The sequence below is a fragment of the Scyliorhinus torazame genome, unplaced genomic scaffold (genome assembly GCF_047496885.1).
Source record: "Scyliorhinus torazame isolate Kashiwa2021f unplaced genomic scaffold, sScyTor2.1 scaffold_190, whole genome shotgun sequence".
NCBI lineage: Eukaryota > Metazoa > Chordata > Chondrichthyes > Carcharhiniformes > Scyliorhinidae > Scyliorhinus > Scyliorhinus torazame.
The window spans coordinates 2034-73254 of record NW_027307917.1 but is presented as its reverse complement, the minus strand read 5'-3'; the positions used below and the strand labels follow the sequence as shown (position 1 = coordinate 73254).

At 48.4% G+C, this 71221-nt stretch overlaps 1 long non-coding RNA gene and 1 other non-coding gene across 2 annotated transcripts; one reads left to right on the top strand and one right to left on the bottom strand.

Moving 5' to 3' along the window:
* The first annotated feature begins 29362 nt into the window (after window positions 1–29362).
* Window positions 29363–47563, top strand: LOC140405756 (uncharacterized). Its single transcript, XR_011938739.1, has 3 exons — window positions 29363–29433; window positions 39310–39359; window positions 47452–47563. It is a non-coding gene; the product is annotated as an uncharacterized lncRNA (long non-coding RNA).
* A 1795-nt stretch (window positions 47564–49358) lies between these two features.
* Window positions 49359–49448, bottom strand: trnap-ugg (transfer RNA proline (anticodon UGG)). Its single transcript is given in 2 exon segments — window positions 49359–49394; window positions 49413–49448. It is a non-coding gene; the product is annotated as a tRNA-Pro (tRNA).
* Between the last annotated feature and the right edge of the window lie 21773 nt (window positions 49449–71221).

Sequence of the window (71221 nt, the reverse complement as noted above, 5' to 3'; positions counted from 1 at the left end):
TGGCGACTAGGGGCTTTTCACAGTAACTTCATTGCAGTGTTAATGTAAGCCTACTTGTGACAATAAAGATTATTATACATGGTAGTCCCACAGGCTCTTACCCTGGGTACATGGTAGTCAGCACTCCAAAAGGGTTAATTGTAGTGTCCACAGCAGTATGGTGTAATGTAGTATTAACTGGGACAAGAGCTTACAGTATAAACAGTGACGGGGTCAACTGCAGTGATCACTGGGAAAGGAGCTAATGTGTTCTCAATAGCGATATGGATGAGAACGGTTATATATTACAAGGTAATATTAACAATGACATTCTCAAATGCAGTAATATTTCTGACACAGTGTAGAGCAGGATTTACAGCTACTGATGCTGCTAGGAAATAAATTCATCCAGGGCTTTGTATCGGATTATTAAAATTGGTTATTGTTAAGGTGGTCTAGTCGCGAAGGAAGGCTCGATCAGCTGGATGGCCCACTTCTGTTCCTATGTACCTCTCCTGGGAGTATTTGATGGGGACAGATGTAGAGGGATCTTTACTGTGCATCTAACCCCGTGCTGTACCTGTCCTGGGAGTATTTGATGGGGACAGGTGTAGAGGGAGATTTACTCTGTATCTAACACCGTGCTGTACCTGTCCTGGGAGTTTTTGATGTGGACAGTGTAGAGGGAGCTTTACTCTGTATCTCACCCTGTGCTTTGCCTGTCTTGGGAGTGTTTGATGGGGACAGTCCAGAGGGAGCTTTACTCTGTATCACCCCGTGCTATACCCATCCTAGGAGTGTTTGATGGGGACAGTCCAGAGGGAGCTTTAATCTTTATCTAACCCTATGCTGTACCTGTCCTGGGAATGTTTAATGGGGACAGTGTAGAGGGAGCTTTATTCATTATCTAACCTCGTGCTGTACCTGTCCTGTAGTGTTTGATGGGGAAAGTGTAGAGGGAGCTTTACTCTGTATCCAACCCCATGCTGTACCTGTCCTGAGAGTGTTTGCTGGGGACAGTGTAGAGGGAGCTTTACTCTGTATCTAACCCTGTGCTGTACCTCTCCTGGGAGTTTTTGATGTGGACAGTGTAGAAGGAGCTTGACTCTGTATCTCACCCTGTGCTGTACCTGTCTTGGGAGTGTTTGATGGGGACAGTCTAGAAGGAGCTTTACTCTGCATCATCCCGTGCTGTACCCATCCTAGGAGTGTTTGATGGGGACAGTATTGAGGGTGCTTTACTCTGTACCTAACCTCGTGCTGTGCCTGTCCCTGTGAGTGTTTGATGGGGACAGTGCAGAGGGAGCTTTACTCTTTATGTAAACTCATGCTGTACCTGTCCTGGTGTGTTTAATGGGGACAGTGTAGGGGGAGCTTTACTCTGTATCTAACCCCGTGTTGTACCTGTCCTGGGAGTGTCCGATGGGGATGGTGTAGAGGGAGCTTTACTTTGTCTCTAACCCCATGCTGTACCTGTCCTGGGAGTGTTTGATGGTGACTGTGTATAGGGAGCTTTACTCTGATTCTAACCCCGTGCTGTACCTGACCTGGAAGTGTTTCATGGGGACAGTGCAGAGGGAGCTTTACTCTGTATCTAACCCGTGCTGTGCCTGTCCTGGGAATGTTTAATGGGGACAGTGTAGAGGGAGCTTTACTCTGTATCTGACCCGTGCTGTACCTGTCCTGGGAATGTTTAATGGGGACAGTGTAGAGGGAGCTTTACTCTGTATCTGACCCCGTGCTGTACCTGCTCTGGAAGTGTTTGATGGGGACAGCGTGGCGGGAGCTTTACTCTGGATCTAACCCTGTGCTGTACCTGTCCTGGGAGTGTTTGATGGGGACAGTGTTGAGGGAGCATTACTCTTTATCTAACCCCGTGCTGTACCTGTCCTGGGAGTGTTTGATGGGGACAGTGTAGAGGGAGATTTACTCTGTATCTAACCCGTGCTGTACCTGTCCTGGGAGTGTTTGATGGGGACATTGTAGAGGGAGCTTTACTCTGTATCTAACCCCGTGCTGTACCTGTCCTGGGAGTGTTTGATGGGGACAGTGTAGAGGGAGCTTTACTCTGTATCTAACCCCGTGCTGTACCTGTCCTGGGAGTGTTTGATGGAGACAGTGTTGAGGGAGCATTACTCTTTATCTAACCCCGTGCTGTACCTGTCCTGGGAGTGTTTGATGGGTCTTTATGAGAAATCCCTGGCCACAAAAAGAAAGCTCATTTTAAAGTTTCACTTCATATTTTGCATGTTGTTCACAGACAGATTTCTTCAATGAGCTGCTCTATAAATTTGGATTCAATTTGATTTTTTCTCACTGTGAGATGTAAAGCTTATTCCTCAATGAAAACAGGGTCATCGGCAACAACATCTTTTTATTAGACAAGGAGGTTAAATGGGATTTTTCACTGAAATCCACTGATGTCAGTTCATGAGATTCGAATTTATAATGAAACAATTTGGATTCAATGAAAACGGTCAGTTTGATAACCCCAACTGCTTTCTGTTAACTCGCCCCTCACTCTCCTCTCTCACCTTGTTTTTAATTTGGGGAATTCTGCAGGCAGCTTGTGCACAGGAAAAGCCCAAAAATGGTGGCACTTTCAAAATTAAGTTCAGAGTCTCTGAAGATGGATTTCTTTCTCTCTTTCTACTTGAACATGTACAAACTGACAGCAGACATATTGATTGCATAGTAAGATTCCACAATCAGAAATGTGATCATAGTGGAAAATTCTCCCACGTCCCCTGTGGAAAGGATGAATTAACTCCCTCATTCCCACGTTTAAGTTTAAGACTTTTAACTCATGGCCTTCAAACATTTTGCAGTCCGTGAGCTACTTTTTAATAAGTGTGGTCACTGTTGCTGTGTTTTTTGAAAATATTTTCATTCCCATGAGGACGGACATAACAACATACAAACAATCAGTCAGTCACAACACAAACAAAATACTATTCTCCTCATTTGACATTTATTCCTTTATTTCCATTAAACCTTTCCCCTCTTCCCTCCCCTTCCCCACTGGCAACAAACAGATATGTAAATAGAGACAAGAACAGCTTCCATCTCGTCCAGAAACCCCATCTGAGCCACAAAGGGCTAACTTTAGTTTCTCAAGTTTAAGGAATTCCGCAATATCCCTCAACCATGTTGATATTTTTGGCGGATCTTCTGACTTCCCTTCCAATAAAATTAGCCTCCGGGCGATCAATGTGGCAAAGGCCACCACATCGGCCCCGTCCCCATCTATTAGTCCCGGTACTTCCGACACCCCAGAAATTGCCTCATGTGGTCCCAGTAATATTTCCACCGCCACAACTTTTGTTTGTGTTTTAAATAGCGAGAGCCAGAAGCCCACGAATTGTGGACGTGACCAGAAGATGTGGACATGGTTAACAGGTCCTCCTTGACATTCTCACATTTATCTTCTTCCTCTGTGAAGAATCTGCTCATTCTGTCCTGTGTCATATGGCCCCTGTGTACATCCTTGAATTGTATCAAGCACATCCGAGCACATGAAGATGTCGCATTGACCCTGGTATAATCTCACTCCATCGTCCCCATTCCAACGCCACATCCAACTCTTCCTTCCACTTTTGTTTCATCTCTTCAATCGCTGCTTTCTTTCTGTCCATCAGCCACCTGTAAATGTTAGTAATTCTCCCATTACCAACTCAGCTGGGAGGAGCAATTTATCCAGCACCTTGTTCTCTGGTAGGCAAACGAACGAGGACAACTCCTTTTTCACCAAGTTTCATCATTGAAGATAATTAAACTTCACCTCCCTCTGCATTTTAAGTTTCTCCCTCAATTCTTCAAATCTACTTTCCAACAACAAGTCTGTAACCTGTTTCAGCCCAGCTTTATGCCACTGTTTAAATATTGTATCCAGTCTTGCCGCCGGGGTGAATCGGGGGTTTCCATAAACAGGGGCTCGCACCGTCAAGTTTACCAAACCAAAATGGCGTCTCCGCTTGCTCCAGATGTTGAAGGAAGATGCCAGCACCAGGCTTTGTGTAAACCTCCCCGGGGGAAATGGGAGCGGAGCCGCAGCGGATGTCTGCAAACTAGCCCCTTTACACGATGCTTCCACCACCTGTACCCATTCCGCTTCTTCCTCTCCCCACCATTGCCCAATCTTCTCCAAATTCACCGCCCAATAACAATACAAAAGATTGGGAAGCACCAACCCTCCCACCCACCCATTCTTTTTAAATGTGAGCTGGTATTTTTGAAGAGAAATCCAATTAATCTCCTTCCATTTACTGATGGAGAAGTGATCTGCCGCATTTTCTATCTGTTTAGAGCAGGGTGTCTGTGTGAGGGTAAGTGTATTACTGTGTGTGTGGACTTTTCTCTATCTGTCTATCTGCCAGTCGCCCTGGTCCAAGATTCTATTTCTCTCTCCACAGATGCTGCCTGACCTGCTCAGTATTTTCCGCATTGGTACAAGAGCGAGGAGGTAAGGCTGAAGTTATACAAGACACTAGTTAGACCTCAGCTGGAATATTGTGGACAGTTCTGGGTGCCACATGATAGGAAGAGTGTGAACACACTGGAGCGAGTGCAGAGGAGGTTCACAAGAATGGTTCAGGAATGAGAAACTTCAGTGATGAGGTTAGATTGGAGAGGTTGTGTCTGTTCTCCACGGAGAAAAATGGCCAAGAGGAGATTTGATAGAGGTGTTCAAATTCTTGGGGGTGCCGGACAGAGTAGACAGGGAGAAACGGATCCCACTATTAAGAAGCTCAAGAACGAGATGGCACAGAATTAAAGGGAATTGGAAAAGAAGCAATTGTGGGGCGAAATTCTCCGGCAACGGCGCGATGTCTGCCGACTGGCGCCCAAAACGACGCAAATCAGACTGGCATCGCGCCGCCCCAAAGGTGCGGAATGCTCCGCATCTTTGGGGGCCGAGCCCCAACATTGAGGGGCTAGGTCGGCGCCAGAGGAATTTCCGCCCCGCCAGCTGGCAGAAAATGCCTTTGGTGCCCCGCCAGCTGGCGCGGAAATGACATCTCCGGGCGGCGCATGCGCGGTAGCGTCAGCGGCCGCTGACAGTTTCCCACGCATGTGCAGTGGAGGGAGTCTCTTCCGCCTCCGCCATGGTGGAGACCGTGGCGGAGGCGGAAGGGAAAGAGTGCCCCCACGGCACAGGCCCGCCCGCGGATCGGTGGGCCCCGATCGCGGGCCAGGCCACCGTGGGGGCACCCCCCGGGGCCAGATTGCCCCGCGCCCCCCCCCCTAGGACCCCGGAGCCCGCCCGTGCCGCCTTGTCCCGCCGGTAAGGTAGGTGGTTCAATTTACGCTGGCAGGATAGGCATTTTAGCGGCGGGACTTCGGCCCATCCGGGCTGGAGAATCGAGCAGGGGGGCCCGCCAACCGGCGCGGCGCGATTCCCGCCCTGTCGAATCTCCGGTGCCGGAGACTTCGGCAACCAGCAGGGGCCGGATCCACGCCAGCCCCCGGCCATTCTCCGACCCCCCGCCCCTGATGTGAGAAAATGGAAACAGTATAGTGTAGAGAGAGCCCTGCTCGCTATCTGACCTCGTGCTGTACCTGTCCTGGGTGTGTTTGAGAGGGACAGTGTAGAGGGAGCTTTACTCTGTATCTAACCCCGTGCTGTACCTGTCCTTGGAGTGTTTGATGGGGACAGTGTAGAGAGAGTGTTACTCTGTATCTCACCCATCTTCTCTGTCTCTGCAACTCTCTATCTCTCTCTGGGAATCTGTCTAAACAAATCCACGATCAGCAGTCAGCCATTTTAAGTTACTTAACGGTGGCCATTTTATGTGAGCACAACACTGAGACAATTCGGACAGTTGTCCAAGTTAGTGTCAAACAATAACTGAAGGAAAGAGTCGTATTTAAACAGTGATATGTTGGGCAATGTGGATGTACAAATGGAGCGTGTACACCAGTCGCTGAAAGTGGAGAGGGGGGGTGCAGCAAGCAGTTAAGAAGACCAATGATATGTTGGCCTTCATTGCAAGAGGGATTTGAGTTCAGAAGTGGAGAAGTCTTACTGCAGTTATACTGGGCCTTGGTGAGACCACACCTGGAGTACTGTGTACAGTTTTTGGTCTCCCTACCATGGAAGGATATAGTTGCCAGAGAGGGAGTGCAGCGGAGGGTCAATCGGCTGATAGGGAGGTTGCCGGACTGTCCTAGGAGGAGAGATTGCTTCAATAGGGCCTGAACGAGCCCTGTTTCTCCAACCTAACCCTGGAGATCAAATCCCACATTCCTGGTGATTTCGCCCCTCTCAAAGATGGAAAGATATTGAATAAGTTTAAAGCAGAAATTGACTGATTTCTAAATCCCATTGACATAAAGGGATATGGGGATAGTGTTGGGGAAAAGACATTGAAGTAAAGATATTTTGCAGCTGGATTCACAGAATACAGACAACAAAGTATCTTGAATTTTGGAAGAGCCACAAATATTGTCAAACATTTGGGAAATGATTGGAAACAGTTTGGACTGAGATCTCCTCAGTGACCTGTGTGCAGACCCCACCCCCGACTTACTGTGAGGAATGTCCCCCTCGGTGTGTTTCCTGTGTCTGCTAAGGAAGACACTTGTCCTGTCTATGGTTATGTTAATTCAGCAGTCACCAACAGATTCTGTCCTGTCGTTATTTCTGTCTTTGTTTGACATTTGTTTCTCTCTGAATTTCTGGCATGTTTGGAATGACTATTCGACTGTCACCCGAGGAAGGCTTTCCATAGAATGAGTAAAAACCAGCAAGAAATCACAGAATGTGAGTTAAACATAACTTCATTTCTGCCTCCATTTTGAGAGAAGATTGCTGGCCACAAAAACAAAGCTCATTGCAAAGTTTCACTTCATATTTTACATGTTGTTCACAGACAGATTTCTCCAATGAGCTGCTCTATAAATATGGATTCAATTTGATTTTTTCTCACTGTGAGATGTAAAGTTTATTCCTGAATCAATACAGGGTCATCGGCAACAACATCATTTTATTAGACAAGGGGGTTCAATGGGACTTTTCACTGGGATCCTCTGATGTCAATTCCTGAGATTAGAATTTATAATGAAACAATTTGGATTAAATGAAAACAGTCAGTTTGATAACCCCAATGTCCTGACTGCCTCACGTCCTGGCACCCTCACACCATCACACACTCATGTCTCCGAACCCTCACATCCTGACCCATTCACGTCCCCGAAACCTCAGATCCTGACCCGCTGTGTACCTCTTTCTTTGTGTGTCCCTCACTCTGTCTGTGTGCCCACCTCTCTCTGTCCCCCTCTGTATCCCTCTCTCCCTCTGTGTCACTGTCTCTCTCTGTGTCCTTCTATCTCACTCTATCCCTCTCTTTCACTGCGTACCTTTTTCTATCTGTGTCACTCTCTCTGTGACCCTCTCCCTCTGTGTCCCCCTCTCTCTGTCTCTCTCGCTGTGTCCCTCGCTCTCTCTGTCCCCCTCACTCTCGCTGTGTCCCTCGCGCTTGCAGTGTCCCTCGCGCTTGCAGTGTCCCTCACTCTCTGTGTCCCTCACTCTCTGTGTCCCTCGCTCTCTCTGTGTCCCTCGCTCTCTCTGTGTCCCTCGCGCTTGCAGTGTCCCTCGCGCTTGCAGTGTCCCTCGCGCTTGCAGTGTCCCTCGCGCTTGCAGTGTCCCTCGCGCTTGCAGTGTCCCTCACTCTCTGTGTCCCTCACTCTCTGTGTCCCTCGCTCTCTCTGTGTCCCTCGCTCTCTCTGTGTCCCTCGCTCTCTCTGTGTCCCTCGCTCTCTCTCTGTGTCCCTCGCTCTCTCTCTGTGTCCCTCGCTCTCTCTCTGTGTCCCTCGCTCTCTCTCTGTGTCCCTCGCTCTCTCTCTGTGTCCCTCGCTCTCTCTCTGTGTCCCTCGCTCTCTCTCTGTGTCCCTCGCTCTCTCTCTGTGTCCCTCGCTCTCTCTCTGTGTCCCTCGCTCTCTCTCTGTGTCCCTCGCTCTCTCTCTGTGTCCCTCGCTCTCTCTCTGTGTCCCTCGCTCTCTCTCTGTGTCCCTCGCTCTCTCTCTGTGTCCCTCGCTCTCTCTCTGTGTCCCTCGCTCTCTCTCTGTGTCCCTCGCTCTCTCTCTCTGTCCCTCGCTCTCTCTCTCTGTCCCTCGCTCTCTCTCTGTGTCCCTCGCTCTCTCTCTCTGTCCCTCGCTCTCTCTCTCTGTCCCTCGCTCTCTCTCTGTGTCCCTCGCTCTCTCTCTGTGTCCCTCGCTCTCTCGCTGTGTCCCTCGCTCTCTCGCTGTGTCCCTCGCTCTCTCGCTGTGTCCCTCGCTCTCTCGCTGTGTCCCTCGCTCTCTCGCTGTGTCCCTCGCTCTCTCGCTGTGTCCCTCGCTCTCTCGCTGTGTCCCTCGCTCTCTCGCTGTGTCCCTCGCTCTCTCGCTGTGTCCCTCGCTCTCTCGCTGTGTCCCTCGCTCTCTCGCTGTGTCCCTCGCTCTCTCGCTGTGTCCCTCGCTCTCTCGCTGTGTCCCTCGCTCTCTCGCTGTGTCCCTCGCTCTCTCGCTGTGTCCCTCGCTCTCTCGCTGTGTCCCTCGCTCTCTCGCTGTGTCCCTCGCTCTCTCGCTGTGTCCCTCGCTCTCTCGCTGTGTCCCTCGCTCTCTCGCTGTGTCCCTCGCTCTCTCCGTTAACCTCGTTCACACTCCGTTAGTGTGAATGAGTGAGTCAGTCTGTGTGTGAGTGTGAGTGAGTGAATTCAAACTGAATTCAAATGACCTCCTGCTAATTTAATTTCACCCTCCATACTTATGTCTCGGCCTAAAACACAGGCTTCCTTCCAGAATTATACCCGCTTCAAGTTCAGGGACTTTAATTCCGGGCAATCGAGATTACTTTACAATCAATGGATTCATTATAAAAGTGACCCCACTGTCGTTAATTTTGTGAATTCTGCCGGCAACCTGTGCACAGGGAGAGCCCAACAAATGATGACCACTTTCAAAATTGAGTTCAGAGTTTCTGATCTGAGATTTCTCTCTCTCTCTACCAGATTGCAGAGTGAGTATGTGTTAGCGTGTGGGAGTGAGTGTGTCAGAGTGACAGTGTGTAAGAGACTGTGAGAGTCAGTGAGTGTGAGAGTCAGTGAGTGTGAGAGTCAGTGAGTGTGAGAGTCAGTGAGTGTGAGAGTCAGTGAGTGTGAGAGTCAGTGAGTGTGAGAGTCAGTGAGTGTGAGAGTCAGTGAGTGTGAGAGTCAGTGAGTGTGAGAGCCAGTGAGTGTGAGAGCCAGTGAGTGTGAGAGCCAGTGAGTGTGAGAGCCAGTGAGTGTGAGAGCCAGTGAGTGTGAGAGCCAGTGAGTGTGAGAGCCAGTGAGTGTGAGAGCCAGTGAGTGTGAGAGCCAGTGAGTGTGAGAGCCAGTGAGTGTGAGAGCCAGTGAGTGTGAGAGCCAGTGAGTGTGAGAGCCAGTGAGTGTGAGAGCCAGTGAGTGTGAGAGCCAGTGAGTGTGAGAGCCAGTGAGTGTGTGAGCCAGTGAGTGTGTGAGCCAGTGAGTGTGTGAGCCAGTGAGTGTGTGAGCCAGTGAGTGTGTGAGCCAGTGAGTGTGTGAGCCAGTGAGTGTGTGAGCCAGTGAGTGTGTGAGCCAGTGAGTGTGTGAGCCAGTGAGTGTGTGAGCCAGTGAGTGTGTGAGCCAGTGAGTGTGTGAGCCAGTGAGCGTGAGAGAGTGAGCGTGAGAGAGTGAGCGTGAGAGAGTGAGCGTGAGAGAGTGAGCGTGAGAGAGTGAGCGTGAGAGAGTGAGCGTGAGAGAGTGAGCGTGAGAGAGTGAGCGTGAGAGAGTGAGCGTGAGAGAGCGAGCGTGAGAGAGCGAGCGTGAGAGTCAGCGAGAGTGAGTGTCAGCGAGTGTGAGTGTGAGAGTCAGCGAGTGTGAGTGTGAGAGTCAGCGAGTGTGAGAGTCAGCGAGTGTGAGAGTCAGCGAGTGTGAGTGTGTGATTGTGTAAGGTTGTTAGTAAGTGTGTAAGAGTGTGCATAAGAGTGCGTGTAAGTGAGTGTGTAAGAATGAGTTAAATCTAACCCCTCGATTAGATTGCACATTGTATCGCACTGCAGTGTATCTGTAAACGGTGAGTGTGTGTGCAAGAGTGTGTCTAAGAGTGAGTGAGTCAGCGTGTGAGTATGTCAATGAGAGTGACTGTGTAAGTGAGTTTGAGTGTGTGAGCGAGTTAGTGTGTAAGAATGAGTGAGTAGGTGAGTGAGTGTGCAAGTGTGTATAATGGTGGGTGTGAGTGAGGGTGAGTAAGTTCTAGATATAAACTATCCTGAACCCCTCGATTAGGTTCCAGACTGTAATTCACTCCCGGGTATCTGTTATTCTATATATAAACTATCCTGAACCCCTCGATCAGATTCTCACTCCTGGGTATCTGTTATTCTATATATAAACCATCCTGAACCCCTCGATTAGATTCCAGTCTGTAACTCACTCCCGGGTATCTGTTATTCTATATATAAACTATCCTGAACCCCTCAATTAGATTCCAGTCTGTAACTCACTCCTGGGTATCTGTTATTTTATATATAAACTATCCTGAACCCCTCGATTAGGTTCCAGACTGTAACTCACTCCCGGGTATCTGTTATTCTATATATAAACTATCCTGAACCCCTCGATCAGATTCTCACTCCTGGGTATCTGTTATTCTATATATAAACCATCCTGAACCCCTCGATTAGATACCAGTCTGTAACTCACTCCCGGGTATCTGTTATTCTATATATAAACCACCCTGTACCCCTCGATTAGATTCCAGTCTGTAACTCACTCCCGGGTATCTGTTATTCTATATATAAACCACCCCGAACCCCTCGATTAGATTCCAGTCTGTAACTCACTCCTGGGTATCTGTTATTCTATATATATTGAACGCCTCGATTAGATTCCAGTCTGTAACTCACTCCCGGGTATCTGTTACTCTATATATAAACCACCCCGGACCCCTCGATTAGATTCCAGTCTGTAACTCACTCCCGGGTATCTGTTATTCTATATATAAATCACCCCGAACCCCTCGATTAGATTCCAGTCTGTAACTCACTCCTGGGTATCTGTTATTCTGTATATAAACCATCCTGAACCCCTCGATTAGATTCCAGTCTATAACTCACTCCCGGGTATCTGTTATTCTGTATATAAACTATCCTGAACGCCTCGATGAGATTCCAGTCTGTAACTCACTCCCGGGTATCTGTTACTCTATATATAAACCACCCCGAACCCCTCGATTAGATTCCAATCTGTAACTCACTCCCGGGTATCTGTTATTCTATATATAAATCACCCCGAACCCCTCGATTAGATTCCAGTCTGTAACTCACTCCTGGGTATCTGTTATTCTGTATATAAACCATCCTGAACCCCTCGATTAGATTCCAGTCTATAACTCACTCCCGGGTATCTGTTATTCTGTATATAAACTATCCTGAACCCCTCGATTAGATTCCAGTCTGTAACTCACTCCTGGGTATCTGTTATTCTATATATAAACCATCCTGTACCCCTCGATTAAATTCTAGTCTGTAACTCACTCCTGGGTATCTGTTATTCTACATATAAACTATCCTGAACTCCTCGATTCGATTCCAGTCTGTAACTCACTCCTGGGTATCTGTTATTCCATATATAAGCCATTCTGAACCCCTCGATTAGATTCCAGTCTGTAACTCACTCCCGGGTATCTGTTATTCTATATATAAACTATCCTGAACCCCGCGATTAGATTCCAGTCTGTCACTCACTCCTGGGTATCTGTTATTCTATATATAAACCACCCTGAACCCCTCGATTAGATTCCAGTCTGTAACTCACTCCCGGGTATCTGTTATTCTATATATAAACTATCCTGAACCCCTCGATTAGATTCCAGTCTGTAACTCACTCCCGGGTATCTGTTATTCTATATATAAACTATCCTGAACCCCTCAATTAGATTCCAGTCTGTAACCCACTCCCGGGTATCTGTTATTCTATATATAAACTACCCTGAACCCCTCGAGTAGATTCCAGTCTGGAACTCACTCCCGGGTATCTGTTATTCTATATATAAACTATCCTGAACCCCTCGATTAGATTCCAGTCTGTAACACACTCCCGGGTATCTGTTATTCTAGATATAAACCATCCTGAACCCCTCGATTAGATTCCAGTCTGTAACTCACTCCCGGGTATCTGTTATTCTATATAAACCATCCTGAACCTCTCAATTAGATTCCAGTCTGTAACTCACTCCTGGGTATCTGTTATTCTATGTATAAACCACCCCGAACCCCTCGATTAGATTCCAGTCTGTCACTCACTCCAGGGTATCTGTTATTCTATATATAAACTATCCTGAACCCCTCGATTAGATTCCACTCTGTAGCTCACTCCCGGGTATCTGTTATTCTATATATAAATCACCCCGAACCCCTCGATTAGATTCCAGTCTGTAACTCACTCCCGGGTATCTGTTATTCAGTATATAATCTATCCCAAAGCCCTCCATTAGATTCCAGTCTGTAACTCACTCGTGGGTGTCTGTTATTCTGTATATAATCTATCCCAAAGCCCTCCATTAGATTGCAGTCTGTAATTCATTCCCAGATACCATTTATTCTGTGTGTTAACCAACGATATGCCGGACTGAGATGAGGAGGAATTTCGTCACTCAGATGGTGGTGAATCCTGGGAATTCTCTATCCCAGAGGGATGTGGAGACTCTGTCATTGAGCCGGTGTTAGACTGAGATTGATGGATCAGCAAGAGGCACGGGGATAGGGCAGGAACATGGTGTTGAAATGGAAGAATCTCCATGATCATATTGACTGGTGGAGCGAGCTCGAAGGGCTGAATGGCCCAGTCCTGCTCCTATTCCTTGTGGTCTGTTATTGCCAATTATTTCTCTGTTTATCTATTTACGATTATCCAGAAAAGTGGGATGGGGGTGAATTCTGCATCGTTTGTGATTTGGATATTGGAGTAATCATCATTTGGGGTCAATTCTGTTATGTTGATAATTTGCTATCTTTTTTCAAAATAAAACCCTTCCTTTGGAAACATTGCCTCATTCCCTCTACTTGCTGTAAATATCCTGGCAGCTTCTGTTGTGGAAATTGGGGAGGAACATTTATTCCGTTTGTAACCCCATGCTGAACCTGACCTGGTAGTGTTTGCTGGGGACAGTGTCGAGGGAGCTTTACTCTGTATCTAACCCTGTGCTGTACCTGTCCTGGGAGTGTTTGCTGGGGACAGTGTAGAGGGAGCTTTACTCTGTATCGAAACCTGTGCTGTACCTGTCCTGGGAGTGTTTGATGGGGACAGTGTAGAGGGAGCTTTAGTCTGTATCTAAACCTGTGCTGTACCTGTCCTGGGAGTGTTTGATGGGGACAGTGTAGAGGGAGCTTTACTCTGTATCTGACCCCGTGCTGTACCTGTCCTGGGAATGTTTGATGGGGACAGTGTAGAGGGAGATTTACTCTGATTCTAACCCCGTGCTGTACCTGTCCTGGGAGTGTTTGGTGGGGACAGTGTAGAGAGGGCTTGACTCTGTATCTAACCCCGTGCTGTACCTGTCCTGGGCGTGTTTGATGGTGACAGTGTAGCGGGAGCATTACTCTGTATCTAACCCCGTGCTGTACCTGTCCTGGGAGTGTTTGATGGGGACAGTGTAGAGAGAGCTTTACTCTGTATCTAACCCCGTGCTGTATCTGTTTTGGGAGTGTTTGATGGGGACAGTGTAGAGAGAGCTTTGCTCTGTATATAACCCCGTGCTGTACCTGTCCTAGATGTGTTTGATGGGGACAGTGTAGAGGGGGCTTTAATCTGTATCTATCCCTGTGCTGCACCTGTCCTGGGAGTGTTTGATGGGGACAGTGTAGAGGGAACTTTACTCTGTATCTAACCCCGTGCTGTACCTGTCCTGGGAGTGTTTGATGGGGAAGTATAGAGGGAGCTTTACTCTGTATCTAACCCCGTGCTGTATCTGTCCTGGGAGTGTTTGATGGGGACAGTGTAGAGGGAGCTTTACTCTGTATCTAAACCTGTGCTGTACCTGTCCTGAGAGTGTTTGATGTGGACAGTGGAGAGGGAGCTTTACTCTGTATCTAACCCCGTGTTGTACCTGTCCTGGGAGTGTTTGATGGGGACAGTGTAGAGGGAGCTTTACTCTGTATCTAACCCCGTGCTGTACCTGTCCTGGGAGTGTTTGATGGGGACAGTGTAGAGGGAGCTTTACTCTGTATCTAAACCTGTGCTGTACCTGTCCTGAGAGTGTTTGATGGGGACAGTGTAGAGGGAGCTTTACTCTGTATCTAAACCTGTGCTGTACCTGTCCTGGGAGTGTTTGATGGGGACAGTGTAGAGGGAGCTTTTCTCTGTATCTAACCCCGTGCTGTCCTGGGAGTATTTGATGGGGACAGTGTCTAGGGAACTTTACTCTGTATCTAACCCTGTGCTGTACCTGTCTTGGGAGTATTTGATGGGGACAGTGTAGAGGGGGCTTTACTCTGTATCTAACCCTGTGCTGTATCTGTCCTGGGAGTGTTTGATGGGGACAGTGTAGAGGGAGCTTTACTCTGTATCTAATCCCGTGCTGTACCTGTCCTGGGAGTGTTTGGTGGGGACAGTGTAGAGGGAGCTTGACTCTGTATCTAACCACATGCTGTACCTGTCCTGGGAGTGTTTGATGGGGACAGTGTAGAGGGGGATTTACTCTGTATCTAACCCCGTGCTGTACCTGTCCTGGGAGGGTTTGATGGGTCAGTGTAGAGGGAGATTTACTCTGTATCTAACCACATGCTGTACCTGTCCTGGGAGTGTTTGATGGGTCAGTGTAGAGGGAGCTTTACTCTGTATCTAACTCCTTATTCATGGGTCACTAAACGCTAGTGTGCGGGTACATTAAGCAATCAGGAAGGCCAATGGTACGTTAACCCCAATACTAATAACCCCGAGCGATGAAAGTTAAGATGACTTGCTGTAATTGTACAGAGCCTTGGTCACAACACACCTGGACCATTATGTGGAGTTTTGTTCTCCATATCTAAGGAAGGATATACTTGCTGCAGAAGGAGTGTAACGGAGATTCACCAGACGAATCCCTGGGATGGTGAAGTTGTCTGATGATGAGAGATTGAGGAAAATGTACCTGTGTTCCCGAGAGTGCCGAAAAATGAGAGGTGATCTTGAAACATACACAGTTCATACGAGGCATCACAAGATAGATGTAGGTCAGCTGGTCTCATGGCTGGTGAGATTAGACCCAGGGGGAGGGGGCACAGTCTCAAACCATAAGACCATAAGACATTGAAGCAGAATTAGGCCACTCGGCCCATCGAGTCTGCTCCGCCATTCAATCATGGCTGATATTTTTCTAATTCCCATTCTCCTGCCTTCTCTCCATAACCCCTGATCCCCTTATTGATCAAGAACCGATCTATCTCTGTCTTAGAGATACTCAGTGATTTGGCCTCCACAGCCTTCTGCGGCAAAGAGCTCCACATATTCACCGCCCTCTGGCTGAAGAAATTCCTCCTCATCTCTGTTTTAAAGGATCGTCCCTTTAGTCTGAGATGGTGTCCTCTGCTTCTAATTGTTCCTACAAGTGGAAACATCCTCTCCACGTCCACTCTATCCAGGCCTCGCAGTATCCTGTAAGTTTCAATAAGACCCCCTCATCCTTCTAAACTCCAACGAATACAGACCCAGTGTCCTCAACCATTCCTCATACGACAAGTTCTTCATTCCAGGGAACATTCTTGTGAACCTCCTCTGGACCCTTTCCAAGGCAGCACATCCTTCCTTAGATACTGGGCCTAAAACTGCTCACAATACTCCAAATGGGGTCTGACCAGAGCCTTGTACAGCCTCAGAAGTACATCCCTGGTCTTGTATTCTCGCCCTCTTGACATGAATGCTCAGAATCAGGGGTAGACCATTGCAGACTGAGATGAGGAGGAATTTCTTCATTCAGAGGGTGGAGAATCTTGGAATTCTCTGATCCAGAGGGTTGTGGAAGCTCAATCATTGAGCATGTTCCAGACACAAATCGACTGTGTATAATACAATAGGAATGTGTGTGTGAGTGTGCGTGCGTCTGTGCGTGCCAGGATCTGTTTGAATCGTGGAGCAGACTCGATGGGCCAAATCGCCTACACATGCTCATATTTTCCTTTGAGACTTAAATGCGTATACACACACAAGTTCACAGATACACACACACACATGCGCGTGCACACACTGACTGATACATACACGGCAACAGATACATACACACACACACATGCGTGCACAGACACATGCGTGTACACACACATTGGCGCACACCCATACATATATATTAGCCATTTAAGACCATTTGATAGAATGCTACACATCCCAGTTTGCCAATGACACCAAACATTAGACAGCGTTGTAAGCAACATAGCTGGAAACATCAAATTGCAGGGAGATATTATCGTTTTGGCGGTAGACTGACTGGTGGACGTGTTTCAGTGTTGGGAAATGTTTCGATGATGTGCTTTAGAATTAAAAAGGATAGAACCGTGATCTTTATAAACGATGAGAAGACAGAAACGGTGGAAGTTTAAACTGTACAGATATTTCACAGCTAGATTCACACAATACAGACAGCAATGTACGGTAGATTTTGGAAGTGCCACAAATGTTGTCAAGTGCAGTGCGAGGCGTACCTCAATGTTTCAGTCTTACTGAGAAACGGTCAGCCCACAGGACAACATTTCTGTATAATAGGATTGAAGCACAAGTTCAAATAGTTTTGTTTCAAAGTTTAAAATAACCAGTCATTTTTCTGTGCAGCTTTCGGAATCTGTCAGTGGAATTTAGGTTATACAGGCAAGTGTTAACAAGAGTATTGGGAACTGATTAGAAGTTTGATGGAGATATTCCTGCATTATGGAAATGTGTGATAGCTATTTAGGGTTGGGGAATGGATTGATCAAAGGATGTAGCTTTTTGTTATCTAGATCAGACTGACAGCCTTGAAGATTCACAACTTCCATGTGCTGAGAGAAAGGATTGATTAACCAAGGCCTATTATTCAAATACTTCAGACAAGTGACAAAACAACAATAACAGAGAATATACAAACAGAGACAAGCAGACACCTGGAATCGGAGCTTAAACTTCATGTTTAAATGTGAAGGGCTGAAATAAACAAGAGTCCACCCTGGGATTCGGTGCAATTTGAGTTCTGCTTTTCCAAAAAATAAAAATAACTGTCTGGAATGAAAAATTCTTTGGACAGAACAGAGGGATTTTGACTCTGTATTTAAGCCCAGACAGCATTTGGGTTGTGAGTGTTTGATGGACAGTGCAGATAAAGCTTTACTCTGAAACACTGGAATTTAGTTTAAGGGTGATTTAATCACGTGCTTCAGAATAATAATTGATATTGTACATCTCGTGTGTGTCTCAGTGTCAGCTGTGAAACATGTACAGCACAATCTCATCCTGTCTCTGTGTGTCTCTCTGAAATTCGCTGGTCCTTTCCTAAATTACCACTGACTAGATTTCAAAAGGGCTCCATTGCCTGTGAAGCAGTTTGTGATACCCAAAGGTTATGAAAAGTGCTTTAGAAAAGTCTGTCCCAAGCTGTTGTGAGGATGTTCAGAGTCAGTGTGTGACTGGGGTCACACACAGGCCAGATACACCTCTCCAAGTTAAAGGTGGAGAATGGATCTCGCTCCATTTGAAAGATGTATTGACCCAGCCTGTCTGAGTTTGTGTCTGTGTGTGAGTTTGTGTTTGTCTGTACACGTGTGTCTGGGGTGGGGTGGGAGTTTGTGTGTGTGACTTTTTACGCGGCACGGTAGCACAGTGGGTAGCACTGTGGCTTTACAGCTCCAGGGTCCCGGGTTCGATTCCCGGCATGTTCTCCCTGTGTCTGCGTGGGTTTTCCTCCGGGAGCTCCGGTTTCCTCCCACAAGTCTGAAAGACGTGCTGTTAGGTAATTTGGACATTCTGAATGCTCCCTCTGTGTACCCAAACAGGTGCCGTAATGTGGCGACTAGGGGCTTTTCACAGTAACTTCATTGCAGTGTTAATGTAAGCCTACTTGTGACAATAAAGATTATTATACATGGTAGTCCCTCAGGCTCTTACCCTGGGTACATGGTAGTCAGCACTCCAAAAGGGTTAATTGTAGTGTCCACAGCAGTATGGTGTAATGTAGTATTAACTGGGACAAGAGCTTACAGTATAAACAGTGACGGGGTCAACTGCAGTGATCACTGGGAAAGGAGCTAATGTGTTCTCAATAGAGATATGGATGAGAACGGTTATATATTACAAGGTAATATACACAATGACATTCTCAAATGCAGTAATATTTCTGACACAGTGTAGAGCAGCATTTACAGCGACTGATGCTGCTGGGAAATAAATTCATCCAGGGCTTTGTATCAGATTATTAAAATTAGTTATTGTTAAGGTGGTCTAGTCGCGAAGGCAGGCTCGATCAGCTGGATGGCCCACTCCTGTTCCTATGTACCTCTCCTGGGAGTATTTGATGGGGACAGATGTAGAGGGAGCTTTACTCTGTATCTAACCCCGTGCTGTACCTGTCCTGGGAGTTTTTGATGTGGACAGTGTAGAGGGAGCTTTACTCTGTATCACCCCGTGCTATACCCATCCTAGGAGTGTTTGATGGGGACAGTCCAGAGGGAGCTTTACTCTTTATCTAACCCTATGCTGTACCTGTCCTGGGAATGTTTAATGGGGACAGTGTAGAGGGAGCTTCATTCATTATCTAACCTCGTGCTGTACCTGTCCTGTAGTGTTTGATGAGGACAGTGTAGAGGGAGCTTTACTCTGTATCTAACCCTGTGCTGTACCTCTCCTGGGAGTTTTTGATGTGGACAGTGTAGAAGGAGCTTGACTCTGTATCTCACCCTGTGCTGGACCTGTCTTGGGAGTGTTTGATGGGGACAGTCTAGAAGGAGCTTTACTCTGTATCACCCCGTGCTGTACCCATCCTAGGAGTGTTTGATGGGGACAGTGTAGAGGGAGCTTTACTCTTTATCTGACCCTATGTTGTACCTGACCTGGGACTGTTTGATGGGGACAGTGTCGAGGGAGCTTTAATCTGTATCTAAAACCGTGCTGTACCAGTCCTTGGGAGTGTTTGATGGGGACAGTGTAGAGGGTGCTTTACTCTGTATCTAACCTCGTGCTGTGCCTGTCCCTGTGAGTGTTTGATGGGGACAGTGCAGAGGGAGCTTTACTCTTTATGTAACCTCATGCTGTACCTGTCCTGGTGTGTTTAATGGGGACAGTGGAGAGAGAGCTTTACTCTGTATCTAACCCCGTGTTGTACCTGTCCTGGGAGTGTTTGATGGGGACAGTGTAGCAGGAGCATTACTCTGTATCTAACCCCATGCTGTACCTGTCCTGGGAGTGTTTGATGGGGACAGTGTAGGGGGAGCTTTACTTTGTATCTAACCCCATGCTGTACCTGTCCTGGGAGTGTTTGATGGTGACAGTGTCGAGGGAGAATTACTCTGATTCTAACCCCGTGCTGTACCTGACCTGGGAGTGTTTGATGGTGACTGTGTATAGGGAGCTTTACTCTGATTCTAACCTCGTGCTGTACCTGTCCTGGGAGTGTTTGATGGTGACTGTGTATAGGGAGCATAACTCTTTATCTGACCCCATGCTGTACCTGTCCTGGGAGTGTTTGATGATTCCTTCAGAGAAGATTCCTGGCCACAAAAACAAAGCTCATTTTAAAAGTTTCACTTCATATTTTACATGTTGTTCACAGACAGATTTCTTCAATGAGCTGCTCTATAAATTTGGATTCAGTTTGATTTTTTCTCACTGTGAGATGTAAAGCTTATTCCTCAATCAATACAGGGTCATCGGCAACAACATCTTTTTATTAGACAAGGAGGTTCAATGGGATTTTTCGCTGAAATCCACTGATGTCAGTTCATGAGATTAGAATTTATAATGAAACAATTTGGATTCAATGAAAACGGTCAGTTTGATAACCCCAACTGCTTTCTGTTCACTCGCCCCTCACTCTCCACTCTCACCTTGTTTTTAATTTAGGGAATTCTGCAGGCAGCTTGTGCACAGAAAGAGCCCAAAAATGGTGGCACTTTCCAAATTAAGTTCAGAGTCTCTGAAGTTGGATTTCTTTCTCTCTTTCTACTTGAACATGTACAAACTGACAGCAGGCATATTGATTGCACAGTAAGATTCCACAATCAGAAATGTGATCATAGTGGAAAATTCCCCCACGTCCCCTGTGGAAAGGATGAATTAACTCCCTCATTCCCACGTTTAACTTTAAGACTTTTAACTCATGACCTTCAAACATTTTGCAGTCCGTGAGCTATTTTTTAATAAGTGTGGTCACTGTTGCTGTGTTTTTTGAAAATATTTTGATTCCGATGAGGACGGACATAACAACATACAAACAATCAGTCAGTCACAACACAAACAAAATACTATTCTCCTCATTTGACATTTATTCCTTGATTTCCATTAAACCTTTCCCCTCTTCCCTCCCCTTCCCCACTGGCAACAAACAGATATGTAAATAGAGACAAGAACAGCTGCCATCTCGTCCAGAAACCCCCATCTGAGCCACAAAGGGCTAACTTTAGTTTCTCAAGTTTAAGGAATTCCGCAATATCCCTCAACCATGTTGATATTTTTGGCGGATCTTCTGACTTCCCTTCCAATAAAATTAGCCTCCGGGCGATCAATGTGGCAAAGCCCACCACATCAGCCCCGTCCCCATCCATTAGTCCCGGTACTTCCGACACCCCAGAAATTGCCTCATGTGGTCCCAGTAATATTTCCACCTCCACAACTTTTGTTTGTGTTTTAAGTAGCGAGAGCTAGAAGCCCACGAATTGTGGACGTGACCAGAAGATGTGGACATGGTTAACTGGTCCTCCTTTACACTCTCACATTTATCTTCTTCCTCTGTGAAGAATCTGCTCATTCGGTCCTGTGTCATATGGCCCCTGTGTACATCCTTGAATTGTATCAAGCCCATCAGAGCACATGAAGATGTCGCATTGACCCTGTGTATAATCTCACTCCATCGTCCCCAATTCAACGCCACATCCAACTCTTCCTTCCACTTTTGTTTCATCTCTTCAATCGCTGCTTTCTTTCTGTCCATCAGCCACCTGTAAATGTTAGTAATTCTCCCATCACCAACTTAGCTGGGAGGAGCAATTTATCCAGCACCTTGTTCTCTGGTAGGCAAACGAACGTGGACAACTCCTTTTTCACCAAGTTTCATCATTGAAGATAATTAAACTTCACCTCCCTCTGCATTTTATGTTTCTCCCTCAATTCTTCAAATCTACTTTCCAACAACAAGTCTGTAACCTGTTTCAGCCCAGCTTTATGCCACTGTTTAAATATTGTATCCAGTCTTGCCGCCGGGGTGAATCGGGGGTTTCCATAAATAGGGGCTCGCACCGTCAAGTTTACCAAACCAAAATGGCGTCTCCGCTTGCTCCAGATGTTGAAGGAAGATGCCAGCACCGGGCTTTGTGTAAACCTCCCCTGGGGAAATGGGAGTGGAGCCGCAGCGGAAGTCTGCAAACTAGCCCCTTTACACGATGCTTCCACCACCTGTACCCATTCCGCTTCTTCCTCTCCCCACCATTGCCCAATCTTCTCCAAATTCACCGCCCAATAACAATACAAAAGATTGGGAAGCACCAACCCTCCCACCCACCCATTCTTTTTAAATATGGGCTGGTACTTTTGAAGAGCAATCCAATTAATCTCCTTCCATTTACTGATGGAGAAGTGATCTGCCGCATTTTCTATCTGATTTAGAGCAGGGTGTCTGTGTGAGGGTAAGTGTGTTACTGTGTGTGTGGACTTTTCTCTATCTGTCTATCTGCCAGTCGCCCTGGTCCAAGGTTCTATTTCTCTCTCCACAGATGCTGCCTGACCTGCTCAGTATTTTCCGCATTGGTACAAGAGCGAGGAGGTAAGGCTGAAGTTATACAAGACACTAGTTAGACCTCAGCTGGAATATTGTGGACAGTTCTGGGTGCCACATGATAGGAAGAGTGTGAACACACTGGAGCGAATGCAGAGGAGGTTCACAAGAATGGTTCAGGAATGAGAAACTTCAGTGATGAGGTTAGATTGGAGAGGTTGGGTCTGTTCTCCACACAGAGAAATGGCCAAGAGGAGATTTGATAGAGGTGTTCAAATTCTTGGGGGTGCTGGACAGAGTAGGCAGGGAGAAACGGATCCCACTATTAAGAAGCTCAAGAACGAGATGGCACAGAATTAAAGGGAATTGGAAAAGAAGCAATTGTGGGGCGAAATTCTCCGGCAACGGCGCGATGTCTGCCGACTGGCGCCCAAAACGGCGCAAATCAGACGGGCATCGCGCCGCCCCAAAGGTGCGGAATGCTCCGCATCTTTGGGGGCCGAGCCCCAACATTGAGGGGCTAGGTCGGCGCCAGAGGAATTTCCGCCCCGCCAGCTGGCAGAAAATGCCTTTGGTGCCCCGCCAGCTGGCGCGGAAATGACATCTCCGGGCGGCACATGCGCGGGAGCGTCAGTGGCCGCTGACAGTTTCCCACGCTTGTGCAGTGGAGGGAGTCTCTTCCGCCTCCGCCATGGTGGAGGCCGTGGCGGAGGCAGAAGGGAAAGAGTGCCCCCACGGCACAGGCCCGCCCGCGGATCGGTGGGCCCCGATCGCGGGCCAGGCCACCGTGGGGGCACCCCCCGGGGCCAGATCGCCCCGCGCCCCCCCCTAGGACCCCGGAGCCCGCCCGTGCCGCCTTGTCCCGCCGGTAAGGTAGGTGGTTCAATTTACGCCGGCGGGACAGGCATTTTAGCGGCGGGACTTCGGCCCATCCGGGCTGGAGAATCGAGCAGGGGGGCCCGCCAACCGGCGCGGCGCGATTCCCGCCCTGCCGAATCTCCGGTGCCGGAGACTTCGGCAACCAGCAGGGGCGGGATTCACGCCAGCCCCCGGCGATTCTCCGACCCCCTGCCCCTGATGTGAGAAAATGGAAACAGTATAGTGTAGAGAGAGCCCTGCTCGCTATCTGACCCCGTGCTGTACCTGTCCTGGGAGTGTTTGATGGGGACAGTGTAGAGAGAGCCCTGCTCGCTATCTGACCCCGTGTTGTACCTGTCCTGGGAGTGTTTGATGGGGACAGTGTAGAGGGAGCTTTACTTTGTCAGACAAGAATTGAAGTGCATAAGTTGGGAACATAGGCTGGCAGGGAAGGACACAAGTGAAATGTGGAACTTGTTCAAGGAACAGTTGCTACGTGTCCTTGATATGTATGTCCCTGTCAGGCAGGGAAGAGATGGTCGAGTGAGGGAACCATGGTTGACAAGAGAGGTTGAAAGTCTTGTTAAGAGGAAAAAGGTGACTTATGTAAGGCTGAGGAAACAAGGTTCAGACAGGGCATTGGAGGGATACAAGATAGCCAGGAGGGAACTGAAGAAAGGGATTAGGAGAGCTAAGAGAGGGCATGAACAATCTTTGGCGGGTAGGATCAAGGAAAACCCCAAGGCCTTTTACACATATGTGAGAAATATGAGAATGACTAGAGCGAGGGTAGGTCCGATCAAGGACAGTAGCGGGAGATTGTGTATTGAGTCTGAAGAGATAGGAGAGGTCTTGAACGAGTACTTTTCTTCTGTATTTACAAATGAGAGGGGCGATATTGTTGGAGAGGACAGTGTGAAACAGATTGGTAAGCTCGAGGAAATACTTGTTAGGAAGGAAGATGTGTTGGGCATTTTGAAAAACTTGAGGATAGACAAGTCCCCCGGGCCTGACGGGATATATCCAAGGATTCTATGGGAAGCAAGAGATGAAATTGCAGAGCCGTTGGCAATGATCTTTTCGTCCTCACTGTCAACAGGGGTGGTACCAGGGGATTGGAGAGTGGCGAATGTCGTGCCCCTGTTCAAAAAAGGGACTAGGGATAACCCTGGGAATAACAGGCTAGTTAGTCTTACTTCGGTGGTAGGCAAAGTAATGGAAAGGGTACTGAAGGATAGGATTTCTAAGCATCTGGAAAGACACTGCTTGATTAGGGATAGTCAGCACGGATTTGTGAGGGGTAGGTCTTGCCTTACAAATCTTATTGAATTCTTTGAGGAGGTGACCAAGCATGTGGATGAAGGTAAAGCAGTGGATGTAGTGTACATGGATTTTAGTAAGGCATTTGATAAAGTTCCCCATGGTAGGCTTATGCAGAAAGTAAGGAGGCATGGGATAGTGGGAAATTTGGCCAGTTGGATAACGAACTGGCTAACCGATAGAAGTCAGAGAGTGGTGGTGGATGGCAAATATTCAGCCTGGATCCCAGTTACCAGTGGCGTACCGCAGGGATCAGTTCTGGGTCCTCTGCTGTTTGTGATTTTCATTAATGACTTGGATGAGGGAGTTGAAGGGTGGGTCAGTAAATTTGCAGACGATACGAAGATTGGTGGAGTTGTGGATAGTAAGGAGGGCTGTTGTCGGCTGCAAAGAGACATAGATAGGATGCAGAGCTGGGCTGAGAAGTGGCAGATGGAGTTTAACCCTGAAAAGTGTGAGGTTGTCCATTTTGGAAGGACAAATATGAATGCGGAATACAGGGTTAACGGTAGAGTTCTTGGCAATGTGGAGGAGCAGAGAGATCTTGGGGTCTATGTTCATACATCTTTGAAAGTTGCCACTCAAGTGGATAGAGCTGTGAAGAAGGCCTATGGTGTGCTCGCGTTCATTAACAGAGGGATTGAATTTAAGAGCCGTGAGGTGATGATGCAGCTGTACAAAACTTTGGTAAGGCCACATTTGGAGTACTGTGTACAGTTCTGGTCGCCTCATTTTAGGAAGGATGTGGAAGCTTTGGAAAAGGTGCAAAGAAGATTTACCATCCAGGATGTTGCCTGGAATGGAGAGTAGGTCTTACGAGGAAAGGTTGAGGGTGCTAGGCCTTTTCTCATTAGAACGGAGAAGGATGAGGGGCGACTTGATAGAGGTTTATAAGATGATCAGGGGAATAGATAGAGTAGACAGTCAGAGACTTTTTCCCCGGGTGGAACAAACCATTACAAGGGGACATAAATTTAAGGTGAAAGGTGGAAGGTATAGGAGGGATATCAGAGGTAGGTTCTTTACCCAGAGAGTAGTGGGGGCATGGAATGCACTGCCTGTGGGAGTAGTTGAGTCGGAAACATTAGGGACCTTCAAGCAGCTATTGGATAGGTACATGGATTACGGTTAAATGATATAGTGTAGATTTATTTGTTCTCAAGGGCAGCACGGTAGCATTGTGGATAGCACAATTGCTTCACAGCTCCAGGGTCCCAGGTTCGATTCCGGCTTGGGTCACTGTCTGTGCGGAGTCTGCACGTCCTCCCCGTGTCTGCGTGGGTTTCCTCCGGGTGCTCCGGTTTCCTCCCACAATCCAAAGATGTGCGGGTTAGGTGAATTGGCCAATGATAAATTGCCCTTAATGTCCAAATTGCCCTTGGTGTTGGGTGGAGGTGTTGAATTTGGGTGGGGTGCTCTTTCCGGGGGCCGGTGCAGACTCGGGGGGGGGGGGGGGGCCGAATGGCCTCCTTCTGCACTGTAAATTCAATGATAATCTATGATTAATCTAGGACAAAGGTTCGGCACAACATCGTGGGCCAAAGGGCCTGTTCTATGCTGTATTTTCTATGTTCTATGTTCTATGTTCTAACCCCCGTGCTGTACCTATCCTGGGAGTGTTTGATGGGGACAGTGTAGAGGGAGCTTTACTCTGTATCTACCCCCATGGTGTACCTGTCCTCGGAGTGTTTGATGGGGTCAGTGTAGAGGGAGCTTTACTCTGTACCTAACCCCCGTGCTGTACCTGTCCTGGGAGTGTTTGATGGGGACAGTGTAGAGGGAGCTTTATTCTGTATCTAACCCCGTGCTGCACCTGTCCTGGGTGTGTTTGATGGGAACAGTGTAGAGAGAGCCCTGCTCGATATGTAACACCGTTTTGTACCTGTGCTGGGAGTGTTTGATGAGGACAGTGCAGAGGAGCTTTACTCCGTATGTAACCCCGTGCTGTACCTGTGCTGGGAGTGTTTGATGGGGACAGTGCAGAGGAGCTTTACTCCGTATGTAACCCCGTGATGTACCTGTCCTGGGAGTGTTTGCCAGGGACAGTGTAGAGGAATCTGTATCTAACCCCATGATGTACCTTTGCTGGTAGTGTTTGACAGGGTTTCAAAATCTCAAATAAATGTCATCTATTAGTTTCTCCATCTGTCTGTTTCTGCTTCTCTCACTGTCTGTGTGGGAATATTGTCAACAGAAAATCCACGATCAGCAGTCAGCCATTTTAAGTTACTTAATGGTGGCCATTTTAGGTGAGCACAGCACAGTCATTTCTGACATTTGTACACGTTGGTATAACAAAATCCTGATGGAAAGTGTCTGATTTAAACAGTGATTTGTTGGTGAATGTGGATGTAGAAAGGGAGCTGGCTGTCCTTGTACACCAGTCACTGAAAGTGGAGAGGGGAGTGCAGCAAGCAGTTAAGAAGGCCAATGATATGTTGGCCTTCATTGAAAGAGGGATTTGAGTTCAGACGTGGAGATGTCTTCCTGCAGTTACACAAGGCCTTGGTGAGACCACACCTGGAGTATTGTGTCCAGTTTCGTCTCACTAACTAAGAAAGGATATAGTTGCCAGAGAGGGAGTGCAGCGGAGGGTCAATTGGCTGATAGGGAGTTTCCCGGACTGTCCTACAAGGAGAGATTGGTTTGACTGTGGCACAGTGGTTAGCACTGCTGCCTCACAGTGCCAGTGACCGGGGTTAAATTCCGGCCTTGTGTGACTGATTATGTGGAGTTTGCAGTTTCTCCCCGTGTGTGCGTGGGTTTCTTCCGGGTGCTCCGGTTTCCTTCCACAGTCCAAAGATGTGCAGGCGAGGTGGAATGGTCCTGCTAAATTACCCCTTAGTGTCCAAGAAAGATTGTTTAGATTAGGTTAAGGAGTTATCGGGATAGGACGGGTGACTGAGCTTACATAGAGTGCTGTGTCAGAGGGTTGGTGTAGATTCGATGGGCAGAATGGCCTCCTTCTGCATTGTAGGGATTCTGTGATTGTGCCTGTATTCACCAGAGCCGAGAAGGATGAGAGGGGATGTTGGCCGTGCGAAATTGCCCCTGAGTGGCCCAAAGGTTAGGTGGTGTTACTGGTGTTATTTGGATTTGGTGGAGGCGTGGGCTTGGGTAGGGTGCTCTCTCTGAGGGCCAGTGCAGACTCGATGGGCCAAATGGCCTACTCCTGCAATGTATATTCTATGGTTCTGCGAGCTCTGATTGAAATGTATCACATTCCAACAGCGCTGTTCAGACGATTCACAGGGATGGTGATTTCCACGTTGTACTGCCTCTGCCATGTCTTGGGAGTGATCATGGAAACAGTGTAGAGGAAACCTTACTCTGTATCTAACCCCGTGCTGTACCTGTCCTGGGAGTGTTTGATGGGGACAGTGTAGAGGGAGCTTTACTCTGTACCTAACCCCGTGCTGTCCTGGGAGTGATGATGGGGAGAGTGTGGAGGGAGCTTTACGCTGTATCGAACCCCGTGCTGTACCTGTCCTGGGAGTGTTTGATGGGGCAGTGTGGAGGGAGCTTTACTCTGTATCTAACCCCTTGCTGTACCTGTCCTGAGAGTGTTTGATGGGTACAGTGTAGAGGAAACCTTACTCTGTATCTAACCCCGTGCTGTACCTGTCCAGGCAGTGTTTGATGGGGACAGTGTAGAGGGAGCTTTACTCTGTACCTAACCCCGTGCTGTCCTGGGAGTGTTTGATGGGGAGAGTGTGGAGGGAGCTTTACGCTGTATCGAACCCTGTGCTGTACCCATCCTGGGAGTGTTTGATGGGGACAGTGTGGAGGGAGCTTTACTCTGTATCTAACCCCGTGCTGTACCTGTCCTGGGAGTGTTTGATGGGGACAGTGTAGAGCGAGCTTTACTCTGTATCTAACCCCGTGCTGTACCTGTCCAGGCAGTGTTTGATGGGTACAGTGCAGAGGGAGCTTTAGTGCGAATATATCATCGTACTGTATCTGCCCTGGGAGTGTTTGATGTGGACAGCGTAGAGGCAGCTTTACTCTGTTTAGATCAGTGCCCTGTACCTGTCCTGGGAGTGTTTGATGGGGAGAATGTAGAGGGAGCCTTACTCTGTGTCTAACCACGTGCTGTACCTGTCCTGGGAGGGTTTGATGGGGAGAATGTAGAGGGAGCCTTACTCTGTATATTCCATGGTACTGTAGCTGCCCTGGGAGGGTTTGTTGGGGACAGTTTAGAGGGATGTGTAATCTGTATCTAACCCCATGATGTACTTTGGCTAACAGTGTTTGATGGAGATTCTGAATCTTGAATTAATGTATTCTGTTAATCTCCCCATCTTCTCTGTCTCTGCAACTCTCTATCTCTCTCTCTGGGAATCTGTCTAAACAAATCCACGATCAGCAGTCAGCCATTTTAAGTTACTTAACGGTGGCCATTTTATGTTAGCACAACACTGAGACAATTCGGACAGTTGTTCAAGTTAGTGTCAAACAATAACTGAAGGAAAGAGTCGTATTTCAACAGTGATATGTTGGGCAATGTGGATGTACAAATGGAGCTTGTACACCAGTCGCTGAAAGTGGAGAGGGGGGTGCAGCAAGCAGTTAAGAAGACCAATGATATGTTGGCCTTCATTGCAAGAGGGATTTGAGTTCAGAAGTGGAGATGTCTTTCTGCAGTTACACAAGGCCTTGGTGAGACCACACCTGGAGTATTGCGTACAGTTTCGGTCTCCCTAACTAAGAAAGGATATAGTTGCCAGAGAGGGAGTGCAGCGGAGGGTCAGTTGGCTGATAGGGAGGTTGCCGGACTGTCCTAGGAGGAGAGATTGCTTCAATAGGGCCTGAACGAGCCCTGTTTCTCCAACCTAACCCTGGAGATCAAATCCCACATTCCTGGTGATTTCTCCCCTCTCAAAGATGGGAAGATATTGACTAAGTTTAAAGCAGAAATTGACTGATTTCTAAATCCCATTGACATAAAGGGATATGGGGATAGTGTTGGGGAAAAGACATTGAAGTAAAGATATTTTACAGCTGGATTCACAGAATACAGACAACAAAGTATCTTGAATTTTGGAAGAGCCACAAATATTGTCAAACATTTGGGAAATGATTGGAAACAGTTTGGACTGAGATCTCCTCAGTGACCTGTGTGCAGACCCCACCCCCGACTTACTGTGAGGAATGTCCCCCTCGGTGTGTTTCCTGTGTCTGCTAAGGAAGACACTTGTCCTGTCTATGGTTATGTTAATTCAGCAGTCAACAACAGATTCTGTCCTGTCGTTATTTCTATCTTTGTTTGACATTTGTTTCCCTCTGAATTTCTGGCATGTTTGGAATGACTATTCGACTGTCACCCGAGGAAGGCTTTCCATAGAATGAGTAAAAACCAGCAAGAAATCACAGAATGTGAGTTAAACACAACTTCATTTCTGCCTCCATTTTGAGAGAAGATTGCTGGCCACAAAAACAAAGCTCATTGCAAAGTTTCACTTCATATTTTACATGTTGTTCACAGACAGATTTCTTCAATGAGCTGCTCTATAAATATGGATTCAATTTGATTTTTTCTCACTGTGAGATGTAAAGTTTATTCCTGAATCAATACAGGGTCATCGGCAACAACATCATTTTATTAGACAAGGGGGTTCAATGGGATTTTTCACTGAAATCCTCTGATGTCAATTCCTGAGGTTAGAATTTATAATGAAACAATTTTGATTCAATGAAAACGGTCAGTTTAATAACCCCAATGTCCTGACTGCCTCACGTCCTGGCACCCTCACACCATCACACCCTCATGTCTCCTAACCCTCACATCCTGACCCACTCACGCCCCCGAAACTCAGATCCTGACCCGCTGTGTACCTCTTTCTGTGTGTGTGTCCCTCACTCTGTCTGTGTGCCCACCGCTCTCTGTCCCTCTCTGTATCCCTCTCTCCCTCTGTGTCCCTCTCGCTCGCTGTCTGTGTCCTTCTATCTCACTCTATCCCTCTCTTTCACCGCGTACCTTTCTATCAGTGTCACTCTCTCTGTGTCCCTCTCCCTCTATGTGTCCCCCTCACTGTGTCTATCTCGCTGTGTTCCTCTCTCTTTCTCTGTGTCCCTCTCTCTCTCTCGCTGTGTCCCTCTCTCTCTCTCGCTGTGTCCCTCTCTCTCTCGCTGTGTCCCTCACTCTCTCGCTGTGTCCCTCACTCTCTCGCTGTGTCCCTCACTCTCTCGCTGTGTCCCTCACTCTCTCGCTGTGTCCCTCACTCTCTCGCTGTGTCCCTCACTCTCTCGCTGTGTCCCTCACTCTCTCGCTGTGTCCCTCTCTCTCTCGCTGTGTCCCTCTCTCTCGCTGCGTACGCGTCCATCTCGCTGTGTCCCCCTCTCTCTCGCTGTGTCCCCCTCTCTCTCGCTGTGTGCCCCTCTCTCTCGCTGTGTCCCCCTCTCTCTCGCTGTGTCCCCCTCTCTCTCGCTGTGTCCCCCTCTCTCTCGCTGTGTCCCCCTCTCTCTCGCTGTGTCCCCCTCTCTCTCGCTGTGTCCCCCTCTCTCTCGCTGTGTCCCCCTCTCTCTCGCTGTGTCCCCCTCTCTCTCGCTGTGTCCCCCTCTCTCTCGCTGTGTCCCCCTCTCTCTCGCTGTGTCCCCCTCTCTCTCGCTGTGTCCCCCTCTCTCTCGCTGTGTCCCCCTCTCTCTCGCTGTGTCCCCCTCTCTCTCGCTGTGTCCCCCTCTCTCTCGCTGTGTCCCCCTCTCTCTCGCTGTGTCCCCCTCTCTCTCGCTGTGTCCCCCTCTCTCTCGCTGTGTCCCCCTCTCTCTCGCTGTGTCCCCCTCTCTCTCGCTGTGTCCCCCTCTCTCTCGCTGTGTCCCCCTCTCTCTCGCTGTGTCCCCCTCTCTCTCGCTGTGTCCCCCTCTCTCTCGCTGTGTCCCCCTCTCTCTCGCTGTGTCCCCCTCTCTCTCGCTGTGTCCCCCTCTCTCTCGCTGTGTCCCCCTCTCTCTCGCTGTGTCCCCCTCTCTCTCGCTGTGTCCCCCTCTCTCTCGCTGTGTCCCCCTCTCTCTCGCTGTGTCCCCCTCTCTCTCGCTGTGTCCCCCTCTCTCTCGCTGTGTCCCTCGCTCTCTCGATGTGTCCCTCGCTCTCTCGATGTGTCCCTCGCTCTCTCGATGTGTCCCTCGCTCTCTCGATGTGTCCCTCGCTCTCTCGGTGTCCCTCGCTCTCTCGGTGTCCCTCGCTCTCTCGGTGTCCCTCTCGCTCTCTCTCTGTGTCCCTCTCGCTCTCTCTCTGTGTCCCTCTCGCTCTCTCTCTGTGTCCCTCTCGCTCTCTCTCTGTGTCCCTCTCGCTCTCTCTCTGTGTCCCTCTCGCTCTCTCTCTGTGTCCCTCTCGCTCTCTCTCTGTGTCCCTCTCGCTCTCTCTCTGTGTCCCTCTCGCTCTCTCTCTGTGTCCCTCTCGCTCTCTCTCTGTGTCCCTCTCGCTCTCTCTCTGTGTCCCTCTCGCTCTCTCTCTGTGTCCCTCTCGCTCTCTCTCTGTGTCCCTCTCGCTCTCTCTCTGTGTCCCTCTCGCTCTCTCTCTGTGTCCCTCTCGCTCTCTCTCTGTGTCCCTCTCGCTCTCTCTCTCTGTGTCCCTCTCGCTCTCTCTCTGTGTCCCTCTCGCTCTCTCTCTGTGTCCCTCTCGCTCTCTCTCTGTGTCCCTCTCGCTCTCTCTCTGTGTCCCTCTCGCTCTCTCTCTGTGTCCCTCTCGCTCTCTCTCTGTGTCCCTCTCGCTCTCTCTCTGTGTCCCTCTCGCTCTCTCTCTGTGTCCCTCTCGCTCTCTCTCCGTGTCCCTCTCGCTCTCTCTCTGTGTCCCTCTCGCTCTCTCTCTGTGTCCCTCTCGCTCTCTCTCTGTGTCCCTCTCGCTCTCTCTCTGTGTCCCTCTCGCTCTCTCTCTGTGTCCCTCTCGCTCTCTCTCTGTGTCCCTCTCGCTCTCTCTCTGTGTCCCTCTCGCTCTCTCTCTGTGTCCCTCTCGCTCTCTCTCTGTGTCCCTCTCGCTCTCTCTCTGTGTCCCTCTCGCTCTCTCTCTGTGTCCCTCTCGCTCTCTCTCTGTGTCCCTCTCGCTCTCTCTCTGTGTCCCTCTCGCTCTCTCTCTGTGTCCCTCTCGCTCTCTCTCTGTGTCCCTCTCGCTCTCTCTCTGTGTCCCTCTCGCTCTCTCTCTGTGTCCCTCTCGCTCTCTCTCTGTGTCCCTCTCGCTCTCTCTCTGTGTCCCTCTCGCTCTCTCTCTGTGTCCCTCTCGCTCTCTCTCTGTGTCCCTCTCGCTCTCTCTCTGTGTCCCTCTCGCTCTCTCTCTGTGTCCCTCTCGCTCTCTCTCTGTGTCCCTCTCGCTCTCTCTCTGTGTCCCTCTCGCTCTCTCTCTGTGTCCCTCTCGCTCTCTCTCTGTGTCCCTCTCGCTCTCTCTCTGTGTCCCTCTCGCTCTCTCTCTGTGTCCCTCTCGCTCTCTCTCTGTGTCCCTCTCGCTCTCTCTCTGTGTCCCTCTCGCTCTCTCTCTGTGTCCCTCTCGCTCTCTCTCTGTGTCCCTCTCGCTCTCTCTCTGTGTCCCTCTCGCTCTCTCTCTGTGTCCCTCTCGCTCTCTCTCTGTGTCCCTCTCGCTCTCTCTCTGTGTCCCTCTCGCTCTCTCTCTGTGTCCCTCTCGCTCTCTCTCTGTGTCCCTCTCGCTCTCTCTCTGTGTCCCTCTCGCTCTCTCTCTGTGTCCCTCTCGCTCTCTCTCTGTGTCCCTCTCGCTCTCTCTCTGTGTCCCTTGCTCTCTCTCTGTGTCCCTCGCTCTCTCTCTGTGTCCCTCGCTCTCTCTCTGTGTCCCTCGCTCTCTCTCTGTGTCCCTCGCTCTCTCTCTGTGTCCCTCGCTCTCTCTCTGTGTCCCTCGCTCTCTCTCTGTGTCCCTCGCTCTCTCTCTCTCTGTGTCCCTCGCTCTCTCTCTCTCTGTGTCCCTCGCTCTCTCTCTCTCTGTGTCCCTCGCTCTCTCTCTCTCTGTGTCCCTCGCTCTCTCTCTCTCTGTGTCCCTCGCTCTCTCTCTCTCTGTGTCCCTCGCTCTCTCTCTCTCTGTGTCCCTCGCTCTCTCTCTCTCTGTGTCCCTCGCTCTCTCTCTCTCTGTGTCCCTCGCTCTCTCTCTCTCTGTGTCCCTCGCTCTCTCTCTCTCTGTGTCCCTCGCTCTCTCTCTCTCTGTGTCCCCCGCTCTCTCTCTCTCTGTGTCCCCCGCTCTCTCTCTCTCTGTGTCCCCCGCTCTCTCTCTCTCTGTGTCCCCCGCTCTCTCTCTCTCTGTGTCCCCCGCTCTCTCTCTCTCTGTGTCCCCCGCTCTCTCTCTCTCTGTGTCCCCCGCTCTCTCTCTCTCTGTGTCCCCCGCTCTCTCTCTCTCTGTGTCCCCCGCTCTCTCTCTCTCTGTGTCCCCCGCTCTCTCTCTCTCTGTGTCCCCCGCTCTCTCTCTCTCTGTGTCCCCCGCTCTCTCTCTCTCTGTGTCCCCCGCTCTCTCTCTCTCTGTGTCCCCCGCTCTCTCTCTCTCTGTGTCCCCCGCTCTCTCTCTCTCTGTGTCCCCCGCTCTCTCTCTCTCTCTGTGTCCCCCGCTCTCTCTCTCTCTGTGTCCCCCGCTCTCTCTCTCTCTGTGTCCCCCGCTCTCTCTCTGTGTCCCCCGCTCTCTCTCTGTGTCCCCCGCTCTCTCTCTGTGTCCCCCGCTCTCTCTCTGTGTCCCCCGCTCTCTCTCTGTGTCCCCCGCTCTCTCTCTGTGTCCCCCGCTCTCTCTCTGTGTCCCCCGCTCTCTCTCTGTGTCCCCCGCTCTCTCTCTGTGTCCCCCGCTCTCTCTCTGTGTCCCCCGCTCTCTCTCTGTGTCCCCCGCTCTCTCTCTGTGTCCCCCGCTCTCTCTCTGTGTCCCCCGCTCTCTCTCTGTGTCCCCCGCTCTCTCTCTGTGTCCCCCGCTCTCTCTCTGTGTCCCCCGCTCTCTCTCTGTGTCCCCCGCTCTCTCTCTGTGTCCCCCGCTCTCTCTCTGTGTCCCCCGCTCTCTGTCCGTCCCTCGCTCCCTGTGCGTCCCCCAGTGTCTGAGTGAGTGTGTATAACAGTGAATGAGTGTGTCATTGAGTGAGTGTGTGTAAGATTGAGAATTGGTGAGAACTACTGTGTGTGAGTGTGAGAGAGTGTGTACGAGTGAGTGTGTGTAAGTGTGTGTGAATAGTGTGTTTGTATCAGAGTGACTGAGTGTGTAAGAGTGAGTTTGTGAGTGAATGGGAATGAGCGTGTGAGCGTGTCGGTGAGTGTGAGTGATTGGTGTGTGAGTGAGTGATTAGTATGTGAGTGTGAGAGATTGGAAGTGTGGGTGAGTGTAAGAGTGAGCAAGTTAATGTGTGAAAGTCAGTGAGTATGTGTGTGTAAAAGTGTGTGCGTATGTAAGAATGAGTGAGTAATTGTGAGTGTCAGTGAGGGTGTGAGTGAGTGTGTAAGAGTGAGTGTGAGTATGTAAGATCATTTGTGTGTGAGTCAGTGAGTGTGTAAGAATGAGTGTTTGTGTAAGTGTGAGTGTAAGAGGAGTGTGTAAGCGTGAGTGAGTGACTGAGTAATTGTGTGTGAGTGTGAATGACTGCCCGTGTCTGAGATAGAGCGATTGAGTGTGTAAGAGTGAGTGAGTGTGTGTGAATGTGTAAGAGTGAGTGAGTGTGTGTGAATGTGTAAGAGTGAGTGAGCGTGTGAGTGTGAATGGGGATGTGAGTGTCTGAGTACGAGTGAGTGAGAGAGTGTGGAAGAGTGAGTGAGTGTGAGTGAGTAATTGTGTGTAAGTTAGTGTGAATGAGTGAGTCAGTCTGTGTGTGAGTGTGAGTGAGTGAATTCAAACTGAATTCAAATGACCTGTGAATTTAATTTCACCCTCATACTTATGTCTCGGCCTAAAACACAGGCTTCCTTCCAGAATTATACCCGCTTCAAGTTAAGGGACTTTAATTCCGGGCAATCGAGATTACTTTACAGTCAATGGGTCCATTTTAAAAGTGACCCCACTATCGTTAATTTTGTGAATTCTGCCGGCAACCTGTGCACAGGGAGAGCCCAACAAATGATGACCACTTTCAAAATTGAGTTCAGAGTTTCTGATCTGAGATTTCTCTCTCTCTCTACCAGATTGCAGAGTGAGTATGTGTTAGCGTGTGGGAATGAGTGTGTCAGAGTGACAGTGTGTCAGAGTGACAGTGTGTCAGAGTGACAGTGTGTCAGAGTGACAGTGTGTCAGAGTGACAGTGTGTCAGAGTGACAGTCAGTGAGTGTGAGAGTCAGTGAGTGTGAGAGTCAGTGAGTGTGAGAGTCAGTGAGTGTGAGAGTCAGTGAGTGTGAGAGTCAGTGAGTGTGAGAGTCAGTGAGTGTGAGAGTCAGTGAGTGTGAGAGTCAGTGAGTGTGAGTCTGACTGTGTGTGAATCAGTATGTCATAATGAGTCTGTGTGTAAGAGTGAGTTAGTGAGTGAGTGAGCGTGTGTTAGTGAGTGATTATGTAAGGTTGTTAGTGAGTGTGCAAGAGTATGTGCATAAGAGTGCGTGTAAGTGAGTGTGTAAGAATGAGTTAAATCTAACCCCTCGATTAGATTGCACATTGTATCGCACTGCAGTGTATCTGTAAACGGTGAGTGTGTGCAAGGGTGAGTGTGTCTAAGAGTGAGCGAGTCAGCGTGTGAGTATGTCAATGAGAGTGACTGTGTAAGTGAGTTTGAGTGTGTGAGCGAGTTAGTGTGTAAGAATGAGTGAGTAGGTGAGTGAGTGTGCAAGTGTGTATAATGGTGGGTGTGAGTGAGGGTGAGTAAGTGTGTAAGAGTGATTGTTTAAGAGTGGGCGAGGGTGTGAGGGAGTGAGAGTGCGAGTGTAGGAGTGTGTGTGAGTGAATGTGTAAGAGTAAGTGTGCAAGTGAGTGAGCGTGTAAGAGGGCGAGTGTGTGTGTGTGATTGAATGAATGTGTAAGAGCGAGTGCCGGCGTGTGAGTGAGTGTGCGAGTGAGTGTTTAAGTGTGAGAGAGTGAGTGTGTGTAAGACTGAGTGAGTGATGTGAGTGTGAGAGTGAGTGTGTAATAATGAGTGAGTGTGTAGGAATAAGTGAGTTTCCGTGTATAAATGAGTGTGTATGAGTGAGTAACTGTGTAATAGTGAGCGAGTGTGAGTCGGGGTGTGTAAGAGTCAGTTAGCTAGTAAGTGAGTGAGAGTGTGTTAGTGAGTGATTTAGTGTGTGGTTGAGTATGTGAGTGGGTAAGAGAGTGAGTGTGTAAGAGTGAGTCGATGTGCATGAATGAGTGTGTGCGAGTGAGTGTGTGATTGAGTGCGCATGAGGTGGTGAGTGTTCGAGTTAGTGCATGAGTGTGAGTGAATGCGAGTTAGTGAGTGTGCGTAAGGATGTGTGTGACAGAGACAGTGTGTAATTCAGTCAGTGTAAGAGTGAGATTTAGTGAGTACGAGTGTGCTAGTGAGTATGCGTGTCCAAAAGTGAGTGTAGGTGAGTGTAAGAGTGAGAGTGAGTGTGTGAAAATGTGTGCATAAGAGGGAGTATAAGAGTGACTGAGTGTGGAAGTGTGACTGTGTGTAAGAGTGAGTGTGAATGATAGTTAGTATGTGTTAGTGAGAGAGTGTGAGTGTGTGAGTAAGAGTGAGTTTGAATCAGTGAGTGAGCCTGAGTGAGTGTGTAAGAGTGAGCGAGTTAGTGTGTGAGTGGGTATGTGAGTGTGAGTAACTGAATGTATAAGTGAGTGAGTGAATATCTGAGAGTGTGTGTGTTAGCGTGTGAGAGTGAGTGTGTCAGAGTGAGTGAATGAGTTTGTGAGTGACAGTGTGTGTGAGTGAGTGTGAAGGTGAGTAAGAGTATGTAAGAGTGAGTGTGTGTGAGTGAATGTGTAAGAATGAGCGAGTATGTGAGTGGGTGAGTGTTTAAGTGTGAGTGAGTGTGGAAGAGTGTGTGAGTGAGTGCGGAAGACTGAGCGAGTGTGTAGGAATGAGTGAGTTTCCATGTACAGGTGAGTGTGTAAGAGTGAATGAGGGTGTGTAAGAGTGAGTGTGTGTGAGTGATTGTGTAAGAGTGAGTGAGTGCGTAAGAGTATATTTGTAAGAGTGTGAGTGAGTGTGTAGGAGTGAGTTAACTCTAACCCCTCGATTAGATTCCACTCTGTAACTCACTCCCAGGTATCTGTTATTCTATATATAAACCATCCTGAACCCCTCGATTAGATTCCAGTCTGTAACTCACTCCCGGGTATCTGTTACTCTATATATAAACTATCCTGAACCCCTCGATTAGATTCCAGTCTGTAACTCACTCCCGGGTATCTGTTATTCTATATATAAACTATCCAGAACCCCTCGATTAGGTTCCAGCCTGTAACTCACCCCTGGGTATCTGTTATTCTACATATAAACTATCCTGAACCCCTCGATTAGATTCCAGTCTGTAACTTACTCCTGGGTATCTGTTATTCTATATATAAATCACCCCGAACCCCGCGATTAGATTCCAGTCTGTAACTCACTCCCGGGTATCTGTTGTTCTATATATAAACTATTGTGAAACCCTCGATTAGATTCCAGTCTGTAACTCACTCCTGGGTATCGGTTATTCTGTATATCATCTATCCCGAAGCCCCCCATTAGATTGCAGTCTGTAACTCACTCCCGGGTATCGGTTATTCTGTATATAATCTATCCCGAAGCCCCCCATTAGATTGCAGTCTGTAATTCATTCCCAGATACCATTTATTCTGTGTATTAACCAGCGATATGCCAGACTGAGATGAGGAGGAATTTTGTCACTCAGATGGTGGTGAATCCTGGGAATTCTCTATCCCAGAGGGATGTGGAGTCTCTGTCATTGAGCCGGTTCTAGACTGAGTTTGATGGATCAGCAAGAGGCACGGGGATAGGGCAGGAACATGGTGTTGAAATGGAAGAATCTCCATGATCATATTGACTGGTAGAGCGAGCTCGAAGGGCTGAATGGCCCAGTCCTGCTCCTATTCCTTGTGGTCTGTTATTGCCAATTATTTCTCTGTTTATCTATTTAAGATTATCCGGAAAAGTGGGATGGGAATGAATTCTGCATCGTTTGTGATTTGGATATTGGAGTAATCATCATTTGGGGTCAATTCTGTTATGTTGATAATTTGCTATCTTTTTTCAAAATACAACCCTTCCTTTGGAAACATTGCCTCATTCCCTCTACTTGCTGTAAATATCCTGGCAGCTTCTGTTGTGGAAATTGGAGAGGAACATTTATTCCATTTGTAACCCCATGCTGAACCTGACCTGGTAGTGTTTGATGGGGACAGTGTAGAGGGAGCTTTACTCTGTATCTAACCCCGTGCTGTACCTGTCCTGGGAGTGTTTGATGGGGACAGTGTAGAGGGAGCTTTACTCTGTATCTAACCCCGTGCTGTACCTGTCCTGGGAGTGTTTGATGGGGACAGTGTAGAGGGAGCTTTACTCTGTATCTAACCCCGTGCTGTACCTGTCCTGGGAGTGTTTGATGGGGACAGTGTAGAGGGAGCTTTACTCTGTATCTAACCCCGTGCTGTATCTGTTTTGGGAGTGTTTGATGGGGACCAACTTAGCTGGGAGCAGCAATTTATCCAGCACCCTGTTCTCTGGTAGGCAAACGAACGAGGACAACTCCTTTTTCACCAAGTTCCATCATTGAAGATAATTAAACTTCACCTCCCTCTGCATTTTATGTTTCTCCCTCAATTCTTCAAATCTACTTTCCAACAACAAGTCTTTAACCTGTCTCAGCCCAGCTTTATGCCACTGTTTAAATAGTGTATCCAGTCTTGCCGCCGGGGTGAATCGGGGGTTTCCATAAATAGGGGCTCGCACCGTCAAGTTTACCAAACCAAAATGGCGTCTCCGCTTGCTCCAGATGTTGAAGGAAGATGCCAGCACCGGGCTTTGTGTAAACCTCCCCGGGGGAAATGGGAGTGGAGCCGCAGCGGAAGTCTGCAAACTAGCCCCTTTACACGATGCTTCCACCACCTGTACCCATTCCGCTTCTTCCTCTCCCCACCATTGCCCAATCTTCTCCAAATTCACCGCCCAATAACAATACAAAAGATTGGGAAGCACCAACCCTCCCACCCACCCATTCTTTTTAAATGTGAGCTGGTATTTTTGAAGAGAAATCCAATTAATCTCCTTCCATTTACTGATGGAGAAGTGATCTGCCGCATTTTCTATCTGTTTAGAGCAGGGTGTCTGTGTGAGGGTAAGTGTGTTACTGTGTGTGTGGACTTTTCTCTCTCTGTCTATCTGCCAGTCGCCCTGGTCCAAGATTCTATTTCTCTCTCCACAGATGCTGCCTGCCCTGCTCAGTATTTTCCGCATTGGTACAAGAGCGAGGAGGTAAGGCTGAAGTTATACAAGACACTAGTTAGACCTCAGCTGGAATATTGTGGACAGTTCTGGGTGCCACATGATAGGAAGGGTGTGAACACACTGGAGCGAGTGCAGAGGAGGTTCACAAGAATGGTTCAGGAATGAGAAACTTCAGTGATGAGGTTAGATTGGAGAGGTTGGGTCTGTTCTCCACGCAGAGAAATGGCCAAGAGGAGATTTGATAGAGGTGTTCAAATTCTTGGGGGTGCCGGACAGAGTAGACAGGGAGAAATGGATCCCACTATTAAGAAGCTCAAGAACGAGATGGCACAGAATTAAAGGGAATTGGAAAAGAAGCAAATGTGGGGCGAAATTCTCCGGAAACGGCGCAATGTCTGCCGACTGGCGCCCAAAACGGCGCAAATCAGACTGGCATCGCGCCGCCCCAAAGGTGCAGAATGCTCCGCATCTTTGGGGGCCGAGCCCCAACATTGAGGGGCTAGGTCGGCGCCAGAGGAATTTCCGCCCCGCCAGCTGGCAGAAAATGCCTTTGGTGCCCCGCCAGCTGGCGCGGAAATGACATCTCCGGGCGGCGCATGCGTGTTTTAAAGGATCGTCCTTTTAGTCTGAGATGGTGTCCTCTGCTTCTAATTGTTCCTACAAGTGGAAACATCCTCTCCACGTCCACTCTATCCAGGCCTCACAGTATCCTGTAAGTTTCAATAAGATCCCCCACATCCTTCTAAACTCAGTACAGACCCAGTGTCCTGAACCATTCCTCATATGACAGGTTCTTCAATCCAGGGATCATTCTTGTGAACCTCCACTGGACCCTTTCCAAGGCAGCACATCCTTCCTTAGATACTGGGCCCAAAACTGCTCACAATACTCCAAATGGGGTCTGAGCCTTATACAACCTCAGAAGTACATCCCTGGTCTTGTATTCTCACCGTCTTGACATGAATGCTCAGAATCAGGGGTAGACCATTGCAGACTGAGATGAGGAGGAATTTCTTCATTGAGAGGATGGAGAATCTTGGAATTCTCTGATCCAGAGGGTTGTGGAAGCTCAATCATTGAGCATGTTCCAGACACAAATCGACTGTGTATAATACAATAGGAATGTGTGTGTGAGTGTGCGAGCGTCTGTGCGTGCCAGGATCTGTTTGAATGGTGGAGCAGACTCGATGGGCCAAATCGCCTACACATGCTCATATTTTCCTTTGAGACTTAAATGCGTATACACACACAAGTTCACAGATACACACACACACATGTGCGTGCACACACTGACTGGTACATACACGGCAACAGATACATACACACACACACACACACACGTGCGTGTACACACACATTGGCGCACACACATACATATATAGTAGCCATTTAAGACCATTTGATAGAATGCTACACATCCCAGTTTGCCAATGACACCAAACATTAGACAGCGTTGTAAGCAACATAGCTGGAAACATCAAATTGCAGGGAGATATTATCGTTTTGGCGGTACACTGAACTGGTGGACGTGTTTCAGTGTTGGGAAATGTTTCGATGATGTGCTTTAGACTTAAAAAGGATAGAACCGTGATCTTTATAAACGATGAGAAGACATAAACAGTGGAAGTTTAAACTGTACAGATATTTCACAGCGAGATTCACACAATACAGACAGCAATGTATGGTAGATTTTGGAAGTGCCACAAATGTTGCCAAGTGCAGTGCGAGGCGTACCTCAATGTTTCAGTCTTACTGAGAAACTGTCAGCCCACCGGACAACATTTCTGTATAATAGGATTGAAGCACAAGTTCAAATAGTTTTGTTTCAAAGTTTAAAATAACCAGTCATTTTTCTGTGCAGCTTTCGGAATCTGTCAGTGGAATTTAGGTTTTACAGGCAAGTGTTAACAAGAGTATTGGGAAATAATTAGAAGTTTTGATGGAGATATTCCTGCATTATGGAAATATGTGAGATCTATTTAGGGTTGGGGAATGGATTGATCAAAGGATGTAGTTTTTTGTTATCTATATCAGACTGACAGCCTTGAAGATTCACAACTTCCATGTGCTGAGAGAAAGGATTGATTAACCAAGGCCTATTATTCAAATACTTCAGACAAGTGACAAAACAACAATAACAGAGAATACACAAACAGAGACAAGCAGACACCTGTAATCGGAGCTTAAACTTCATGTTTAAATGTGAAGGGCTGAAATAAACAAGAGTCCCCCCTTGGATTCGGTGCAATTTGAGTTCTGCTTTTCCATAAAATAAAAATAACTGTCTGCAATGAAAAATTCTTTGGACCGGACAGAGGGATTTTGACTCTGTATTTAAGCCAGACAGTATTTGGGTTGTGAGTGTTTGATGGACAGTGCAGATAAAGCTTTACTCTGAAACACTGGAATTTAGTTTAAGAGTGATTTAATCACATGCTTCAGAATAATAATTGATATTGTACATCTCGTGTGTGTCTCAGTGTCAGCTGTGAAACATGTACAGCACAATCTCATCCTGTTTCTGTGTGTCTCTCTGAAATTCGCTGGTCCATTTCCTAAATTACCACTGACTAGATTTCAAAAGGGTTCCATTGCCTGTGAAGCAGTTTGTGATACCCAAAGGTTATGAAAAGTGCTTTAGAAAAGTCTGTCCGCAAGCTGTTGTGAGGATGTTCAGAGTCAGTGTGTGACTTGGGTCACACACAGGCCAGATACACCTCTCCAAGTTAAAGGTGGAGAATGGATCTCGCTCCATTTGAGAGCTGTATTGACGCAGCCTGTCTGAGTTTGTGTCTGTGTGTGAGTTTGTGTTTGTCTGTACACGTGTGTGTGTGTGTGTGTCTGGGGTGGGGTGGGAGGTTGTGTGTGTGACTCATTACGCGGCACGGTAGCACAGAGGGTAGCACTGTGGCTTCACAGCTCCAGGGTCCCGGGTTCGATTCCCGGCCTGTTCTCCCTGTGTCTGCGTGGTTTTCCTCCGGGAGCTCCGGTTTCCTCCCACAAGTCTGAAAGTCGTGCTGTTGGGTAATTTGAACATTCTGAATTCTCCCTCTGTGTACCCGAACAGGCGACGGAATGTGGCGACTAGGGGATTTTCACAGTAACTTCATTGCAGCATTAATGTAAGTCTACTTGTGACAATAAAGATTATTATACATGGTAGTCCCACAGGCTCTTACCCTGGGTACATGGTAGTCAGCACTCCAAAAGGGTTAATTGTAGTGTCCACAGCAGTATCGTGTAATGTAGTATTAACTGGGACAAGAGCTTCCAGTATAAACAGTGACGGGGTCAACTGCAGTGATCACTGGGAAAGGAGCTAATGTGTTCTCAATAGCGATATGGATGAGAACGGTTATATATTACAAGGTAATATTCACAATGACATTCTCAAATGCAGTAATATTTCTGACAGTGTAGAGCAGCATTTACAGCTACTGGGATGCTGCTGGGAAATAAATTCATCCAGGGCTTTGTATCGGATTATTAAAATAGGTTATTGATTCAGGTGGTCTAGTCGCTAAGGCAGGCTCGATCAGCTGAATGGCCCATTCCTGTTCCTATGTACCTCTCCTGGGAGTATTTGGTGAGGACAGATGTAGAGGGAGCTACATCTGGACAATTTTGGACGCTAAGAGCAATTTAGCTTGGCCAATCCACCTAACTTGCACATCTTTGGACTGTGGGAGGAAACCGGAGCACCCGGAGGAAACCCACGCGCACACGGGGAGGATGTGCAGACTCCGCACAGACAGTGGCCCAAGACGGAATCGAACCTGGGACCCTGGAGCTGTGAAGCAATTGTGCTATCCACAATGCTACCGTGCTGCCCCAGAGCTTTTCTCTGTATGTCACCCTGTGCTGTACCTGTCTTGGGAGTGTTTGATGGGGACAGCCTAGAGGGAGCTTTACTCTGTATCTAACCCCGTGCTGTACCTGTCCTGGGTGTGTTTGATGGGGACAGTGTAGAGGGAGCTTTACTCTGTATCTCACCCCGTGCTGCACCTGTCCTGGGAGTGTTTGATGGGGACAGTGTAGAGGGAGCTTTACTCTGTATCTAACCCCGTGCTGTACCTGTCCTGGGAGTGTTTGATGGGGACAGTGTAGAGGGAGCTTTACTCTGTATCTAACCCCGTGCTGTACCTGTCATGGGAGTGTTTGATGGGGACAGTGTAGAGGGAGCTTTACTCTGTATCTAACCCCGTGCTGCACCTGTCCTGGGTGTGTTTGATGGGGACAGTGTAGAGGGAGCTTTACTCTGTATCTAACCCCGTGCTGTACCTGTCATGGGAGTGTTTGATGGGGACAGTGTAGAGGGAGCTTTACTCTGTATCTCACCCCGTGCTGTACCTGTCCTAGGAGTGTTGATGGGGGCAAAACAAAGAACAAAGAACAAAGAAATGTACAGCACAGGAACAGGCCCTTCGGCCCTCCAAGCCCGCGCCGACCATACTGCCCGACTAAATTACAATCTTCTACACTTCCTGGGTCCGTATCCTTCTATTCCCATCCTATTCATATATTTGTCAAGATGCCCCTTAAATGTCCCTCTCGTCCCTGCTTCCACTACCTCCTCCGGTAGTGAGTTCCAGGCACCCACTACCCTCTGCGTAAAAAACTTGCCTCGTACATCTACTCTAAACCTTGCCACTCTCACCTTAAACCTATGCCCCCTAGTAATTGACCCCTCTACCCTGGGGAAAAGCCTCTGACTATCCACTCTGTCTATGCCCCTCATAATTTTGTATACCTCTATCAGGTCGCCCCTCAACCTCCTTCGTTCCAGTGAGAACAAACCGAGTTTATTCAATCGCTCCTCATAGCTTATGCCCTCCAGACCAGGCAACATTCTGGTAAATCTCTTCTGCACCCTCTCGAAAGCCTCCACATCCTTCTGGTAGTGTGGCGACCAGAATTGAACACTATACTCCAAGTGTGGCCTAACTAAGGTTCTATACAGCTGCAACATGACTTGCCAATTCTTATACTCAATGCCCTGGCCAATGAAGGCAAGCATGCCGTATGCCTTCTTGACTACCTTCTCCACCTGTGTTGCCCCTTTCAATGACCTGTGGACCTGTACTCCTAGATCTCTTTGACTTTCAATACTCTTGAGGGTTCTACCATTCACTGTATATTCCCGACCTGCATTAGCCCTTCCAAAATGCATTACTCTGTATCTAACCCCGTGCTGTACCTGTCATGGCAGTGCAGAGGGAGCTTTACTCTTTATCTAATCTTATGCTGTCCCTGTCCTGTTAATGTTTAATGGGGACAGTGTAGAGGGAGCTTCACTCTGTATCTAACCCCGTGCTGTACCTATCCTGGGAGTGTTTGATGGGGATAGTGTAGAGGTTGCTTTACTCTGTATCTAACCCCGTGCTGTACCTGTCCTAGGACTGTTAGATGGGGACAGTGTAGCGGGAGATTTACTCTGATTCTACCCCCGTGCTGTACCTGTCCTGGGAGTGTTTGTTGGGGACAGTGTAGAGGGAGCTTTACGCTGTATCTAACCCCGTGCTGTACCTGTCTTGGGAGTGTTTCATGGGGACAATGCAGAGGGAGCTTTACTCTGTATCTAACCCGTGCTGTGCCTGTCCTGGGACTGTTTGATGAGGACAATGTAGAGGGAGCTTTACTCTGTATCTGACCCCGTGCTGTACCTGCTCTGGAAGTGTTTCATGGGGACAGCGTGGAGGGATCTTTACTCTGGATCTAACCCTGTTCTGTACCTGTCCTGGGAGTGTTTGATGGGGACAGTGTAGAGGGAGCTTTACTCTGTATCTAACCCCGTGCTGTACCTGTCCTGGGAGTGTTTGATGGGGACAGTGTAGAGGGGGCATTACTCTCTATCTAACCCCGTGCTGTACCTGTCCTGGGAGTGTTTGATGGGTCTTTATGAAAAATCCCTGGCCACAAAAACAATGCTCTTTTTAAAGTTTCACTTCATATTTTGCATGTTGTTCACAGACAGATTTCTTCAATGAGCTGCTCTATAAATTTGGATTCAGTTTGATTTTTTCTCACTGTGAGATGTAAAGCTTATTCCTCAATCAATACAGGGTCATCGGCAACAACATATTTCTATTAGAAAAGGAGGTTCAATGGGATTTTTCACTGAAATCCACTGATGTCAGTTCATGAGATTAGAATTTATAATGAAACAATTTGGATTCAATGAAAACGGTCAGTGTGATAACCCCAACTGCTTTCTGCTCACTCGCCCCTCACTCTCCACTCTCACCTTGTTTTTAATTTGGGGAATTCTGCAGGCAGCTTGTGCACCGGAAGAGCCCAAAAACGGTGGCACTTTCAAAATTAAGTTCAGAGTCTCTGAAGATGGATTTCTTTCTATCTTTCTACTTGAATATGTACAAACTGACAGCAGGCATATTTATTGCACAGTAAGATTCCACAATCAGAAATGTGATCATAGTGGAAAATTCTCCCACGTCCCCTGTGGAAAGGATGAATTAACTCCCTCATTCCCACGTTTAAGTTTCAGACTTTTAACTCATGACCTTCAAACATTTTGCAGTCCGTGAGCTACTTTTTAATAAGTGTGGTCACTGTTGCTGTGTTTTTTGAAAATATTTTCATTCCGATGAGGACGGACATAACAACATACAAACAATCAGTCAGTCACAACACAAACAAAATACTATTCTCCTCATTTGACATTTATTCCTTGATTTCCATTAAACCTTTCCCCTCTTCCCTCCCCTTCCCCACTGGCAACAAACAGATATGTAAATAGAGACAAGAACAGCTTCCATCTCGTCCAGAAACCCCCATCTGAGCCACAAAAGGCTAACTTTAGTTTCTCAAGTTTAAGGAATTCCGCAATATCCCTCAACCATGTTGATATTTTTGGCGGATCTTCTGACTTCCCTTCCAATAAAATTAGTCTCCGGGCGATCAATGTGGCAAAGGCCACCACATCAGCCCCGTCCCCATCCATTAGTCCCGGTACTTCCGACACCCCAGAAATTGCCTCTTGTGGTCCCAGTAATATTTCCACCTCCACAACTTTTGTTTGTGTTTTAAATAGCGAGAGCCAGAACCCCACGAATTGTGGACGTGACCAGAAGATGTGGACATGGTTAACAGGTCCTCCTTTACACTCTCACATTTATCTTCTTCCTCTGTGAAGAATCTGCTCATTCGGTCCTGTGTCATATGGCCCCTGTGTACATCCTTGAATTGTATCAAGCCCATCCGAGCACATGAAGATGTCGCATTCACCCTGGTATAATCTCACTCCATCGTCCCCATTCCAACGCCACATCCAACTCTTCCTTCCACTTTTGTTTCATCTCTTCAATCGCTGCTTTCTTTCTGTCCATCAGCCACCTGTAAATGTTAGTAATTCTCCCATTACCAACTCAGCTGGGAGGAGCAATTTATCCAGCACCTTGTTCTCTGGTAGGCAAACGAACGTGGACAACTCCTTTTTCACCAAGTTTCATCATTGAAGATAATTAAACTTCACCTCCCTCTGCATTTTATGTTTCTCCCTCAATTCTTCAAATCTACTTTCCAACAACAAGTCTTTAACCTGTCTCAGCCCAGCTTTATGCCACTGTTTAAATATTGTATCCAGTCTTGCCGCCGGGGTGAATCGGGGGTTTCCATAAACAGGGGCTCGCACCGTCAAGTTTACCAAACCAAAATGGCGTCTCCGCTTGCTCCAGATGTTGAAGGAAGATGCCAGCACCGGGCTTTGTGTAAACCTCCCCGGGGGAAATGGGAGTGGAGCCGCAGCGGAAGTCTGCAAACTAGCCCCTTTACACGATGCTTCCACCACCTGTACCCATTCCGCTTCTTCCTCTCCCCACCATTGCCCAATCTTCTCCAAATTCACCGCCCAATAACAATACAAAAGATTGGGAAGCACCAACCCTCCCACCCACCCATTCTTTTTAAATGTGAGCTGGTATTTTTGAAGAGAAATCCAATTAATCTCCTTCCACTTACTGATGGAGAAGTGATCTGCCGCATTTTCTATCTGTTTAGAGCAGGGTGTCTGTGTGAGGGTAAGTGTGTTACTGTGTGTGTGGACTTTTCTCTGTCTATCTGCCAGTCGCCCTGGTCCAAGATTCTATTTCTCTCTCCACAGATGCTGCCTGACCTGCTCAGTATTTTCCGCATTGGTACAAGAGCGAGGAGGTAAGGCTGAAGTTATACAAGACACTAGTTAGACCTCAGCTGGAATATTGTGGACAGTTCTGGGTGCCACATGATCGGAAGAGTGTGAACACACTGGAGCGAGTGCAGAGGAGGTTCACAAGAATGGTTCAGGAATGAGAAACTTCAGTGATGAGGTTAGATTGGAGAGGTTGTGTCTGTTCTCCACGGAGAAAATTGGCCAAGAGGAGATTTGATGGAGGTGTTCAAATTCTTGGGGGTGCCGGACAGAGTAGACAGGGAGAAACGGATCCCACTATTAAGAAGCTCAAGAACGAGATGGCACAGAATTAAAGGGAATTGGAAAAGAAGCAATTGTGGGGCGAAATTCTCCGGCAACGGCGCGATGTCTGCCGACTGGCGCCCAAAACGGCGCAAATCAGACGGGCATCGCGCCGCCCCAAAGGTGCGGAATGTTCCGCATTTTTGGGGGCCGAGCCCCAACATTGAGGGGCTAGGTCGGCGCCAGAGGAATTTCCGCCCTGCCAGCTGGCAGAAAATGCCTTTGGTGCCCCGCCAGCAGGCGCGGAAATGACATCTCCGGGCGGCGCATGCGCGGGAGTGTCAGCGGCCGCTGACAGTTTCCCACGCATGTGCAGTGGAGGGAGTCTCCTCCGCCTCTGCCATGGTGGAGACCGTGGCGGAGGCAGAAGGGAAAGAGTGCCCCCACGGCACAGGCCCGCCCGCGGATCGGTGGGCCCCGATCGCGGGCCAGGCCACCGTGGGGGCACCCCCCGGGGCCAGATCGCCCCGCGCCCCCCCCGAGGACCCCGGAGCCCGCCCACGCCGCCTTGTCCCGCCGGTAAGGTAGGTGGTTCAATTTACGCTGGCGGGACAGGCATTTTAGCGGCGGGACTTCGGCCCATCCGGGCCGGAGAATCGAGCAGGGGGGCCCGCCAACCGGCGCGGCGCGATTCCCGCCCTGCCGAATCTCCGGTGCCGGAGACTTCGGCAACCAGCAGGGGCGGGATTCACGCCAGCCCCTGGCGATTCTCCGACCCCCCGCCCCTGATGTGAGAAAATGGAAACAGTATAGTGTAGAGAGAGCCCTGCTCGCTATCTGACCCCGTGCTGTACCTGTCCTGGGAGTGTTTGATGGGGACAGTGTAGAGGGAGCTTTGCTCTGTATCTAACCCCGTGCTGTACCTGTCCTGGGAGTGTTTGATGGGGACAGTGTAGAGGGAGCTTTACTCTGTATCTAACCCCGTGATGTCCCTGTCCTGGGAGTGTTTGATGGGAACAGTGTAGAGAGAGCCCTGCTCGATATGTAACCCCGTTTTGTACCTGTGCTGGGAGTGTTTGATGGGGACAGTGCAGAGGAGCTTTACTCCGTATGTAACCCCGTGATGTACCTGTCCTGGGAGTGTTTGATGGGTCAGTGCAGAGGAGCTTTACTCCGTATGTAACCCCATGATGTACCTGTCCTGGGAGTGTTTGCCAGGGACTGTGTGGAGGAATCTGTGTCTAACCCCATGATGTACCTTTAGAACATAGAACATAGAACATAGAACATACAGTGCAGAAGGAGGCCACTCGGCCCATCGAGTCTGCACCGACCCACCTAAGCCCTCACTTCCACCCCATCCCCGCAACCCAATAACCCCTCCTAACCTTTTTGGACACTAAGGGCAATTTACCCTGGCCAATCCACCTAACCTGCACGTCTTTGGACTGCGGGAGGAAACCGGAGCACCCGGAGGAAACCCACGCACACACGGGGAGGACGTGCAGACTCCGCACAGACAGTGACCCAAGCCGGGAATCGAACCTGGGACCCTGGCGCTGTGAAGCCACAGTGCTATCCACTTGTGCTACCGTGCTGCCCTGAAACCTTGCAAAGGGCTCGTCCGGGATTTGAACCCGGGACCTCTCGCAAGTTTCGAAACCGCCACACCCAAAGCGAGAATCATACCCCTAGACCAACGAGCCGCGTCATGGTTTACTGGTCATGTTTGATGGAGATTCAAAATCTGCAATAAATGTCTTATATTAGTTTCTCCATCTGTCTGTTTCTGCTTCTCTCTCTGTCTGTGTGGGAATATTGTCAACAGAAAATCCACGATAAGCAGTCAGCCATTTTAAGTTACTTAATGGTGGCCATTTTAGGTGAGCACAGCACAGTCATTTCTGACATTTGTACACGTTGGTGTAACAAAATCCTGATGGAAAGTGTCTGATTTAAACAATGATTTGTTGAAAAATGTGGATGTAGAAAGGGAGCTGGCTGTCCTTGTACACCAGTCACTGAAAGTGGAGAGGGGGGTGCAGCAAGCAGTTAAGAAGGCCAATGATATGTTGGCCTTCATTGAAAGAGGGATTTGAGTTCAGAAGTGGAGATGTCTTCCTGCAGTTACACAAGGCCTTGGTGAGACCACACCAGGAGTATTGCGTACAGTTTCGGTATCCCTAACTAAGAAAGGATATAGTTGCCAGAGAGGGAGTGCATCGGAGGGACAATCGGCTGATAGGGAGGTTACCGGGCTGTCCTTCAAGGAGAGATTGGTTTGACTGTGGCACAGTGGTTAGCACTGCTGCCTCACAGTGCCAGTGACCCGGGTTAAATTCCGGCCTTGTGTGACTGATTATGTGGAGTTGGCAGTTTCTCCCCGTGTGTGCGTGGGTTTCCTCCGGGTGCTCCGGTTTCCTTCCACAGCCCAAAGATGTGCAGGCTAGGTGGAATGGTCCTGCTAAATTACCCCTTAGTGTCCAAGAAAGATTGTTTAGATTAGGTTAAGGAGTTGTTGGGATAGGGCGGGTGACTGAGCTTACATAGGGTGCTGTGTCAGAAGGTTGGTGTAGATTCGATGGGCAGAATGGCCTCCTTCTGCATTGTAGGGATTCTGTGATTGTGCCTGTATTCACCAGAGCCGAGAAGGATGAGAGGAGATGTTGGCCGTGCGAAATTGCCCCTGAGTGGCCCAAAGGTTAGGTGGTGTTACTGGGGTTATTTGGATTTGGTGGAGGCGTGGGCTTGGGTAGGGTGCTCTCTCCGAGGGCCAGTGCAGACTCGATGGGCCAAATGGCCTACTCCTGCAATGTATATTCTATGATTCTCTGTATCACATTCCAACAGCGCTGTTCAGACTACACACAGGGATGGTGATTTCCATGTTGTACTGCCTCTGCCATGTCTTGGGAGTGATCATGGAGACAGTGTAGAGGAAACCTTACTCTGTATCTAACCCCGTGTTGTACCTGTTCTGGAAGTGTTTGATGGGGACAGTGTAGAGGGAGCTTTACTCTGTATCTAACCCCGTGTTTTACCTGTTCTGGGAGTGTTTGATGGGGACAGTGTAGAGGAAACCTTACTCTGTATCTAACCCCGTGTTTTACCTGTTCTGGGAGTGTTTGATGGGGACAGTGTAGAGGGAGCTTTACTCTCTATCTAACCCCGTGCTGTATGGACGGATAGCACAGGACACATTTCTGTATAAATAGATTCCAGTCTGTAACTCACTCCCGGGTATCTGTTATTCTATTTCTAAACTATCTTGAACCCCTCGATTAGATTCCAGTCTGTAACTCACTCCCGGGTATCTGTTATTCTATATATAAACCATCCTGTACCCCTTGATTAGATTCCAGTCTGTAACTCACTCCCGGGTATCTGTTATTCTATATATAAACTATCCTGAACCCCTCGATTAGATTCCAGTCTGTTACTCACTCCTGGGTATCTGTTATTCTATATATTAAACCACCCTGAACCCCTCAATTCGATTCCAGTCTGTAACTCACTCCTGGGTATCTGTTATTCTGTATATAATCTATCACGAAGCCCTCCATTAGATTGCAGTCTGTAATTCATTCCCAGATACCATTTATTCTGTGTATTAACCAACGGACTGAGATGAGGAGGAATTTCGTCACTCAGATGGTGGTGAATCCTGGGAATTCTCTATCCCAGAGGGGTGTGGAGACTCTGTCATTGAGCCGGTGTTAGACTGAGATTGATGGATCAGCAAGAGGCACGGGGATAGGGCAGGAACACGGTGTTGAAATGGAAGAATCTCCATGATCATATTGACTGGTGGAGCGAGCTCGAAGGGTTGAATGGCCCAGTCCTGCTCCTATTCCTTGTGGTCTGTTATTGCCAATTATTTCTCTGTTTATCTATTTACGATTATCCAGAAAAGTGGGATGGGAATGAATTCTGCATCGTTTGTGATTTGGATATTGGAGTAATCATCATTTGGGGTCAATTCTGTTATGTTGATAATTTGCTATCATTTTTCAAAATAAAACCCTTCCTTTGGAAACATTGCCTCATTCCCTCTACTTGCTGTAAATATCCTGGCAGTTTCTGTTGTGGAAATTGGAGAGGAACATTTATTCCGTTTGTAACCCATGCTGAACCTGACCTGGTAGTGTTTGATGGGGACAGTGTAGAGGGAGCTTTACTCTGTATCTAACCCCGTGCTGTACCTGTCCTGGGAGGGTTTGATGGGGACACTGTAGAGGGAGCTTTACTCTGTATCTAAACCTGTGCTGTACCTGTCCTGGGTGTGTTTGATGGTGACAGTGTAGAGGGAGCATTACTCTGTATCTAACCCCGTGCTGTACCTTTCCTGGGAGTGTTTGATGGGGACAGTGTAGAGGGAGCTTGACTCTGTATCTAACCACGTGCTGTACCTGTTCTGGGAGTGTTTGATGGGGACAGTGTAGAGGGAGCTTGACTCTGTATCTAACCCCGTGTTGTACCTGTCCTGGGAGTGTTTGATGGGGACAGTGTAGAGGGGGGTTTACTCTGTATCTAACCCCGTGCTGTATCTTTCCTGGGAGTGTTTGATGGGTCAGTGTAGAGGGAGCTTGACTCTGTATCTAACCCCGTGCTGTTCCTGTCCTGGGAGTGTTTGATGGGGACAGTGTAGAGGGAGCTTGACTCTGTATCTAACCCCGTGCTGTATCTGTCCTGGGAGTGTTTGATGGGGACAGTGTCGTGGGAGCTTTACTCTGTATCTAACTCCTTATTCATGGGTCACTAAACGCCAGCGTGCGGGTACATTAAGCAATCAGGAAGGCCAATGGTACGTTAACTTTCATCGCTCGGGGTTATTAGTATTGGGGTTAAGAAGACTTGCTGCAATTGTACAGAGCCTTGGTCACAACACACCTGGACCATTGTGTGGAGTTTTTTTCTCCATATCTAACGAAGGATATACTTGCTCTGGAAGGAGTGTAACGGAGATTCAACAGACGAATCCCTGGGATGCTGAAGTTGTCTGATGAGGAGAGACTGAGGAAAATGTACCTGTGTTCCCGAGAGTGCCGGAAAATGAGAGGTGATCTTGAAACATACAGAATTCATACGGGGCATCACAAGATAGATGTAGGTCAGATGTTCTCTCTGACTGGTGAGATTAGACCCAGGGGGAGGGGGCACAGTCTCAAACCATAAGACCATAAGACACTGAAGCAGAATTAGGCCACTCGGCCCATCGAGTCTGCTCCGCCATTCAATCATGACTGATATTTTTTCATTCCCATTCTCCTGCCTTCTCCCCATAACCCCTGATCCCCTTATTGATCAAGAACCTATCTATCTCTGTCTTAGAGAAACTCAGTGATTTGACCTCCACAGCCTTCTGCGGCAAAGAGTTCCACATATTCACCGCCCTCTGGCTGAAGAAATTCCTCCTCATCTCTGTTTTAAAGGATCGTCCCTTTAGTCTGAGATGGTGTCCTCTGCTTCTAATTGTTCCTACAAGTGGAAACATCCTCTCCACGTCCACTCTATCCAGGTCTCGCAGTATCCTGTAAGTTTCAATAAGATCCCCCCTCATCCTTCTGAACTCAGTACAGACCCAGTGTCCTCAACCATTCCTCATACGACAGGTTCTTCAATCCAGGGATCATTCTTGTGAACCTCCACTGGACCCTTTCCAAGGCCAGCACATCCTTCCTTAGATACTGGGCCCAAAACTGCTCACAATACTCCAAATGGGGTCTGAGCCTTATACAGCCTCAGAAGTACATCCCTGGTCTTGTATTCTCGCCCTCTTGACATGAATGCTCAGAATCAGGGGTAGACCATTGCAGACTGAGATGAGGAGGAATTTCTTCATTGAGAGGATGGAGAATCTTGGAATTCTCTGATCCAGAGGGTTGTGGAAGCTCAATCATTGAGCATGTTCCAGACACAAATCGACTGTGTATAATACAATAGGAATGTGTGTGTGAGTGTGCGTGCGTCTGTGCGTGCCAGGATCTGTTTGAATGGTGGAGCAGACTCGATGGGCCAAATCGCCTACACATGCTCATATTTTCCTTTGAGACTTAAATGCGTATACACACACAAGTTCACAGATACACACACACATGTGCGTGCACACACTGACTGGTACATACACGGCAACAGATACATACACACACACATGCGTGCATAGACACATGTGTGTACACACACATTGGCGCACACCCATACATATATATTAGCCATTTAAGACCATTTGATAGAATGCTACACATCCCAGTTTGCCAATGACACCAAACATTAGACAGCGTTGGAAGCAACATAGCTGGAAACATCAAATTGCAGGGAGATATTATCGTTTTGGCAGTACACTGAACTGGTGGACGTGTTTCAGTGTTGGGAAATGTTTCGATGATGTGCTTTAGAATTAAAAAGGATAGAACCGTATCTTTATAAACGATGAGAAGACAGAAACGGTGGAAGTTTAAACTGTACAGATATTTCACAGCTAGATTCACACAATACAGACAGCAATGTATGGTAGATTTTGGAAGTGCCACAAATGTTGCCAAGTGCAGTGCGAGGCGTACCTCAATGTTTCAGTCTTACTGAGAAACTGTCAGCCCACCCGACAACATTTCTGTACAATAGGATTGAAGCACAAGTTCAAATAGTTTTGTTTCAAAGTTTAAAATACCCAGTCATTTTTCTGTGCAGCTTTCGGAATCTGTCAGTGGAATTTAGGTTAGACAGACAAGTGTTAACAAGAGTATTGGGAACTGATTGGAAGTTTTGATGGAGATATTCCTGCATTATGGAAATATGTGAGATCTATTTAGGGTTGGGGAATGGATTGATCAAAGGATGTAGCTTTTTGTTATCTAGATCAGACTGACAGCCTTGAAGATTCACAACTTCCATGTGCTGAGAGAAAGGATTGATTAACCAAGGCCTATTATTCAAATACTTCAGACAAATGACAAAACAACAATAACAGAGAATATACAAACAGAGGCAAGCAGACACCTTTAATCGGAGCTTAAACTTCATGTTTAAATGTGAAGGGCTGAAATAAACAAGAGTCCACCCTGGGATTCGGTGCAATTTGAGTTCTGCTTTTCCAAAAAATAAAAATAACTGTCTGCAATGAAAAATTCCGAGGACAGGACAGAGGGATTTTGACTCTGTATTTAAGCCCAGACAGCATTTGGGTTGTGAATGTTTGATGGACAGTGCAGATAAAGCTTTACTCTGAAACACTGGAATTTAGTTTAAGGGTGATTTAATCACATGCTTCAGAATAATAATTGATATTGTACATCTCGTGTGTGTCTCAGTGTCAGCTGTGAAACATGTACAGCACCATCTCATCCTGTTTCTGTGTGTCTCTCTGAAATTCACTGGTCCATTTCCTAAATTACCACTGACTAGATTTCAAAAGGGCTCCATTGCCTGTGAAGCAGTTTGTGATACCCAAAGGTTATGAAAAGTGCTTTAGAAAAGTCTGTCCGCAAGCTGTTGTGAGGATGTTCAGAGACGGTGTGTAACTTGGGTCACACACAGGCCAGATACACCTCTCCAAGTTAAAGGTGGAGAATGGATCTCGCTCCATTTGAAAGATGTATTGACCCAGCCTGTCTGAGTTTGTGTCTGTGTGTGAGTTTGTGTTTGTCTGTACACGTGTTTGTGTGTCTGGGGTGGGGTGGGAGGTTGTGTGTGTGACTCATTACGCGGCACGGTAGCACAGTGGGTAGCACTGTGGCTTCACAGCTCCAGGGTCCCGGGTTCGATTCCCAGCACGTTCTCTCTGTGTCTGCGTGGGTTTCCTCTGGGAGCTCCGGTTTCCTCCCACAAGTCTGAAAGACGTGCTTTTAGGTAATTTGGACATTCTGAATTCTCCCTCTGTGTACCCGAACAGGCGCCGGAATGTGGCGACTAGGGGCTTTTCACAGTAACTTCATTGCAGTGTTAATGTAAGCCTACTTGTGACAATAAAGATTATTATACATGGTAGTCCCACAGGCTCTTACCCTGGGTACATGGTAGTCAGCACTCCAAAAGGGTTAATTGTAGTGTCCACAGCAGTATGGTGTAATGTAGTATTAACTGGGACAAGAGCTTACAGTATAAACAGTGACGGGGTCAACTGCAGTGATCACTGGGAAAGGAGCTAATGTGTTCTCAATAGCGATATGGATGAGAACGGTTATATATTACAAGGTAATATTAACAATGACATTCTCAAATGCAGTAATATTTCTGACACAGTGTAGAGCAGGATTTACAGCTACTGATGCTGCTAGGAAATAAATTCATCCAGGGCTTTGTATCGGATTATTAAAATTGGTTATTGTTAAGGTGGTCTAGTCGCGAAGGAAGGCTCGATCAGCTGGATGGCCCACTTCTGTTCCTATGTACCTCTCCTGGGAGTATTTGATGGGGACAGATGTAGAGGGATCTTTACTGTGCATCTAACCCCGTGCTGTACCTGTCCTGGGAGTATTTGATGGGGACAGGTGTAGAGGGAGATTTACTCTGTATCTAACACCGTGCTGTACCTGTCCTGGGAGTTTTTGATGTGGACAGTGTAGAGGGAGCTTTACTCTGTATCTCACCCTGTGCTTTGCCTGTCTTGGGAGTGTTTGATGGGGACAGTCCAGAGGGAGCTTTACTCTGTATCACCCCGTGCTATACCCATCCTAGGAGTGTTTGATGGGGACAGTCCAGAGGGAGCTTTAATCTTTATCTAACCCTATGCTGTACCTGTCCTGGGAATGTTTAATGGGGACAGTGTAGAGGGAGCTTTATTCATTATCTAACCTCGTGCTGTACCTGTCCTGTAGTGTTTGATGGGGAAAGTGTAGAGGGAGCTTTACTCTGTATCCAACCCCATGCTGTACCTGTCCTGAGAGTGTTTGCTGGGGACAGTGTAGAGGGAGCTTTACTCTGTATCTAACCCTGTGCTGTACCTCTCCTGGGAGTTTTTGATGTGGACAGTGTAGAAGGAGCTTGACTCTGTATCTCACCCTGTGCTGTACCTGTCTTGGGAGTGTTTGATGGGGACAGTCTAGAAGGAGCTTTACTCTGCATCACCCCGTGCTGTACCCATCCTAGGAGTGTTTGATGGGGACAGTATTGAGGGTGCTTTACTCTGTACCTAACCTCGTGCTGTGCCTGTCCCTGTGAGTGTTTGATGGGGACAGTGCAGAGGGAGCTTTACTCTTTATGTAAACTCATGCTGTACCTGTCCTGGTGTGTTTAATGGGGACAGTGTAGGGGGAGCTTTACTCTGTATCTAACCCCGTGTTGTACCTGTCCTGGGAGTGTCCGATGGGGATGGTGTAGAGGGAGCTTTACTTTGTCTCTAACCCCATGCTGTACCTGTCCTGGGAGTGTTTGATGGTGACTGTGTATAGGGAGCTTTACTCTGATTCTAACCCCGTGCTGTACCTGACCTGGAAGTGTTTCATGGGGACAGTGCAGAGGGAGCTTTACTCTGTATCTAACCCGTGCTGTGCCTGTCCTGGGAATGTTTAATGGGGACAGTGTAGAGGGAGCTTTACTCTGTATCTGACCCGTGCTGTACCTGTCCTGGGAATGTTTAATGGGGACAGTGTAGAGGGAGCTTTACTCTGTATCTGACCCCGTGCTGTACCTGCTCTGGAAGTGTTTGATGGGGACAGCGTGGCGGGAGCTTTACTCTGGATCTAACCCTGTGCTGTACCTGTCCTGGGAGTGTTTGATGGGGACAGTGTTGAGGGAGCATTACTCTTTATCTAACCCCGTGCTGTACCTGTCCTGGGAGTGTTTGATGGGGACAGTGTAGAGGGAGATTTACTCTGTATCTAACCCGTGCTGTACCTGTCCTGGGAGTGTTTGATGGGGACATTGTAGAGGGAGCTTTACTCTGTATCTAACCCCGTGCTGTACCTGTCCTGGGAGTGTTTGATGGGGACAGTGTAGAGGGAGCTTTACTCTGTATCTAACCCCGTGCTGTACCTGTCCTGGGAGTGTTTGATGGAGACAGTGTTGAGGGAGCATTACTCTTTATCTAACCCCGTGCTGTACCTGTCCTGGGAGTGTTTGATGGGTCTTTATGAGAAATCCCTGGCCACAAAAAGAAAGCTCATTTTAAAGTTTCACTTCATATTTTGCATGTTGTTCACAGACAGATTTCTTCAATGAGCTGCTCTATAAATTTGGATTCAATTTGATTTTTTCTCACTGTGAGATGTAAAGCTTATTCCTCAATGAAAACAGGGTCATCGGCAACAACATCTTTTTATTAGACAAGGAGGTTAAATGGGATTTTTCACTGAAATCCACTGATGTCAGTTCATGAGATTCGAATTTATAATGAAACAATTTGGATTCAATGAAAACGGTCAGTTTGATAACCCCAACTGCTTTCTGTTAACTCGCCCCTCACTCTCCTCTCTCACCTTGTTTTTAATTTGGGGAATTCTGCAGGCAGCTTGTGCACAGGAAAAGCCCAAAAATGGTGGCACTTTCAAAATTAAGTTCAGAGTCTCTGAAGATGGATTTCTTTCTCTCTTTCTACTTGAACATGTACAAACTGACAGCAGACATATTGATTGCATAGTAAGATTCCACAATCAGAAATGTGATCATAGTGGAAAATTCTCCCACGTCCCCTGTGGAAAGGATGAATTAACTCCCTCATTCCCACGTTTAAGTTTAAGACTTTTAACTCATGGCCTTCAAACATTTTGCAGTCCGTGAGCTACTTTTTAATAAGTGTGGTCACTGTTGCTGTGTTTTTTGAAAATATTTTCATTCCCATGAGGACGGACATAACAACATACAAACAATCAGTCAGTCACAACACAAACAAAATACTATTCTCCTCATTTGACATTTATTCCTTTATTTCCATTAAACCTTTCCCCTCTTCCCTCCCCTTCCCCACTGGCAACAAACAGATATGTAAATAGAGACAAGAACAGCTTCCATCTCGTCCAGAAACCCCATCTGAGCCACAAAGGGCTAACTTTAGTTTCTCAAGTTTAAGGAATTCCGCAATATCCCTCAACCATGTTGATATTTTTGGCGGATCTTCTGACTTCCCTTCCAATAAAATTAGCCTCCGGGCGATCAATGTGGCAAAGGCCACCACATCGGCCCCGTCCCCATCTATTAGTCCCGGTACTTCCGACACCCCAGAAATTGCCTCATGTGGTCCCAGTAATATTTCCACCGCCACAACTTTTGTTTGTGTTTTAAATAGCGAGAGCCAGAAGCCCACGAATTGTGGACGTGACCAGAAGATGTGGACATGGTTAACAGGTCCTCCTTGACATTCTCACATTTATCTTCTTCCTCTGTGAAGAATCTGCTCATTCTGTCCTGTGTCATATGGCCCCTGTGTACATCCTTGAATTGTATCAAGCACATCCGAGCACATGAAGATGTCGCATTGACCCTGGTATAATCTCACTCCATCGTCCCCATTCCAACGCCACATCCAACTCTTCCTTCCACTTTTGTTTCATCTCTTCAATCGCTGCTTTCTTTCTGTCCATCAGCCACCTGTAAATGTTAGTAATTCTCCCATTACCAACTCAGCTGGGAGGAGCAATTTATCCAGCACCTTGTTCTCTGGTAGGCAAACGAACGAGGACAACTCCTTTTTCACCAAGTTTCATCATTGAAGATAATTAAACTTCACCTCCCTCTGCATTTTAAGTTTCTCCCTCAATTCTTCAAATCTACTTTCCAACAACAAGTCTGTAACCTGTTTCAGCCCAGCTTTATGCCACTGTTTAAATATTGTATCCAGTCTTGCCGCCGGGGTGAATCGGGGGTTTCCATAAACAGGGGCTCGCACCGTCAAGTTTACCAAACCAAAATGGCGTCTCCGCTTGCTCCAGATGTTGAAGGAAGATGCCAGCACCAGGCTTTGTGTAAACCTCCCCGGGGGAAATGGGAGCGGAGCCGCAGCGGATGTCTGCAAACTAGCCCCTTTACACGATGCTTCCACCACCTGTACCCATTCCGCTTCTTCCTCTCCCCACCATTGCCCAATCTTCTCCAAATTCACCGCCCAATAACAATACAAAAGATTGGGAAGCACCAACCCTCCCACCCACCCATTCTTTTTAAATGTGAGCTGGTATTTTTGAAGAGAAATCCAATTAATCTCCTTCCATTTACTGATGGAGAAGTGATCTGCCGCATTTTCTATCTGTTTAGAGCAGGGTGTCTGTGTGAGGGTAAGTGTATTACTGTGTGTGTGGACTTTTCTCTATCTGTCTATCTGCCAGTCGCCCTGGTCCAAGATTCTATTTCTCTCTCCACAGATGCTGCCTGACCTGCTCAGTATTTTCCGCATTGGTACAAGAGCGAGGAGGTAAGGCTGAAGTTATACAAGACACTAGTTAGACCTCAGCTGGAATATTGTGGACAGTTCTGGGTGCCACATGATAGGAAGAGTGTGAACACACTGGAGCGAGTGCAGAGGAGGTTCACAAGAATGGTTCAGGAATGAGAAACTTCAGTGATGAGGTTAGATTGGAGAGGTTGTGTCTGTTCTCCACGGAGAAAAATGGCCAAGAGGAGATTTGATAGAGGTGTTCAAATTCTTGGGGGTGCCGGACAGAGTAGACAGGGAGAAACGGATCCCACTATTAAGAAGCTCAAGAACGAGATGGCACAGAATTAAAGGGAATTGGAAAAGAAGCAATTGTGGGGCGAAATTCTCCGGCAACGGCGCGATGTCTGCCGACTGGCGCCCAAAACGACGCAAATCAGACTGGCATCGCGCCGCCCCAAAGGTGCGGAATGCTCCGCATCTTTGGGGGCCGAGCCCCAACATTGAGGGGCTAGGTCGGCGCCAGAGGAATTTCCGCCCCGCCAGCTGGCAGAAAATGCCTTTGGTGCCCCGCCAGCTGGCGCGGAAATGACATCTCCGGGCGGCGCATGCGCGGTAGCGTCAGCGGCCGCTGACAGTTTCCCACGCATGTGCAGTGGAGGGAGTCTCTTCCGCCTCCGCCATGGTGGAGACCGTGGCGGAGGCGGAAGGGAAAGAGTGCCCCCACGGCACAGGCCCGCCCGCGGATCGGTGGGCCCCGATCGCGGGCCAGGCCACCGTGGGGGCACCCCCCGGGGCCAGATTGCCCCGCGCCCCCCCCCCTAGGACCCCGGAGCCCGCCCGTGCCGCCTTGTCCCGCCGGTAAGGTAGGTGGTTCAATTTACGCTGGCAGGATAGGCATTTTAGCGGCGGGACTTCGGCCCATCCGGGCTGGAGAATCGAGCAGGGGGGCCCGCCAACCGGCGCGGCGCGATTCCCGCCCTGTCGAATCTCCGGTGCCGGAGACTTCGGCAACCAGCAGGGGCCGGATCCACGCCAGCCCCCGGCCATTCTCCGACCCCCCGCCCCTGATGTGAGAAAATGGAAACAGTATAGTGTAGAGAGAGCCCTGCTCGCTATCTGACCTCGTGCTGTACCTGTCCTGGGTGTGTTTGAGAGGGACAGTGTAGAGGGAGCTTTACTCTGTATCTAACCCCGTGCTGTACCTGTCCTTGGAGTGTTTGATGGGGACAGTGTAGAGAGAGTGTTACTCTGTATCTCACCCATCTTCTCTGTCTCTGCAACTCTCTATCTCTCTCTGGGAATCTGTCTAAACAAATCCACGATCAGCAGTCAGCCATTTTAAGTTACTTAACGGTGGCCATTTTATGTGAGCACAACACTGAGACAATTCGGACAGTTGTCCAAGTTAGTGTCAAACAATAACTGAAGGAAAGAGTCGTATTTAAACAGTGATATGTTGGGCAATGTGGATGTACAAATGGAGCGTGTACACCAGTCGCTGAAAGTGGAGAGGGGGGGTGCAGCAAGCAGTTAAGAAGACCAATGATATGTTGGCCTTCATTGCAAGAGGGATTTGAGTTCAGAAGTGGAGAAGTCTTACTGCAGTTATACTGGGCCTTGGTGAGACCACACCTGGAGTACTGTGTACAGTTTTTGGTCTCCCTACCATGGAAGGATATAGTTGCCAGAGAGGGAGTGCAGCGGAGGGTCAATCGGCTGATAGGGAGGTTGCCGGACTGTCCTAGGAGGAGAGATTGCTTCAATAGGGCCTGAACGAGCCCTGTTTCTCCAACCTAACCCTGGAGATCAAATCCCACATTCCTGGTGATTTCGCCCCTCTCAAAGATGGAAAGATATTGAATAAGTTTAAAGCAGAAATTGACTGATTTCTAAATCCCATTGACATAAAGGGATATGGGGATAGTGTTGGGGAAAAGACATTGAAGTAAAGATATTTTGCAGCTGGATTCACAGAATACAGACAACAAAGTATCTTGAATTTTGGAAGAGCCACAAATATTGTCAAACATTTGGGAAATGATTGGAAACAGTTTGGACTGAGATCTCCTCAGTGACCTGTGTGCAGACCCCACCCCCGACTTACTGTGAGGAATGTCCCCCTCGGTGTGTTTCCTGTGTCTGCTAAGGAAGACACTTGTCCTGTCTATGGTTATGTTAATTCAGCAGTCACCAACAGATTCTGTCCTGTCGTTATTTCTGTCTTTGTTTGACATTTGTTTCTCTCTGAATTTCTGGCATGTTTGGAATGACTATTCGACTGTCACCCGAGGAAGGCTTTCCATAGAATGAGTAAAAACCAGCAAGAAATCACAGAATGTGAGTTAAACATAACTTCATTTCTGCCTCCATTTTGAGAGAAGATTGCTGGCCACAAAAACAAAGCTCATTGCAAAGTTTCACTTCATATTTTACATGTTGTTCACAGACAGATTTCTCCAATGAGCTGCTCTATAAATATGGATTCAATTTGATTTTTTCTCACTGTGAGATGTAAAGTTTATTCCTGAATCAATACAGGGTCATCGGCAACAACATCATTTTATTAGACAAGGGGGTTCAATGGGACTTTTCACTGGGATCCTCTGATGTCAATTCCTGAGATTAGAATTTATAATGAAACAATTTGGATTAAATGAAAACAGTCAGTTTGATAACCCCAATGTCCTGACTGCCTCACGTCCTGGCACCCTCACACCATCACACACTCATGTCTCCGAACCCTCACATCCTGACCCATTCACGTCCCCGAAACCTCAGATCCTGACCCGCTGTGTACCTCTTTCTTTGTGTGTCCCTCACTCTGTCTGTGTGCCCACCTCTCTCTGTCCCCCTCTGTATCCCTCTCTCCCTCTGTGTCACTGTCTCTCTCTGTGTCCTTCTATCTCACTCTATCCCTCTCTTTCACTGCGTACCTTTTTCTATCTGTGTCACTCTCTCTGTGACCCTCTCCCTCTGTGTCCCCCTCTCTCTGTCTCTCTCGCTGTGTCCCTCGCTCTCTCTGTCCCCCTCACTCTCGCTGTGTCCCTCGCGCTTGCAGTGTCCCTCGCGCTTGCAGTGTCCCTCACTCTCTGTGTCCCTCGCTCTCTCTGTGTCCCTCGCTCTCTCTGTGTCCCTCGCGCTTGCAGTGTCCCTCGCGCTTGCAGTGTCCCTCGCGCTTGCAGTGTCCCTCGCGCTTGCAGTGTCCCTCGCGCTTGCAGTGTCCCTCGCGCTTGCAGTGTCCCTCACTCTCTGTGTCCCTCACTCTCTGTGTCCCTCGCTCTCTCTGTGTCCCTCGCTCTCTCTGTGTCCCTCGCTCTCTCTGTGTCCCTCGCTCTCTCTGTGTCCCTCGCTCTCTCTCTGTGTCCCTCGCTCTCTCTCTGTGTCCCTCGCTCTCTCTCTGTGTCCCTCGCTCTCTCTCTGTGTCCCTCGCTCTCTCTCTGTGTCCCTCGCTCTCTCTCTGTGTCCCTCGCTCTCTCTCTGTGTCCCTCGCTCTCTCTCTGTGTCCCTCGCTCTCTCTCTGTGTCCCTCGCTCTCTCTCTGTGTCCCTCGCTCTCTCTCTGTGTCCCTCGCTCTCTCTCTGTGTCCCTCGCTCTCTCTCTGTGTCCCTCGCTCTCTCTCTGTGTCCCTCGCTCTCTCTCTGTGTCCCTCGCTCTCTCTCTGTGTCCCTCGCTCTCTCTCTGTGTCCCTCGCTCTCTCTCTCTGTCCCTCGCTCTCTCTCTCTGTCCCTCGCTCTCTCTCTGTGTCCCTCGCTCTCTCTCTCTGTCCCTCGCTCTCTCTCTCTGTCCCTCGCTCTCTCTCTGTGTCCCTCGCTCTCTCTCTGTGTCCCTCGCTCTCTCGCTGTGTCCCTCGCTCTCTCGCTGTGTCCCTCGCTCTCTCGCTGTGTCCCTCGCTCTCTCGCTGTGTCCCTCGCTCTCTCGCTGTGTCCCTCGCTCTCTCGCTGTGTCCCTCGCTCTCTCGCTGTGTCCCTCGCTCTCTCGCTGTGTCCCTCGCTCTCTCGCTGTGTCCCTCGCTCTCTCGCTGTGTCCCTCGCTCTCTCGCTGTGTCCCTCGCTCTCTCGCTGTGTCCCTCGCTCTCTCGCTGTGTCCCTCGCTCTCTCGCTGTGTCCTTCGCTCTCTCGCTGTGTCCCTCGCTCTCTCGCTGTGTCCCTCGCTCTCTCGCTGTGTCCCTCGCTCTCTCTCTGTGTCCCTCGCTCTCTCTCTGTGTCCCTCGCTCTCTCTCTGTGTCCCTCGCTCTCTCTCTGTGTCCCTCGCTCTCTCTCTGTGTCCCTCGCTCTCTCTCTGTGTCCCTCGCTCTCTCTCTGTGTCCCTCGCTCTCTCTCTGTGTCCCTCGCTCTCTCTCTCTGTCCCTCGCTCTCTCTCTCTGTCCCTCGCTCTCTCTCTGTGTCCCTCGCTCTCTCTCTCTGTCCCTCGCTCTCTCTCTCTGTCCCTCGCTCTCTCTCTGTGTCCCTCGCTCTCTCTCTGTGTCCCTCGCTCTCTCGCTGTGTCCCTCGCTCTCTCGCTGTGTCCCTCGCTCTCTCGCTGTGTCCCTCGCTCTCTCGCTGTGTCCCTCGCTCTCTCGCTGTGTCCCTCGCTCTCTCGCTGTGTCCCTCGCTCTCTCGCTGTGTCCCTCGCTCTCTCGCTGTGTCCCTCGCTCTCTCGCTGTGTCCCTCGCTCTCTCGCTGTGTCCCTCGCTCTCTCGCTGTGTCCCTCGCTCTCTCGCTGTGTCCCTCGCTCTCTCGCTGTGTCCTTCGCTCTCTCGCTGTGTCCCTCGCTCTCTCGCTGTGTCCCTCGCTCTCTCGCTGTGTCCCTCGCTCTCTCGCTGTGTCCCTCGCTCTCTCGCTGTGTCCCTCGCTCTCTCGCTGTGTCCCTCGCTCTCTCGCTGTGTCCCTCGCTCTCTCGCTGTGTCCCTCGCTCTCTCGCTGTGTCCCTCGCTCTCTCGCTGTGTCCCTCGCTCTCTCGCTGTGTCCCTCGCTCTCTCGCTGTGTCCCTCGCTCTCTCCGTTAACCTCGTTCACACTCCGTTAGTGTGAATGAGTGAGTCAGTCTGTGTGTGAGTGTGAGTGAGTGAATTCAAACTGAATTCAAATGACCTCCTGCTAATTTAATTTCACCCTCCATACTTATGTCTCGGCCTAAAACACAGGCTTCCTTCCAGAATTATACCCGCTTCAAGTTCAGGGACTTTAATTCCGGGCAATCGAGATTACTTTACAATCAATGGATTCATTATAAAAGTGACCCCACTGTCGTTAATTTTGTGAATTCTGCCGGCAACCTGTGCACAGGGAGAGCCCAACAAATGATGACCACTTTCAAAATTGAGTTCAGAGTTTCTGATCTGAGATTTCTCTCTCTCTCTACCAGATTGCAGAGTGAGTATGTGTTAGCGTGTGGGAGTGAGTGTGTCAGAGTGACAGTGTGTAAGAGACTGTGAGAGTCAGTGAGTGTGAGAGTCAGTGAGTGTGAGAGTCAGTGAGTGTGAGAGTCAGTGAGTGTGGGAGTCAGTGAGTGTGAGAGTCAGTGAGTGTGAGAGTCAGTGAGTGTGAGAGCCAGTGAGTGTGAGAGCCAGTGAGTGTGAGAGCCAGTGAGTGTGAGAGCCAGTGAGTGTGAGAGCCAGTGAGTGTGAGAGCCAGTGAGTGTGAGAGCCAGTGAGTGTGAGAGCCAGTGAGTGTGAGAGCCAGTGAGTGTGAGAGCCAGTGAGTGTGAGAGCCAGTGAGTGTGAGAGCCAGTGAGTGTGAGAGCCAGTGAGTGTGAGAGCCAGTGAGTGTGAGAGCCAGTGAGTGTGAGAGCCAGTGAGTGTGAGAGCCAGTGAGTGTGAGAGCCAGTGAGTGTGAGAGCCAGTGAGTGTGAGAGCCAGTGAGTGTGAGAGCCAGTGAGTGTGTGAGCCAGTGAGTGTGTGAGCCAGTGAGTGTGTGAGCCAGTGAGTGTGTGAGCCAGTGAGTGTGTGAGCCAGTGAGTGTGTGAGCCAGTGAGTGTGTGAGCCAGTGAGTGTGTGAGCCAGTGAGTGTGTGAGCCAGTGAGTGTGTGAGCCAGTGAGTGTGTGAGCCAGTGAGTGTGTGAGCCAGTGAGTGTGTGAGCCAGTGAGTGTGTGAGAGTGAGCGTGAGAGAGTGAGCGTGAGAGAGTGAGCGTGAGAGAGTGAGCGTGAGAGAGTGAGCGTGAGAGAGTGAGCGTGAGAGAGTGAGCGTGAGAGAGTGAGCGTGAGAGAGCGAGCGTGAGAGAGCGAGCGTGAGAGAGCGAGTGTGAGAGTCAGCGAGAGTGAGTGTCAGCGAGTGTGAGTGTGAGAGTCAGCGAGTGTGAGTGTGAGAGTCAGCGAGTGTGAGAGTCAGCGAGTGTGAGAGTCAGCGAGTGTGAGTGTGTGATTGTGTAAGGTTGTTAGTAAGTGTGTAAGAGTGTGCATAAGAGTGCGTGTAAGTGAGTGTGTAAGAATGAGTTAAATCTAACCCCTCGATTAGATTGCACATTGTATCGCACTGCAGTGTATCTGTAAACGGTGAGTGTGTGTGCAAGAGTGTGTCTAAGAGTGAGTGAGTCAGCGTGTGAGTATGTCAATGAGAGTGACTGTGTAAGTGAGTTTGAGTGTGTGAGCGAGTTAGTGTGTAAGAATGAGTGAGTAGGTGAGTGAGTGTGCAAGTGTGTATAATGGTGGGTGTGAGTGAGGGTGAGTAAGTTCTAGATATAAACTATCCTGAACCCCTCGATTAGGTTCCAGACTGTAATTCACTCCCGGGTATCTGTTATTCTATATATAAACTATCCTGAACCCCTCGATCAGATTCTCACTCCTGGGTATCTGTTATTCTATATATAAACCATCCTGAACCCCTCGATTAGATTCCAGTCTGTAACTCACTCCCGGGTATCTGTTATTCTATATATAAACTATCCTGAACCCCTCAATTAGATTCCAGTCTGTAACTCACTCCTGGGTATCTGTTATTTTATATATAAACTATCCTGAACCCCTCGATTAGGTTCCAGACTGTAACTCACTCCCGGGTATCTGTTATTCTATATATAAACTATCCTGAACCCCTCGATCAGATTCTCACTCCTGGGTATCTGTTATTCTATATATAAACCATCCTGAACCCCTCGATTAGATACCAGTCTGTAACTCACTCCCGGGTATCTGTTATTCTATATATAAACCACCCTGTACCCCTCGATTAGATTCCAGTCTGTAACTCACTCCCGGGTATCTGTTATTCTATATATAAACCACCCCGAACCCCTCGATTAGATTCCAGTCTGTAACTCACTCCTGGGTATCTGTTATTCTATATATATTGAACGCCTCGATTAGATTCCAGTCTGTAACTCACTCCCGGGTATCTGTTACTCTATATATAAACCACCCCGGACCCCTCGATTAGATTCCAGTCTGTAACTCACTCCCGGGTATCTGTTATTCTATATATAAATCACCCCGAACCCCTCGATTAGATTCCAGTCTGTAACTCACTCCTGGGTATCTGTTATTCTGTATATAAACCATCCTGAACCCCTCGATTAGATTCCAGTCTATAACTCACTCCCGGGTATCTGTTATTCTGTATATAAACTATCCTGAACGCCTCGATGAGATTCCAGTCTGTAACTCACTCCCGGGTATCTGTTACTCTATATATAAACCACCCCGAACCCCTCGATTAGATTCCAATCTGTAACTCACTCCCGGGTATCTGTTATTCTATATATAAATCACCCCGAACCCCTCGATTAGATTCCAGTCTGTAACTCACTCCTGGGTATCTGTTATTCTGTATATAAACCATCCTGAACCCCTCGATTAGATTCCAGTCTATAACTCACTCCCGGGTATCTGTTATTCTGTATATAAACTATCCTGAACCCCTCGATTAGATTCCAGTCTGTAACTCACTCCTGGGTATCTGTTATTCTATATATAAACCATCCTGTACCCCTCGATTAAATTCTAGTCTGTAACTCACTCCTGGGTATCTGTTATTCTACATATAAACTATCCTGAACTCCTCGATTCGATTCCAGTCTGTAACTCACTCCTGGGTATCTGTTATTCCATATATAAGCCATTCTGAACCCCTCGATTAGATTCCAGTCTGTAACTCACTCCCGGGTATCTGTTATTCTATATATAAACTATCCTGAACCCCGCGATTAGATTCCAGTCTGTCACTCACTCCTGGGTATCTGTTATTCTATATATAAACCACCCTGAACCCCTCGATTAGATTCCAGTCTGTAACTCACTCCCGGGTATCTGTTATTCTATATATAAACTATCCTGAACCCCTCGATTAGATTCCAGTCTGTAACTCACTCCCGGGTATCTGTTATTCTATATATAAACTATCCTGAACCCCTCAATTAGATTCCAGTCTGTAACCCACTCCCGGGTATCTGTTATTCTATATATAAACTACCCTGAACCCCTCGAGTAGATTCCAGTCTGGAACTCACTCCCGGGTATCTGTTATTCTATATATAAACTATCCTGAACCCCTCGATTAGATTCCAGTCTGTAACACACTCCCGGGTATCTGTTATTCTAGATATAAACCATCCTGAACCCCTCGATTAGATTCCAGTCTGTAACTCACTCCCGGGTATCTGTTATTCTATATAAACCATCCTGAACCTCTCAATTAGATTCCAGTCTGTAACTCACTCCTGGGTATCTGTTATTCCATGTATAAACCACCCCGAACCCCTCGATTAGATTCCAGTCTGTCACTCACTCCAGGGTATCTGTTATTCTATATATAAACTATCCTGAACCCCTCGATTAGATTCCACTCTGTAGCTCACTCCCGGGTATCTGTTATTCTATATATAAATCACCCCGAACCCCTCGATTAGATTCCAGTCTGTAACTCACTCCCGGGTATCTGTTATTCAGTATATAATCTATCCCAAAGCCCTCCATTAGATTCCAGTCTGTAACTCACTCGTGGGTGTCTGTTATTCTGTATATAATCTATCCCAAAGCCCTCCATTAGATTGCAGTCTGTAATTCATTCCCAGATACCATTTATTCTGTGTGTTAACCAACGATATGCCGGACTGAGATGAGGAGGAATTTCGTCACTCAGATGGTGGTGAATCCTGGGAATTCTCTATCCCAGAGGGATGTGGAGACTCTGTCATTGAGCCGGTGTTAGACTGAGATTGATGGATCAGCAAGAGGCACGGGGATAGGGCAGGAACATGGTGTTGAAATGGAAGAATCTCCATGATCATATTGACTGGTGGAGCGAGCTCGAAGGGCTGAATGGCCCAGTCCTGCTCCTATTCCTTGTGGTCTGTTATTGCCAATTATTTCTCTGTTTATCTATTTACGATTATCCAGAAAAGTGGGATGGGGGTGAATTCTGCATCGTTTGTGATTTGGATATTGGAGTAATCATCATTTGGGGTCAATTCTGTTATGTTGATAATTTGCTATCTTTTTTCAAAATAAAACCCTTCCTTTGGAAACATTGCCTCATTCCCTCTACTTGCTGTAAATATCCTGGCAGCTTCTGTTGTGGAAATTGGGGAGGAACATTTATTCCGTTTGTAACCCCATGCTGAACCTGACCTGGTAGTGTTTGCTGGGGACAGTGTCGAGGGAGCTTTACTCTGTATCTAACCCTGTGCTGTACCTGTCCTGGGAGTGTTTGCTGGGGACAGTGTAGAGGGAGCTTTACTCTGTATCGAAACCTGTGCTGTACCTGTCCTGGGAGTGTTTGATGGGGACAGTGTAGAGGGAGCTTTAGTCTGTATCTAAACCTGTGCTGTACCTGTCCTGGGAGTGTTTGATGGGGACAGTGTAGAGGGAGCTTTACTCTGTATCTGACCCCGTGCTGTACCTGTCCTGGGAATGTTTGATGGGGACAGTGTAGAGGGAGATTTACTCTGATTCTAACCCCGTGCTGTACCTGTCCTGGGAGTGTTTGGTGGGGACAGTGTAGAGAGGGCTTGACTCTGTATCTAACCCCGTGCTGTACCTGTCCTGGGCGTGTTTGATGGTGACAGTGTAGCGGGAGCATTACTCTGTATCTAACCCCGTGCTGTACCTGTCCTGGGAGTGTTTGATGGGGACAGTGTAGAGGGAGCTTTACTCTGTATCTAACCCCGTGCTGTATCTGTTTTGGGAGTGTTTGATGGGGACAGTGTAGAGAGAGCTTTGCTCTGTATATAACCCCGTGCTGTACCTGTCCTAGATGTGTTTGATGGGGACAGTGTAGAGGGGGCTTTAATCTGTATCTATCCCTGTGCTGCACCTGTCCTGGGAGTGTTTGATGGGGACAGTGTAGAGGGAACTTTACTCTGTATCTAACCCCGTGCTGTACCTGTCCTGGGAGTGTTTGATGGGGAAGTATAGAGGGAGCTTTACTCTGTATCTAACCCCGTGCTGTATCTGTCCTGGGAGTGTTTGATGGGGACAGTGTAGAGGGAGCTTTACTCTGTATCTAAACCTGTGCTGTACCTGTCCTGAGAGTGTTTGATGTGGACAGTGGAGAGGGAGCTTTACTCTGTATCTAACCCCGTGTTGTACCTGTCCTGGGAGTGTTTGATGGGGACAGTGTAGAGGGAGCTTTACTCTGTATCTAACCCCGTGCTGTACCTGTCCTGGGAGTGTTTGATGGGGACAGTGTAGAGGGAGCTTTACTCTGTATCTAAACCTGTGCTGTACCTGTCCTGAGAGTGTTTGATGGGGACAGTGTAGAGGGAGCTTTACTCTGTATCTAAACCTGTGCTGTACCTGTCCTGGGAGTGTTTGATGGGGACAGTGTAGAGGGAGCTTTTCTCTGTATCTAACCCCGTGCTGTCCTGGGAGTATTTGATGGGGACAGTGTCTAGGGAGCTTTACTCTGTATCTAACCCTGTGCTGTACCTGTCTTGGGAGTATTTGATGGGGACAGTGTAGAGGGGGCTTTACTCTGTATCTAACCCTGTGCTGTATCTGTCCTGGGAGTGTTTGATGGGGACAGTGTAGAGGGAGCTTTACTCTGTATCTAATCCCGTGCTGTACCTGTCCTGGGAGTGTTTGGTGGGGACAGTGTAGAGGGAGCTTGACTCTGTATCTAACCACATGCTGTACCTGTCCTGGGAGTGTTTGATGGGGACAGTGTAGAGGGGGATTTACTCTGTATCTAACCCCGTGCTGTACCTGTCCTGGGAGGGTTTGATGGGTCAGTGTAGAGGGAGATTTACTCTGTATCTAACCACA